The 72,089-nt window shown below is 39.6% G+C and overlaps 2 protein-coding genes across 2 annotated transcripts; both read right to left on the bottom strand.

Annotated features, from left to right (window-relative positions):
• Window positions 23,230–29,005, bottom strand: LOC109230897 (eukaryotic translation initiation factor 4E-1-like). The gene is made up of 5 exons (XM_019396366.1): window positions 28,490–29,005; window positions 26,960–27,125; window positions 26,724–26,849; window positions 23,594–23,659; window positions 23,230–23,508 (listed from the first exon to the last, which is right to left on the bottom strand). Exons 1-5 carry the CDS (start codon window positions 28,747–28,749, stop codon window positions 23,458–23,460), a joined length of 669 nt encoding a protein of 222 aa, XP_019251911.1. The 5' UTR covers window positions 28,750–29,005; the 3' UTR covers window positions 23,230–23,457.
• On the bottom strand, window positions 47,584–48,015 carry LOC109231482. The gene has a single exon (XM_019397142.1). It carries the CDS (start codon window positions 48,013–48,015, stop codon window positions 47,584–47,586), a length of 432 nt encoding a protein of 143 aa, XP_019252687.1.

Here is a 72,089-nt window from a genome sequence, read left to right as displayed (position 1 = left end):
CGTAATATAATACTGTAGGACGTAACATCATCGTAATATTGCGGGGTGTAACAAAATCTTGCAAAACCGTCCTTTGAGTTCTTGAAGAAATCTCTTGAAGCTCTAAGTATTTTATGTGTAGATTTCATCAATATTAGTGTAGAAATTATGGAATTTCACACCAAGATAATGGGAATTGCTTACCTTGAATATGGGAGGGGTTGGAGGTCTTGAGAGAGTGGAGGAAAACCCTAAAAGTCGTCTAAAAGAAATGGGGGAAAGATGGACCCCGAAATTGTGTTTATAGGCCCGAATTTCGGATGCGGCCTCGGATGCTTCGCATCCCCACTTCACTCCTCTCAAGAGCTCGGATGCTGACCCTGATGCTATGGCAACACTTCACTGCCATCCCCTCTTTTCGGACGCGGCCTCGGATGTTTCGCATCCGCATACTCCTCCGCCAACCTTTGGTAATTTGATCATAAATTATTGTAGGAATGTCCAAATGACGAACGGTTTGAAGCGTTAGAAACTAGGCTCGAAGATATTTCATTTGATAGGTTGTGCATCACATAAAAACTTATATATCTGTAGGCATGATCGTCCAAAGTGTGGTCTTGTGCGTACTCATTTGGAATTTTAGTCTATCATGTAATTTTCCAACTTGGCTTAGACTTAGGTCTCTCCTTGGACCCCAAATCACTTATGATATGCCCTGTACACTTATTATCACAACCAATTGATAACCATCACATTAATACTCATTTAATGCATCCACAACTGATTCAAATTTACGGGTGTTACATTATCTCCCCCTTGGGATCATTCGTCCTCGAATGATTGTCCTGGTTGTATCTTCGGCTAACATCGAAACTTAAATGGGTCTGGTGGGAACATGAACTTTCATTTACACTTGCATACTAAACTGAATGAATACATGATTACTGAGCTGATAAGATACTGAACTGAATAGGTACTAGACTGAATGGCTGCTAAATTGACTAAACACTGAAAGACATGGAGATTGTATTCTAAGGTCTGAATGAGAAGGTTAGATACCTTCGACATTTCTCCAAAATACCTACCAGCTAACAGAGCATAACACTAGCTCCATAGGGCATAATAATACGCATAACATGATATATATACATGAATACTTGTTTGTTATGGGTACATGAATTCTGAACTAACGTGGATATATGAATACTGAACTGGCACGAATAATCGAGTGCTGAGCTGACGTGAACTGATCACTGAACTCACATCAATATCTGAGTATTAAGCTGGCATGAATATCTGAGTACTGGACTGACATGAGTATCTGAGTACTGAACTGACTTGAATGTTCTAACATGAGATCTGAATACTGGAAACACAAATGTCGTGACATGAGATTTGAACACTGGAAACTTGAATGTTATAACATGACACCTGAAATACTGGTGTACAACCGCCAATTCTGGTGAAAACTCTAACTCGTAAGCTACTTTCCCGATCCTTCATAGGATCATATATGGCCCGATGTATTTGGGATTAAGCTTTCCTTTCTTCCCAAATCTTATAACACCTTTCATAGGCAAAACTTTCAGAAACACCCAATCATCAACTTGAAACTATAAGTCTATATGTTGCACATCCGAATACGATTTTCGGCGACTCTGAGCCGTCTTCAGATTCTCTTGAATGAACTTGAATTTCTCCATAGCTTGATAGACCAAATTTGGTCCCAACAACTCTGCTTTGCCAACTTTGAACCAGTCAATCGGCGATCTACACTTTCGCCCATACAAATCATGATTTTGTAATGAGAGAGATAACTGTAACGACCCGACCGGTCGTTTTTAGAATTCATGCCCCGATCCCCCATTAACTGTTTCCCCTAAGTTCATTTCTGCTATTTTGGTTTGCCGGGACGTTCAGTGTTGAGTTTTGGAGAGTTTTGGGACACTTAGTCCCTAAATGAGAGCTTAAGAGTTAAAAAACGGTTCGTAATCAGAACAGTGTGAAGACGACCTCGGAATGGAAATCCGATGGTTCCGTTAGCTCCGTTAGGTGATTTCGGGGTTGGGAGCGTGTTCGGAATGTATTTTGGAAGTCCGTAGCTAATTTAAGCTTGAAATGCCGAAGTTTGAATTTTTGAAGTTTCCGGTCCGATAGTGAGATTTTGATCCGAGGGTCGGAATGGAATTTCGGAAGTTGCAGTAGCTCCGTCATGTCATTTGGGAGGTGTGTGCAAAATTTTAGGTCATTCGGACGTGGTTTGGTTAGGTTTTCGATCGAAAGCGTATTTTGAAGATTTGGAAGTTCATAAGCTTGATTTTTGGTTTGATCCGTCGTTTCGATGTTGTTTTATGTGATTTGAAACTTCGAGCAAGTCCGCGTTAGGTTATGTGACTTGTGTGCGTGATTAGTCGGGGTCCCGGGGGCCTCGGGTGTGTTTCGGGTGGGCTACGGATCCTTTTCTTCTATTTTTGAACTGCTGAACTGCTGCTTCTGATATCCTTCTACGCGATCGCGAAGATTCTCCCGCGATCGCGATGCATTGTTGAAGACCACCTCGAAATCCTTCTTCGCGTTCGCATCTGTCTCATCGCGTTCGCGAAGCCCAGTTTATTTCCTCTTCGTGTTCGCATAGGCTTTCACGCGTTCGCGTATAGCAACTTCTGGACCTCAATATTTTCCTTCAACGCGTTCGCGTTCATGCTTCCGCGATCGCGAAGCACTATTTTTCTCTTCTCCGCGTTCGTGTTCTTATCATCGCGTTCGCGATGTACATTTCTGGGCCTTCTTGAATTTCCTCTATGCGATCGCGATCGTTGTTCCGCGATCGCGATGAACAAATCGCTGGGCAGATAGAATTAAACCCCAAATTCGAGGGTTTCACCATTTTTATCACATTTTGACTTCTAGAGCTCGGCTCTTGGCGATTTTTGAAGGGATTTTCACCTGGGCGACTTGGGTAAGTGCTTCTCACTCGATTTAGACCAATTTCCATGAATCTCCTCTTAATTTCATCCTTTAATTTCAGATTTTGAGTGAAAAATGGGTAAAACTTCATAGACCAAATTGTTGAGTTTTGAGGGGGTGTTTCACCTCCGATTTGGGAGATTTTTATATGGTTAGACTCGTGAGAGTACGAGGGTTCTGAAAATGTAAAAATTATCCGATTCCGAGACGTTGGCCTGAGGGGCATTTTGGTCATTTTGCCTAATTTCGCGCTTTAGCTTTTAATTAAATAGTAGGATCAGTTGCTTGAGATGTTATTTACAATGTGTGATTTAATTGAATAGATTTGGGCCATTTGGAGTCGAGTACTCGTGGCAAGAACGTGGTTGCTAGTTGATTTTAGCCGGTTCGAGGTAAGTATCTTGCCTAACCTTGTGTGGGGGAATTCCCCTTAGGATTTGAGTCTTCTTTGTTGATTGTATTCCTTGTACGCGAGGTGACGAGTGCGTGCTCGGATTTATTTGTGGAAAATTGTCCCTTTTAGGCTCCTAGACCCTTGTAATCACCGAATATGAAGTTGTTCTCGATACGATTGAGTTCCCTGTTATTAGTTCCACTTCTACTCGACTTACTTGGAATTTATCTGCCCTTTTTGGTTATTCTTGTTGCCTAAATGACTTTTACTTGTTTAACTGTAAGACATTTGCCCTTCTGTAGTCACATTATCATTCCTAACTGCTTGTCTCTATCTGGAAAGCATTATTTCTATCTCTCGTGTAATTAATTGGTCTTAATTGGGAAGAAGTTAGATATCCTATGTTTAGTCGATACCTCCTTAATTGTAATTATTTGATCCATGTTAACTTCCTTGTTGTAGAACTGAGTATTATGGAATCGCTGTTTCGTATTATTTCTCCCTTGTTGAGTTGTCCTTATTGCGCTTAGTATTTCCCTGTTACAGTTATTTCCTTGTACGTTAGTTGTACCGTCTTTTGGTGAACGGAATCTCTTGAGTTGATTCCCTTGCTTTGTTTTTGTATATATTGTCATTTGTTGATATTGTGATGCACGAGGTTTTCTGCCGTACGATTGTTGATATTGTGATGCACGAGGTTTTCTGCCATGGCGGTTGTTGGTATAGTGATGCACGAGGTTTCTGTTGTGCGGTTGTTGTTGAAGGGTTGCACGAGGTCTTTGTCGTGCTATTGTTGTTATTGATGTTTTGCACATGCCGCGTAAATAAGGCGGGACATGTTATATTCTATATGTGGGTTGCGCATGTGGCGGAATAGGTGGGAACATTGTGATGCACGTGTGGCGAAATAAGGCGGGCTTATTATGTTATTAATTGACACGTGGCGAAATAAGGTGGGCTATGTCAGGGGATGATTGTAGAGAATTGTGACGGCCTGTGGGCATCCCTATTTGTTTAATAATGTGATTGTGGTTGCTTACCGGTATGAGCTTTATCGCTTGGAAGTTTGTAGGAAACATTCGTACGTGCGGTCCGTTCTCCTTTTCATGTTTCTGGTTGGTAAGAATTCTTGTTAAAAACACTTGCACAAGCATATACGTAGCTGAAACACTCCTTTTAGAGATGAATTCCTCCTGATTCTGCTAAGGGTGGAGGTACGCCCTCGTTTATCCATTATATTTGTGAGAGTGGCCCTAGTTAGCCAGTTAGTTATCGGTATGACCATGAGATTGATGGGGCATGGGATGCCAATTGTTAGATTTCAGATGCTGGGTCTTCGCGAGTTATGGTTTGTCCGAGACTTGGCGAAATTGTGAAGAGTTGGATAAGACCTTTGTGAACGTCATTGTAGGATATGAGTTATTGACTTGTTTTCCCATTGATGTGTTGTGACCTTAGGATTGGGATTGTGATTCTGCCGTCATTTCCTATCCTCATTTGTTATATTCTCGTTGTTACTTGTTGTATTTTTCCCTTATTGTGATTTGTAGCATTCTTGGTCATTCATGCAGTCTTTACATATTTATATGTCATTTCCATTATTCCTATGATTATACTGTTTATTGACCGGTAGGTGCCTTGACTGTTCCTCGTCACTACTCTACCGAGGTTAGTCTTGATACTTACTGGGCACCGCCGTGGTGTGCTCAAGCTACTCTTCTGCACATTTTTGTTGTGCAGATACAGGTACTCCCACTCAGTTTTGTCAGCCTTGGAAGGAGGCATATCGGTAGAGACTTCGAGGTATATCTGCTACGTCCGCAGACCGAGGAGTCCCTTTCCAGCTTTCTGTAATAAGTATAGCTATTTCACTATTTCTCCTTTGTATAGATATTCTTGAGTCAGAGCCTCTTATGTATCCCTTAGCTTGTGATTTGTGAGTTTCCGGGTTTTGGGAATTGTTTTAGACTTGTGATGTTGAGTTGTACTTGCCATGTGGCATTCAGTACAGTTTCCTTTAGATATTTGGTTTGATTTTCTCTATTTTTCCGCAATTATTACATTTTCGCAAATGTTAGGCTTACCTGGTCATGGGGACCAGGTGCCGTCATGACATGTTCACGGTTGGTGAACTAGGGTCGTGACAATAACCCTATTATAAGTTCCATATTTACCATCTCCACTAAAGAATATGTGTATTCTGATATAAACACTTGGTTTCCTGCTGCTCGACTTTCACTTGCTGACAATTCATATACTTGGCCACAAATTTTGCGACGTTCTTTTTCATGTCGCTCCACCAATAAATCTCCTTGAGATTATGATACATCTTTGGGGAACTTAGGTGGATAGAATACCTGGAAGTATGGGCTTCTAAGATCTTCCTCCCTCACTAAATCCATCTATGGTTGGAACATACAATCTATCATGGTACCTCAAAGTACTATCATCCCCCCCCCCCTGTTTAAAAGCCATCATCTTATGCCTGTGAATCCCTTCTTTCCGCTACAACAAGTAGGGATCATCAAACTATTTCTCCTTCACTTCTACGAACCAAGTCATATTCTAGACAACAACTCTACTATCATTGGAGTATGCAAATTGAACTCCTAGCTGGGCTAAGCGGTGAACTTCTTTCACCAGAATTCTCTTATCTACCTCAATCATGAATTATACTTCCCACACTTGATTATCTTCTTAAGCACTTCCTGAAAACACTTATAGTATTGTTGTGAGCTAAGTCACTAACCACTACTCGGAATATTAGAGTCTCGTACAATGGCACTACCCTCGTAATACATAACTGGGCATGATTTTATAGTTTTTCAGCCCCATGCTAACTATGTGGGTTTGAAATCTCTAACTGGACTTACTGATGATTTTCACATCTCTCCCTTAAAACAAAGGTTAGGATCTTGTACTTTCGGATCATTCTCTTTTGTTGAGATCTGAACAACTTTTCTTATCTTCTGCAATTTGTTTTTTTTGCACTTTATGACAATGACGACTCATCTTTCAACTTACTCCTAAGAAATATTCCTTACTAGGAAAAACTAAATTACTTACATAAGGGAAAGCTAATGTATTCACAACTATCATACACAATCTTAATGATTTAACTCTGCTTACACTGTCAATCTTGGGGAAACCTCTTTTTGATAATTCTTAAAGGCTATTCTTTTGTAGTTGATCTCTTACTGCTAGCTGACTTTTTTTCCACTGTCACTGTACTTCGGGTTTAACTTAAACTCTTTGGGTTCTAACACATGTTCGATCTTTCAAACTGTCATCCACTCACTAGAGTTAACCTGGCTAAGTGAATCAAATCTTACCTCTACTAGCTTTGCTGAAATTGCTAATTCACTATATTTACTCAAAAATTATTTACTATTCATTTACTGACCACCTGCTAGCATCATATTTTCTTGCTCTGCCTTGAATAACTAAAGTGAAGCATAAGGTTATTCCTAACTTCCCTCACCATCCGACCCTATTCTACGGTCGCACACTATCTTTCTTTTGTACTATGTACATGGATCACACTTAGGGAAATTTCATCTGTATTAAACAAAATTGGAATATCTAATTTCTATACACTTCAAAATAATATCAAACTATAAACGTTTGGGGTAAACACTTAGTCACATACCTAAGGGGAACTGTCATATCCTTTATCTCACAATAATACCTACTTCTTATAGTAACTTACAAAGGTGGTACTTTCTAGTTCTAGTATGAATAAATCTGGACAACTTAAAATCATTCCCTGAAATTCAATATCGGCTGCTGTTGATTCTCACTTCATACATCATGTCTTCTTAGTCATATGCATGAGTTGTATGAAAAAAAAAATCTCTGGTAATATCAAACATTTCAGACTACCAGGAATTTTGCCCTTAGTCTTCTTTTCGTCCAAAACTATAATGACCAATTCTAGGCCATTTGCGGTTAAATTCTTAACCTGCTACACTGTAGGGTCTAACATCTAAATTATCATCATCCAACTTGTGGCTCAATTGCTAAAAATTAGAAATAAAATTGTTGTGTGAAGTAAAATAACATACGGATACACTACCACACACAAACATGTCCTTCAAAGTATATCATTATCTGACAAATCACTTCCTGCGCCATCCGGTGAGTCCTGGTCTTAATCCAGACCTAAAATATACGAAGATTTTGCTACAATCACTGTTACTTACATTTTCTTTTAGCACCCATAGGCATCACTGTATACTTACCAGTCACCAGAATTTTGATACATTGAAAATTGGAGATCTGGTAACTGAATAACTGATAACTAGCATACTGAATAGCCATAAACTTGCTAACTGAAAGACTGTATAACTGGTAACTGAGGTAAACTGATAACCATAAGACATGATAACTGCTTTTGTACTTTCTGATAAGGTTATGCTCTAATCTGTACTACTATCCATTGCATCCCACTTTTAACATCCCCTCAAGTCTCATATTTACCAACCTGTACTCCATAATTATACCCCAATGGGAAATTATCCTCTCTAGGACATTAGGTTTCTCCTGCGCGTCGCTTGGGCATCCAATACGTTTGGAATTCGATAGGAAGAGAAGGTTAACTATTGCTCTAAGCTTCATGGCATGATCTAGAGTAGAATGAAATGAGACAATCCTAGATGTCTTGGTAGTTAACCATTTATATGACTGGCCGGCACACACATATAAAGGAAACTCCACTGGACACGACTTCATAGACTCCCTAGGACTCTTGAACCTAGTGCTCTCATACCAAGCTTTGTCACGCCCCAAACCTGGGCCTGGACGTAACACGGCACTCGGTGCCTAACTACATGTGACCGAGAACCAATTGGCTGGCTAAATCAACATGTGATACCATAACATACTAAATGCGGAAGATTAACTAACACATGCTGATATACTGAAAGTCTGAATGATAAAAATCAAAATGTGGAAACACTAATACAAGTCTGAAACATGTCTGTAGCCAACATTGCTTAACACAAAAAGCTTGTGACTCTGTCTAATTGATACTCTAGTCTATGAAGCCTCTAATGAAGTACTGAAAACACTGAATGTCTGAAAAAATACTGAAGACTGTAAAATAATGATAATGCCCCGAACGAACTAGGGATCACCAAATAGCTGATACGAGAATCCTAGCGTTCTGAATCGTCAACCTGTAAATCATTACTTGCATCGTGAGATGCAGGCCCCGAGCAAAAGGGACGTCAGTACATTTGAATTGCACATGTATGTAAAGCAACTGAAAGAAAGAATTATAAATGCTGAAACTGAAACTAAGTTGATAACTGAAAATTGATAATTGATAACTGAAATGATAACTATTGTAACTGAAACTGAAATGATAACCGATAACTGAACTGATGATTGGTAACTGAAATGATAACTGATAACTGAAATGATAACTAATCACTGAATTGAACAAAGGAAGTAAGGATATGAATACTCCCTCTTCTGAATGATGAACAACCTGTTTATCTGAATTAGCTACGGCGTCGGGCCCAATATATATGTGCACAAGCTGCGGCCTCAGGCCCAAGTATACGTATACATAACTACGGCCTCAGGCCCAAATATGCATAAAGCATAAACTACGGCCTCAGGCCCAAACATGCATAAAGCATAAACTACGGCCTCAGGCCCAAACATGCATAAAGCATATAAACTACGGCCTCAGACCTACACACAGGTGTTCAACATTCGGGAACTGAGAATCATACCGAAATACATAATACTAAAATATTTAATCATATTGAGTTACACGATACTCAAATGCTAAATAGAACTGGACTGAGACACGAATTCATGAACTGATTATGAAAACTTAAACTTCAACTGTTTATGACATGCTGAGTAATCAAGACTGAGAATCATGGGCATCAAACCCAAGTCTATATTGATTATTCACTGATTTCACAACGTTTAGAATGAAAGTCATGAATGAGTTACGAAGCTAGAGAATAGAAGTTCTACGAATATTCATGGAACTAAGACATAATTACTTTCTAAGGAAACTAGTAATAGTCATAATGAATGGGACGTAGGGAGAATCATAGACATTCCCAAACGTAAAGAGAGTTAGCCTCACATGCCTCAATTTCGCCCCTTAGTGCTACTACAATGATCCACAATACTAAGAACCTTCAATATACAATAGCAATATCCAATGGAACCAATATTAGTAACAAATTCCATAACTTAAGCCATTTAGGCATATTATCAAACACCTTGTATGCATAAATCTCTACATCTCATCACCATATAATTAGTTCATCCAACTACCACCATTCATCAATAATTTATCCCACCATCATGATTAACCAATATATAACTTCAAACATCTGATATATGACCATCCATCCACACCCAACCAACAAAATTCGATCAATTGATCATCTTTCAATCTCTACAATTGTTATGTAATTAAATAGGGAACTTATGGCTTCCAATCACCATACCAAGAGTTCCAATACTTATTCAAACTCATATTCCCTTAATAAATTCATACATGTAAGTCTAAGGGTGTAGGATTACCTTTTTTGGAAGAAATCTTGCAAAATCCTCCTTTGAGTTCTTGAAGAAATCTCTTGAAGATCTAAGTATTTTATGTGTAGATTTCATCAATATTAGTGTAGAAATTACGAAATTTCACACCAAGATAATGGTGATTACTTACCTTGAAGATGGGAGGGGTTGGAGGTCTTGAGAGAGTGGAGGAAAACCCTAAAAGTCGTCTAAAAGACCGAAATTGTGTTTATAGGCCCAAATTTCGGATGCGGCCTCGGATGCTTCGCATCCCCACTTCACTCCTCTCAAGAGCTCGGATGCTGACCCGGATGCTATGTCAGCACTTCACTGCCAGCCCCTCTTTTTGGACACGGCCTCGGATGCTTCGCATCCGCACACTCCTCCGCCAGCCTTTGGTAATTTGATCATAAATTCTTGTAGGAATATCCAAATGATGAACGGTTTAAAGCGTTAGAAACTAGACTCGAGATCTTTCATTTGATAGGTTGTGCATCACATAAAAACTTATATATCTGTAGGTATGATCGTCCAAAGTGTGGTCTTGTGCGTACTCATTTGGAATTTTAGTCTATCATGTAATTTTCCAACTTGGCGTAGACTTATGTCTCTCCTTGGACCCCAAATCACTTATGATATGCCTCGTACACTTATTATCATAACCAACTGATAACCATCACATTAATACTCATTTAATGCATCCACAACTGATTCAAATTTACGGGGTGTTACACTGGGAACTCTTACTGCCTCTTCCCAGTATCGTGCTTACATAACATTCTAGAGTCGTGGCATATCTATAGGATCTGAATAAATGCAATCTCATTCCTTTCGCCTTTTTAACGCATTCTTCCTTTACCATTCTACATTTACCTGAAACCACTTAACTCTGACTTAATACCATATCACACCATCTTATCCCCTTTAAGGGAGTACTATCATTTAATGGTCTGAAGTTTTACTTGTATATGTTTTATCTCTTCATCTTCGACGTCTTTTCACATTTTCAATGACCCTAATTCGACTTGAGGTAACCCTTCTATACTAGTGATAGTTGAATTTCTTTCGCACGAGGGTGATACCTAGTGTAACAGGCACACATACTGCTTGCTTTAGAGAAGCGTCTTCCTGAATGACCTTTAAAGGTTATTCTTCTGTTATCCATTCTATTATTGCCGGAATGCGCTCTCTAAAATTCTCACGACGTCGACCATTGTCGGATACTCCGCTCCCTAATTCTTGTTCAATTTATCTTGTTTACTAGCCCATATTGAGTTCTATTACTCTAGGGGTCTAACTTAGCCTTCTGGTAATCACGTTGGAGTCACCAACTCATTTCTCGAAATGAGGATATGACTTTACGCTTATACTCTTTTATAGTCTCAAGGCTTGTCTCCTCATATCTTTTTCTTCACTTGACTATAAACTCTGTCATCCTGCTATATTTTCATTTACCATTATCACATATTTATCACATCTTACTCATAATGCTTAATTTACTCTTTTCTTATTCTTCTGCTAATGTTTTTGTCTATCACCTTATTCTGAAAACTTTAAAAAAATATTCTTTCGCTTTTAGCTCCCCTTGCTCCATCTCACTGGCTCTTCGGGTCGCCTAACATTCTTTCTTTACTAGGGATGGGTTCCATATTAAGGTAAATATTTATCCCTTCTAGGATTCCAATGCCTATCTTCTGAATTTCCTGAACATTCTAGTATACATATCTAACTGTACTATTCTAGAGTCCACCACCTAGGTGTCTCATAAGGAGAACTATTATCACATTTGCAATATCCTTTGGAAATGTCAGCTAATGCTAACAATCCCTCCACCATTTTGGGTTACTCTAACCCAGTTGGATCCTGATATCCCATCCTTCTCTTAAACTATATCTGTTATCTCCCATAAGGCACAACTGAGATGGTGTGGCCAATTGTACATACTTCTATTAGTGTTTAAAGTAAACTCACGATGCTTATATTTCTCTACCTGAATTGTAAATATTGATAATCTTCACTAACTAGGTAGCTCGTTCCCTTCTTTACCTTGCTTCTTTTACTTGTTGAAACTCGTATCTACCTTATGATGCTCTCGTAGCTTTTTACCATATAAGTGGATAGATATTCATGCCTTAGGACTCCTTATCAAGAAGCTTAAACATCTTAGTAAAACATGATATGCTGAAGACCTCACATTTACTCATCATAAGCATGATTCAAAATCGAGTTCCTTTGACTCAACTCTTCCACATCCACATTCAATCTCTTACCAACCGTCTTCTTTCTGGATGTAGGCATTGATGTATTACGAAGAAAATAGAATTTAGGAGTTTTAATTCTTACAACTGAGCTTTATCACACGATCTAGAGTAAGAAGAAAGAGTGACAATCCTAAATGCCCCGTAACCTCATGCTTATAAGTGTGGTACACAACACACCGATAAACAAGACTCTACTGGACACGACTTGTAGACTCCCTAGGACAGACCTACTCTAATACCAAGTTTGTCACGCTCTAAACTAAGGAAGGTATGACCGGCACCCGGTGCCATACTTAACCCCGAGCGTACCACTCTATAACAATAACACTAGCGATAACCTTCAACTTAGGCCACAAGGCCTAGCTGCAAAAAGACAATACCAACCTAGGCCGACGAGGCCATATTCTGAATCATCTGAAAATAACGTCTATGTCATCTGAAGGGTAAACATACCCAAAAGCTCATATACATAACTGTGTTGGCTAACGATGTCGCCATAACGTCTACAACAACAATACCAAAATGAGCATATACATGAGATGGTAAGGCTATTACACTAACATACAAAGTATACATGATTCGTCTACAAGCCTCTAAAGATAACAAAATTATACCATGGTTTGGATAGGGCCTCGACCTACCCATCAAACCACTATATACAAAATGCACTCCAAAATCTAGACTTGGTAACTCTGGATGAATGGAGCTTACCAATCAAGCTGATGCCTGGCTCTGTCTACTGGAAAGGTCTATCAGGATGTCTATTAGAACCTGTAGGCATGAAATGCAGATCCCCCGACAAAAGGGTCGTCAGTACGAAATCGAGTATGTAAGGGAATAAAATAACTGAAAACTGAAAGTGAACAGAAGTACATAGTAATTTGGAAGCCAAAGAATTCTCTGAGATATACGCACCTATTCTGACTCAACATAATGTAATATCGTGATATCATAGCTAGCCGGCCACATATAGGGCTTGGTATATCTCTCACTGACCAAGTGGCCAAGCAATAGTAAACTCTCACTGACCGTAAGGCCAGGCATATATAAACTCTCACTAACCATAAGGCCAGAAAATAGTATCTCTCACTGACCAAGTGGCCAGACAACGAAAAACTCTCACTGATTGTAAGGCCAGGCAATAGGATATCTTACTGACCTAGTGGCCATGCAATAATTTTCTCACTGACCAAGTGGCCAGCCAACAGAATATATATACCAACCTAGGCCGACGAGGTTATATATGTGCCTATGTACATTCTACATTATACATGACATACAACATATATATATATATATATATATATATATATATATATATATATATATATATATATATATATATATATATATATATATATCATGGAATAACATAAAGTGCATAGGAAACCATCTCAATAAGATACGGTGGAAGTATACGGGAAGGTGTAACACCTATTGGGACATGATCTCTACAATATGCTTTTCTCGTATAAGATTCATCCAACTCGTACTTACTACAGATTCATCTAATGAAAGAAAAGGGATAAGTTTCTTAGTCAAAGGCTCAATATATGTATATATATATTACTCGATGTACTTGAACATACATTAAGAAATTAAAACTATGGTTAAGCTACGGAACAACTCAAAACGTATTTCTAATCTAGTAGCTCATTTCTAGAAAATTGGGCAGCACCTCCCCTATAACTTTCACTTCCTCCCAATTTGAAATGTCATCAACAACAACCAGAACAACAGCTACAGCAATAACATAGCTACGCTATAACATCAACAATTAGCAACTCAAGCAATAGTACAACGAGTGGCAAGCTCGGTTTACGATTAAACAAACCATAGCTTTAAACCCTTTTTTCCTTCCAAAATTTGTTAACAACATTAACCACAATGTATTCATGTATTCATACTTATTTTTAGCCAGAACGCAACGTTAAAAAGACCCCATAACATTCCAACAATATAATATACGACGCCTAAATGGTAACACGTACATAACTTGTCGAGCGGCAAGCTCGGCTTATAAAAAATAACACAACTCTTCCCTACACTCTTCCTTCCTTCAAAATTCATATCAGCAACATCAACATATCATATATAAGATATTCTCATAACTCCAGCAATATTAACATCACAAGAACACCTTAAACAGCCCAACATCACATAACAACTCATTATACGATTCCCGGCCATCAATTCGCTTGTTCTAGCTTTAATAGATTAGCCAAGACTTAGATACACTCAATACAAGATGAAGAGGGAGATTGTTAACTAAAAACAGCAATGGCAACCCGAATCCAAGCTTACTTCACCTTGAAGAATCCTCCAAATCACAAGCAAAGACGAGGAAAGGAGTAACACAATATGTATGAACTTTCCGGGGGTGAAATTATGTCATAAACTTGTAGATCTTGGCTGGGGTGGTAGGGAACCTTTAGAGGATGTTTAGGAATGTTTTGGGTACAATTATGGCGAGAAATATAAGTTAAAACGATGTGGAATCGTTCTTTATACAACCTGAAAGTTTCCACCGCCCCCAAAGGGGCTGCCTGCACAGCCTCGTAAAAACGTGAATATCTATCCATTCCAATATCGTATGGATGAACGGTTTAATGCGTTGAAAATTAGACTCGTAGACCTTCAATTTGGTGGGTGGATGAACCCGTAAATCCAAATATATTGGAAGAAAAGCTCAGTGACACTAGACCCAAATTTCAACACAATTATGAACATAACTTGCAATAACTTTTGCCGACTTTTGTTTTACAACTTGCGTGGCTTCAAAACTTAACATACAAATATTATATGATTCAATTACTTTAAAACACGACCTCTTTAGAATATTAAGAACTCCTAGTTTTATCCCAAATGTATAGGTTATAACATCTTTGATTCGTTTAGACTCCAACCCTCACGATACTTCCATAACACTTGTTTTAACCTATCTTATCATTGTAAAGGTTCTTAAATTCTCCGGCTCATATTGATTCACTTAAGATGCATTCTAACATGAAAGTACGGGGTGTAACATCTAAATCATGAACCGAACAATTCTTCTCATGGGGCTTCAACTGCTATGATGCATAAGCAATCACCCTACCATCCTACATCAACATTGCACCAAGACCAACGCATGAAGCATCACAATACATTGTGTATGGCACTGAACTTGTGGGCAATACCAAAACTTGGGCTATAGTCAAAGCGGTCTTGAGCTTCTAGAAGCCCTCCTAACATTCATTAGACCATTTAAAAGAAAGACCTTTCTGAGGCAAATTGGTCAATTGGGTTGCAATGGATGAAAACCTCTCTACAAAACGACAGTAGTAGCTAGCCAAACCCAAGAAACTCCTAATATATGTAGCTGTCATAGGTCTAGGCCAACCCTGAACCGCCACAATCTTCTTTTGATCAACCTTGATACCATAAACCACGTGACCCAAGATTGCTACCGAATCCAATCCAAAGTCGCACTTGAAAAACTTAGCATGTGGCTTCCTTTCCCTCAAAATATGAAGCACAATCTTCAAATGCTACTCATGCTCCTCTCTATTACAGGAATATACCAAGATATCATCAATGAATACAATGACAAAATAATCCAAATATGGTTGGAACACACTGTTCATCAAATGCATGAAAGCCGTTGGAGCATTAACCAAACCAAAGGACATCACCGAGAATTCATAATATCCATAACAAGTCCTGAAAGCTTTCTTAAGGATGTAGAAGCCTAATCTTTGACTGATGATAACCCGATCTCAAATCAATCTTCAAGAACACCCTAGCACCCTGAAGCAGATCAAATAAGTTATCAATATGAGGCAATGGATACTTGTTCTTGATAGTCACCTTTTTCAACCGCCTATAATCAATGCACATCCTTATAGAACCATCCTTATTCTTCACAAACAACATCGGTGCACCCCAAGGTGATATACTAGGCCTGCTGAATCTCTTATCCAACAACTCCTATAATTGCTTCTTTAACTGTTTCGACTTAACTAGAGTCATACAATATGGGGGAATAAATATGGGTTAAGCGCACGGTACCAAGTCAGTGCCAAAATTAATATTCCTATCGGGTGGCATGCCCGGTAGGTCTGCAGAAAACACATGTGGAAACTCCCTCACTACTAGAACTGAATCAACAGTAGGGGTCTTAACACTAGTATCTTTAACAAAAGCCAGATAGTCCAAACATCCCTTCTCAAATATCCACCGAGCCTTCAGAAATAAGATCACCCTACTAAGGATATGATAAAAGTGAACCCTTGTATCCCACCCTTTGTCACATTCCATTTTCTCGTGAAAGCAGATTTCGACGCATGACAACTCTTTTAAATAGGTGTTAAAAGAGAAGAGTTGTCACCTAACGATTTTAAGGTGCGTTAGGGCACCTATTTGCAAATAACTCTATTTTAACTAGTTTGTATCACCAAAGATCAGGTAAGGGCTCAATTTACCTCGAAGAGTAGGGGTTAGGCACTCTTCGGGGTCCACAATTGTGGTTCCTGGTCAAATTTTACACTATGTGAATTATCAAATTATAATTACACTACATGATCATGTCAATTAAAGAAGAGTAGAGAGTCCAAATAACTAATTGAATTATCCAAATAAAGGAGGAAACGAGCAAGTACACATAAATGAAAGAAATAACTCATTCACTAATAGGTAATTGGTACAACTCTTTGAGAATTACAATATACATCCTAGTCCAATCTAAGTTCAATAAACAAGTGTACAAGTGGTAACCATGTATGGGGGGTCCTAAGTTTTTTAGCCTATGATCACCCCGTGCAACATACCATTATCTCCTGCTACGCGATTACTATCTTGAAGTTGTTTACCTAAAGAATTCTAGTTCAATTGTAAGTCGCTCCCTATGCGTGCTTACCCACCCCATGCCTGTGGTCTAGGAGGCTTTTGAACCTGCTATGTTAGTGGTTCTAGACTCCCTTAGGCTGCTTAAAAATAATAAAACTAAGCGCTCACAATCAAAACAAGTAGGACTTCACACAATAGGTAACACAAAAGGCTCAAGTTCGAGCTCCTCATATAGACTCAGGTGCACACAATTAATTAAACGAACAGTTGTTACATATGTTAACTACATTCAAGATTAGATAGGCGGACAACTATGAATAGGCAGACTTGGAATTGGACCATACTAAATCATTCAAATATTATAGGCATGATTTCTACACAAGTGGGTACGATTAAGCAATTCAACGGTTAATGTAAAGTCCTATAGACAGGACTTCTAGATGACTATATTTAACGATGAAAGCTGTGTTAAAACATAATTCTGTTAAATGATCCTATAGCCATGCTTTCTAGGTGAATAATAGCATCCTATATACATGGTTTCTAAATGATTCATATCTGGGCAGCGAAGTTATTGGAAGCGCAGGTTTGTTTGTTTATTCCTATAAGAATGCTTTCTAGGCGGGCCACGTAACAGAAGGAAGATATCAACAGGAATTGTTTGATTACTCAGATTGACATCCTATAGACATGATATCTAGGTATAGAGATGAGGCAGTTAAACAAGCAACAAAAAAGTCCAGTTTAAATCCTATAGGCATGCTCTTCTAACATTGCAAGTTAAGACAAATTAGCCCTAAATCCTATAGGCATGTTTTCTAAATGAATAGGTGAATTAATTAGCATGTTGTACAGGTAATTCCCAAAGGATGGGGCATAGACAGCTAGAGCCCTATAGACAGGTTTACTAATACCCAATTGTTTGTTATTACAAATTCAAATGTGACAAGTTACAAAATGAAACAATTATAGGCCCAATAGAACAGTTACAAGCCCAATACAAAATAACCCAGTAACGTTTCTGGGCCTTCAACATCTTTACATTTCACACAACCAACAGACCCAAATCTCAGCTCACAAGGACAATTGGAGTATGCATGAATCCAATGCCCAGGTCCAACAACACATGGCCCAACAAACTAGGCCCAAACGAATGTCTTACTTCCCAATTGGATGCCAAACTTAACCATACAAATGACAAACTGCATACTAGGTTAATTAAACAGCCTATAGAATCCACACACTTAGTTCTTAAGGTTGTAGCTAGTGTCATTTCTAGACCAAAGACATAAAAACAGGATTACACGAAGTCTTGACAGGCACACAAGGCATACATAAGGTAGGTTTATGCTATATTTCCAAAAACAAATTCAAGGTGACAGGATTGAACATCATAAGCTAGCAAACCACTCAAAATAGAGTTTCAAAGTAAAGCATGATTCAGAATTAACTTAGAAGGACTTTAGACATGAAGGTCCTAACATGAAGGTCTAGCAGAGTCATAGACAAGAACAAGTGAAATAGCACAAGAACAAGTGAAATAGCAGATTTCACATGAAAGTCTCCTAATGAAAATATGATCACAAACAGCATAACAAACAGGCTAGCGGTCATGATCTACAAAAGCAATCTCTTAGTTGAGCATGAGAAACTTTAAATGCTGAGTATCAGTCATAACAACAAAAGAACTCATGGTAGGTAAGAGACATGTCAACTCTAGATTAATAGGACAAGCTGGCATCAAGGACTCTCCCACTTAGCTCGAAGCCATAGAACATATCATCTATAACCCGTAGTACCCTTCCTTCGTAGCTTCCCCGATCTCGCAATATTAATCAGTTGAATACTTCATAAACTCATGTAACACTAGTCATAAAACACTCAAAAGACTCTGTCAAGTGCATACTCGTCCTTGTGAAAGTCGTGCGAACTTCTTCAAGCGATCCAAACTCTGATTGTAGCACATACATCACACTGGGTAGAAGGTCTTTATAGAGTCCCTCATAAGAATCACACAACCTCACTTCTCGCAGGAGAAAACTCACCTGCTTAGCCTCCAAATGACATCTCTCTATGACCCTACCATGGTCTTAACCACTATGCACTCAATTTAGCTTCCCGGGTCTTCATTCATTAACGAGATATAAGAATCCGCTTCGTCCCACAAATAAAAGACTGAAAGAGCCACCAACATATCCACATCTCAAAACTGCACAACACATCAAGACGATGATCAAGTAACCATAGCACTTTGCAGCCCATTCGCAGCATGACAAGCTGTCGGTGCACACTGATACCGAGTGCTCAACATCACATACGAATGAATGGGAAAAAATCAAAGATACAAGCTTCAAGCTGAAACAAGGCACGATAAGGAAAGAAAGAAGGGAAGCTTTCTAGATGCTCTGTAGCCTCTAAAAAATAAGTATGGACGTCATCATGCCAATCTGCAAGACTCTACTAGGCACTTGCTCATGACTCGTAGAACCTATGAACCTAGAGCTCTGATACCAACTTGTCACGATCCAAATTTTTGCCAAGTCGTAATGGCACCTAACGGAACCCACTAGGTAAGCCAAACAACTTAAGTCACTACTGTAATAAGAAATCATCAATATTATAAATAAAAATTGCAAAAAAATTCAGTACAACTATTCCAAGGACTAGTAGTACAAGTCATGAGCCACTATGATTCAGATTTACAAAGATGGTAAGAGAATATATACAACATATGTTTGAAGTTTACATAAACATATATGAAGTCTGAAACTACCACGAATACAAGGACATGAAAATAATATAGTGTGGTGCTCAAGATATAATAACTGCGGCTAAATCAATTTAGCAATGATTCCACAAATGCTCATCTTGGCTAATTAGGAAATTGAAATCAAAAAATATGGTCTCTAGCATGAAAAGATGAACTCGTGTAGTCATACAAATGATCGCACATATATCACATAGAGCACACGTTCAAATCATGGCACTAACACAAGAGCCACAAGTATGGGTATGTGTTCATAACATACATGTGACTACATCCGAGGCAAATATAGCATCAATATCAAGATTAGTTTATCATGTTAAAAATAAAGCACCAATAGCCTTAACATTAATTCGAGCATGGTTTATTATACTCACATAGTCAATCAATTGAATAACACATAGAATCAAGTAGAACACACAACCCAATAAGATATAGAGTAATCTAGAATCTACCTCGAGCATGAATACCCATGGCATATGTATATATGCTTGTCACCACAGAAATACACCACCCCCGCATGTAGCAAACAATATCAATTATTAGAAAAAATTTCCTTTAGGCAAGACACTTACCTCAAACGGGCTAGTCTTTAACCTCAAACCGCGTCAAAATCTCATTCTAGCCCTCCAATCATGCAAATCCAAGCCAAACATCATCTAAGAAAGTCAAACAATGGTATAGGAAGCAATCTCATTCAATAAAGCTTCGATCTATGATTAAATCCTAAAAAATTTAACAAAAGTCAATCCGGCCCGCGTACTCGAACTTCAAAACCAATACCAAATCTTGATGACCCATAACCTACCGAATCCAAATATGTAATTACTTTCCAAATTCGAGTTCAAATCGGTGTTCAAAATCCCAAAATATTTTTTTTTATCTTGTAGACAAAATCCCAAATTTTAATTTAAAAATCTAAAATTTAGATGTAGAAATTCATGAGAAATACACCAATTGTCTTATCCCGAATCATATGTTAGATGATTCTAAAACTCACTTTTGATAAGCCCAACATAATTCTTGCGACATTTCACGCAAGATAGCCTTTTGAATCACCCAATTTGGCCTTAAAATGAGAAAGACGTGATATTTTAAAGCTTTAAAGGAAGTCTGAAATTTATGGACGAACTCAGGGACTTAACTAGTATTTTTGGAATTATTGCACCAGAAAATCAACAATTACAAAATCTTCATTTTAGCACCCGAAACTCATTCAGAACCTCCCGGACACAAACCATATATGCATTTCAATCAGAAAATACACTACGAACCTGCTCGCGCACTCATAACACCGAAAAGAGGTCGTCTTGACCCAATATTAACCTTGGTCAAACTCCAAATCCTTAACTTAACTAGTCTCTCATCCAGTGATCCAAAACACACCCGAGCCTCTCAGGACCCCATCCAATCATACCAATAAGTATAAATATATTATCCAAACTTATCTATAGGCTCAAAACACCCACGGGAACATCAGAACAAAGACTCGAGGTTCAACCCGAATAGAATTTTTCTTAAGTTGTTAAATCTTCATTCTTTCAAAAGAATGTCCGAATCACACTTACACACTTTGGATTACTTCCAAACATCGCACATGAGTTTGATTCAACTATATGAACCTATCCAAGGTTTAAAAACCACAATAGGAGCCCGATAACACCAAAGTCAACTCCCGGTCAAACCTATGACTCTCCAATTTTTTAAATTGCCAACTTTCGACAAATAGAGCCAAAACCTTCTAGGAAAATTCAAATTCAAATCTCAACATACGCCCAAGTCCAAAATCACCATACGATCTACTGAAACCATCAAATCCAGATTCGAGGTTGTTTACTCAAAAGTCAAACCTTGGTAAACTCTTCCAACATTGCCTTCCAAATTGAGAATCACTCTATCAAATCAATCCCCAACCTTGCGAACATCAAAACCAATCATATACGCAAGTCATAATACATCATATGAACCTAGTCAAGGTCTCAAACTGCCGAATAGAGTGGTAAAACTAAAAACGAGCGGTCGAGTCGTTACACGTATGATTTTAGATCTAATTTTTCTTAATTTAGCACCTTCAATCAACATGTTTTCACGTCTAAGAACTCCAAATGGAATTGATGAAGTAGGAAATAAAGTAAACAAATCTTTAATTAAGAAGTAACATAATTAAGACGGATAATTACGTACCTTATTTTTATATTGCATCCCAACTAATTAATGCAAATCATTTATATAACATATTGATATTCGGATTAATGCGGAGATGTGGATCAACTGCAGAGGCCTTTCAGGAAAACTAATCTTCAGAATACCGACCTGATCACATTAATACATAAATGACCCAATAATCTGTCAATATCTGACTATCCAAGTGTAGAAGGTGGGTGCCTCCCACTCGTAGAATTGGATAAACGTATTCCACTTTTACTTTCCGGTCCGGCGTACAAAATATCCCGCGATCATGCAAGATCCGAGGAAGAACCGCACTTCAAAGAATGTGATGGAGACGGTGTATCCTACCCAAAGGAGGACATTTTATTTTGAATTTGCAAAGTAGGGCGACAACACTATTTACTTTTAATTATTTTGAACGAGCTTTCATACTATTTACAGTCCTTCTAGTCAGTGGCGGATGTACATGGACACTTATGGGTGCTTGAGCGCCCATTACTTTTAACCAGATTTAGTAAATTTACACATGCAATTATAAAAATAATTAGTTAAATATAGAGTGAGCACCCACAAATAAACTCACTTTTCCTCTTCTTTTGGATTTTTTTATCGGCGAGCACCCATCAGTTTAAAATTCTGAATCCGCCACTGCTTCTAGTCCTTTAAAATGTCTCACCAACTAATTGTGAAACCATTCTTTTTTGGGATCATTCCCTTCAAATCTTATCAGGTTTCGGCTTGTATAACAGTAACAGAAAATAGGGACATTCCTCATGTTCATAACGAAGTGTTCTACGTATAATGTTCAGAGTATTGACTCTAAACAATTCGAAGTCTGTTGTATTGGTCGAAGTATCGCATTAGCAGAAATAACCCTTTCTCTAACCTAACGATAAGTCACAAAATTACTTTGTCACAAATAACTGAAGTTGTGAATTGCTCAAAGAATAAATGACTGGAAGCCCCAACGACACATCACTTGCCACGTCAGCCCATTGCTACTTACAAATTCCATATCAAGAAATAAGATGTGTATAACTTTTGAGAACTCGTATTTTAAACAAAAGCCAAAAGAAATGCAAATGAAACGCAAATAAACCTTGTAAATCGAAGGGGTAAAAAAAACGAACCAACAATTCTACAAAGACGAAAACCAGCCAAACCAAAATTTTCAAAAACCTAAATGAACCAATAATTTGCTTTTAAAATGTTTGTAAGAGTTTAGAATTTCCAAATCATGTCTTGCTTTTAAGTTGGCGAAGCAGGTCATGGTTTACTTCAAAGAGCAAGGCGAATTGGAAAGGAAAGTAAACACATGCACAACATGCCAAATGCTGTCAATTTCAAAGATGTTGCAACTAAATCCTGTATGGTATCAGTACTAATGCAAGTCATATATGCCCAAAGTTGTAAAGGCATTAGATGCTTCAAAACCAAACAAATTTCCTTATGAAAATTGTGAATACCAATGTAAGCGGTCAAAACAGGCAGCCACAGGTGACTGCTTCTCAGTAACACTGTCGGTCACAATTCCTATTGTAACGATAGAACTACACAGAATAACGATTCTTGGCACCTCTGTCTAGCTTCTTTGCATCATCCTGCAAAATGATGGCTCTTGATGAATTGAGCAAATCAATGAACAAGCAAATGATTTCAAGGCATTAAATAACAAAGAAATCTTACATGAAATATAAAGCCAATCGAGTCATTGTAATCCAGAAATTCCTTCCATTGTTTACCAATGCTCACCTGCAATGGAAAAACTCATTTAGATGCAGGTGGATAAGGCTAGTGAATAACAACAACAACAACAACAAACCCAGTTTGATCCCAACATGTGGGGTCTGGGGAGGGTAGTCTGTACGCAGACCTTACCCCTATTTAATGCAGGTAGAGAGGCCGTTTCCAATAGACCCTCGGCTCAAGAAGGGCTAGTGAATAAAAGAAGAGGTTTTTGGTTGAGCATAACCACGAGAGACAGCCTTGCATTACATATCTCAGAACTAAGGAATCAAAGATATTTAGCCATTGCATATATGGACCGAGTACATTCAACCACACATAGTGAATTAATACTCGGCAAACTTGGGGCGAAAATACTTATTGTTACATTTTTTATTCTCACAAGATTTTTCTCATTGCAACTAGGTAGCTCTGGTAAAAATCTATCATAACATCACAAACATCAGAAAGAAAGCTACTTTTTTTTTTTTGATGAAGCAGAAAGAAAGCTACTTTACAAGACTCTGATGCTGCAACTCGAGGAATGATGACAAATTTCACTTATGACTTTACACCGACATACCAAGCAGTGTTGCCAATGGCTCACTTGAGGGGCCATTAAGCCCCGAAGCTAGGCGAAAAATAGGATGTGCACTTGGCCTCGCTTAAGTGTCACTTCAGTGTAGTCACCAAGGTGCTAAGGGGTGCGTCTAGCCCATGGGCTTTGTCTTGAGGAGAGCAAAAATAAACAATAAATATTTTATCCAACCGTAATTCTTTTTCAATCTTGTTCTCTAGCTAATTGTTACTTGGGTTATACTTTTATTCCTGAAGTACTTTTTTCTTTAATCTTTCTCTTTCACTGCGCCTTTCTTCATTAAAGCCCTCACTTTGTTTGCATTTTGCACTTAAAGCCCCAATTGACTTCAGCACTTTTTTCTCACTTTGTCTTCGGTGACACTGATACCAAGCAGGAGCGAAGCTTAACATACCTTTTAAGAAATAAAGGTCTCTCAGGGAAAACAAATTTAAATAGAAAGGCTACAATTGGACCAAGTCCCGTTAAGGAGTTGAGAGCGAATATGAGAATGCAAATTCTAAACTACATCATGCTCTGGAAAGGAAACCCAAAACGACCATGATTAACACTAACTTCTGAGAATAAACTTTCTATTTTGATATCAGATCATAGCTAAAACCTTGAAACCTCTTCCTGTCTCAAAGCTCTTCTTATCATTCCTGCTAAACATCTTAATGGGTTTGAAATGAACGTATTAGAATTAAGTACGAATATGAAAATGCAATTTCTAAAACTACATCCCTATTATTTTCTCCAAGTTATTATTGCTATCAGCTACAGAACAAATACCACAGATGATGAAAAGTTAGCACCAATTGTCAGCAACAATAGTTTACTTCAACATTTCACAAAGGGTAGATGACACAACAGGGGTTGTGACACCAAAATAAGACTTCAAGGTTGGTCATTAAAAAACAGTATAAAGGTAAATTTGATACTTTTTAGATATTGTAGGATTTTTTATCTCAAACTAGTACAACTGCCTGAGGTTAGCTGAGAGTTTAAGATCCTCTGCTATCATTTGGCCTTCACCAGAGACCAATTCAATCTCTAACTATAAAATGAAAGACTACCTTAACATATTACTCCCTCTGTTTAATTTTATATGCGGTGTTTGATTGGACACAGTTTAAGAAAGAAAGAAAGAAAGACTGACTTTCGAAACTTGTGGACTTAAACATGCTATGATATTATGTGGCTATTAAAGCTTGTCAATAAGGGTAAAATGAAAATTTTAAGCTTAAATTGTTTCCAAATATAAAAAACATGGCCTTTTTTCGGAAAATTAAAGTGGAAAGAGTGACACATAAATAGAAGAGGGAGTATTAAATAAACTTCCACTTTTTGTCTCGTCCACAAGAAAATCTAATTCAATTTTAAGCTACATCTTTGGCTTTTATAAAATCAAAGAAATTCATTATACATTAAAGGCTATATTTTAGAAAAATATTCTTCCTTTTAAAAATTAGGTTCGACAAATAGATAAGATGCTGATGTTTGATATACTGTCTCCCAACAGCACATGCACCAAATAAAATACCAAGAGTTAGGCAAATGAGAAGAAATCACTACATTTTTCGCCTCTATTAGGACATAAATGCTGATCTTTTCTTTTCGTTTCAACTTCATTTCGTTTAAGTTTTCATTGACTGTTATGCTACATTCATGTATGGATGAAAATGTGGCTTCATACCTGAACAATTTCACTCCATTAAATAATATCATAAATAAATTGATAAAATACATCTTGTTAGGAACTACATATTAGTTTCTAGTTGTGAAAGCAGGCTATCTCCGGGAATTTAAGAACGGTATCTATTAAAGGATTAAAGATACCTGATGTGATCAATTATATAATATGAGCATAAGATATCGATGCGTGGAACCTTCAGCACTAGGCTGCCTTTTGCACATATATTTAACCAAAATACTAGAGAGAATGCATACAGCACAATAAACATAGAAAAACTAAAACTTCACATGTAAGTGTATGCTATTTCACAAGTAAACAGCCAAAGACTACAGACACATGAACCGAGTGTTTTACTCTTGATGACACTGTCTTCTCTTAATGCATCTCCAGATGTTTATACACTTCCATGAAAGACCATTTAGAAAGTTTCAAGAATTCAAATTAAAATTGCCACTGCAGATATGACCCTTTCCGACAATCTTTCCCTTTGGCACATCCCTCATTGTTGATTTAAAGTCTATTTTGGAAGTTTCAAGAATTCTAAATTGTGAGCAATGCCATTACTCCAAAAAGGTTTTAAAAAAAAAAATTAAAAAAAAAATGGCAGATGTTCTCAGAGTCAAGCTTAACACTATCTACTGTTAATCCTAGTATTTTCTACTAAAACTATTGTTAAATGGAGTCACCGAATGGATTAAGCGATGTTAAGAGGATCACGACAACGTTAGACTATATTTTTCTGTTTCTCAACGTCGTCCTTCAAAATAATGAACCTCAAAATAATAAATACATAGATCCATTTTGTTTACAGAAATTACCTGAGCTGTTTCATTGGCAGCATTCCTGGTCCACAAAGCTATTTTTTCTTGTCTAACTCGAACATTAATAACAGCTCCACAAATTTCATCTCCACAGTCAAATTGCTCTCCAATCATAGCCAGCAGCTATAATTAATTTATGGCAAAAAATATGAGCACAAACTTCATCCCCGCGGAAAAAAAACCAACCAGAGTGGACACAAGATTAAGAATCAGATATAGCATCATGAGTATACCGTATACAGCCAGCAGGTATCAGATTTACCCCTCGAAAAGCTCATTGTCCACTTTCCTCCGTTGGCGCAGACAGGATCCTCCCACTTTGGCTCAATTTTATTCTTAAAACAGTGAAAGTCTGCCCCCACAGCCAATTTGCTTGGGCGGTGGATGTTGTTGTACACACTGTATGCAGGAGAAGATTCCATAGATCAATATCCAGTCCACGATCTTAGAATATCAAATGCTGCCAAACATGCTCAATATTTTTTCTTTTTTGGGTCTAACACGCTCACTTCATGATCTTATTATTCTTTTGTTTTTGGGGGATATACACACACACACACACACTAGTTGAATGATAACATGAGCGTCTTGAGGAAGATGATTAAAGAAATCACCAATGTAGGAACACGTGTTCAAAGGTCTAAACCAAAATCCCATAATTACAATACATTCACCAAATCATCAATTTGATAGAAAAGTATATGTCATAGATGATAAGCCCAACTCCATCAAAGTGACCCAGCACTAATAAGTGTATATTCATCAAATGAGATATAAGTGTAATTATCCCTAACCTGAAAATAAAAAACCAATTACAATTCTCTGTTGCACAAATAGCTGCTCCTAAAAGGATGACAAATGCTCAAATCATTGCAAAAGAAGTAAACATGACTTTGCTCGTAAACATGTACCGAGGAATTCAGAAGTGCTAGACATTTGAAAATAGCAACCAAAAAATTTTTTTTATGAGAGTAAACTGGAAGGGAAAATGAATAAATTGCAAAAAAAAAATTACAACGGAAAGGATGGTGAAATCAACCAATGAGAATTGTTTATACTGCACTTTTAAGAATGGATTCCACTACCTAATAGCCCGACAGGATATTTTGCAACATATGCCTAGTTGCTAATATTTGTGTTCGGCAAATACGAAAAAAATGCCATTAAATATCTATTATAATGGCAGTGTACGACTAACTAGCTCAAACTGCCTATTCCACTACCAGCATAGGAGAAGTCATTGAACATTTATTTATCACAAAGACACCAGCTAAATGAAGTAAAAGAAGCAATCACACACAACAAAAATAGAAAGAAAGCAACATATATTTCTGCCTAATTCATTTACCAACTAGAAGTCTTATGCAGACCCAATAAAACTTCCATAAAATGAAGCTCTACAAACCCTGGCATCACAAAGTAAGATCAATGTATAACCTCGACAACACCCTAAGAAAAAATGTATAACTACCAAAATGAAAAGAAGATGGCACAATTATAGAGATCCGACTCAGTGCCAAACTGGTGGGAGGTATCATGTATTGAATGGACTAGTCCACAAAAAATAAAACATAAAGGCGAAGATCAAACAAGATCTTTAACCCAATATTCATTCACCGTAAGAAGACGATTAATCAAAGCATTGTGAACCCTAATCCAACAAATTCAATCTTTCTAGCTAGAACTCGGTCTGAATAAGAATCATTGATTTCCCCAAGAATGAAAGAAAGAAAGAAAGAAATACAAGAAACCAAAGTACGTACCTCCAAAAATCTTCGACGGTGGAGAAGGTGTAAATGGGTCGAATGGAACTACCCCAAGCAGCCTGTTTCGATTTCGCTGATGGGTTATCAAACCAAAATGTCCATGAATGTTCTAGGGGGTGTTTCATTGCCTTGCTTGGGTTCCCTAAAGACGACATCGTATCATCCAATTCCCCCACGATCTCTCCTTCCTCTTCCACCTCACGAGTATTAATCTTCGATTCCTCTAACGACACCGGTTTCTCTACTTCATCAACCATTTTGGTGTTCTCAACACTATAGCTTTCGTCGGGAAATTTGTGACTTTGATGATGGGTTTCAATTGAAATGGTGTAACTTCTCACAGAAATTCCGAAATTGTATTCATATATTGAGGAAAAGTTTAATGTTTTCTCGATAAAGTGTCAAAATTACCCTTCAACTATCGAAAATACATTACTTTTGCCCTTCATTATCTTTTGGTATCAAAAATATCCCTGCGCTTCAAACAATGGGCCTATAATATCCTTTTTCCTTAATCTGTTTGAATTGAAGTCCGTAGGTTTGTGGTATTAAGCTAGCGATTGGCCATAGATTCCAAATTTATTTTAAAAAATCTAATTTGGGTGAAGTTTGGTTTGAAGATAAAAATGTGTTTGGACATACGTTTTCAAAACATATTTTCCAACTTTATTTTGGAAAAACATGTATATAATTCCCAAGTTTTGGGATTTTGGCCCAAAATCAGCTCAATAGCTGATTTTGGAATTTGGGATTTGGGATTTGGCCAAAATATGGGTAAAATTTATGGCCAAATATGAGTTTTGAAAATAAATTCCAAATTTATTTTAGCAAAACTCATGGCCAAACGGGACCTAAGATTACCATATTAGTACTAATTTTAGGAAGCCGAAAACGAAAGGAAAAGGGAGAGAACCAAGTCCTAATCCAACACAAACAATAAAAAATAAAGAAGGAAGTGTTATAAATAGAATTTTATTTATGGTGAATGTCTATATTTAGAGAGATTCTAGGGTTTATTACTTGGTGGCTAAGTCACTCTCTCCCTATAAATAGAGGGTTCTATTCCATTGTAATTTATCCCAAATCAATAAGAACTCTCTCCCTCTACTTTTCTCTGTAATACTCCTCTTGTTCTTTTATTATTGTTTCATAACACGTTATCAGCACGAGACTCTAACCAATTGAGTAGAAGCTTTGGGATTGATCATAATGATTGTCAATTGTTCTATGAATTTCCTTCATGCTTAAATTCTGGATTTAAGGTAAGTATTTTACCGTATTTTTCTCTTTTATTCTATAATTTGATTTTAAATACAAGCAAAGACAATAAATTTTGATTACAACTCTAATGGAGTTTGTAAGAAATATAACCACCCGAAGTGGTAAATTTTCTATGTCTTGCCATGATCAAAGTCATGTATGATCGTGAGCACAAGAAGTGAAAACCCGTCCCATTGAATTTGCTCCATTCTCATTCCCTTAAGAGAATGTGATAGCAATATGTGATAAGTCTGAAAGAAGACAAAATTATTACCGTGAAGGTATCAATGGATGTGGACGTGGCAATACACGAAATTATAATCGTCATCATTGTGATAATGAGAATAATAAGGATTCTCAAGATAATCTTTCGCTCTGTGACAGTAATATTTGTCATCGATTTGACATGAGATTTTATAAAGCACATATAGATGATTATGGTCCATTCATGATGTGAATGTGACAACATCTTATTTATGAATACATATTCATTCTTGGAAGAATATGAACGTGCTAGTGGTAGTGAATATACCACACTCACCTCTAGAAGGAGGTTTGAGATGATATAAGAAAATAATGTCATTATTATGGCATGAATGGTCATTGGTCACGTACTTATTGTATGCCAAAATATTTTGGCATTGTGATTATTAAAAGACAACAGTAATGCAAGAAACAGATCTTACATATAATTTTGACCATAACCATAATGGTATAACTTTCTCTTTAAAAGAGATATTCACCATATGGATGTTGATGAATATGTGGTAGTACCAAATTAATTGAGAGCTCTGGAAGAGCCAATTATTACTATTTTGGAGAAACACAATTGATTACCAATAATGTATTGTGTTGTAGTAAGTCTCAAAGAAACTTATTCAGTTTTCAAAGTATACGCGAAAGCGGTTGATTATATTGAGACTATAAATAAAGGAAAGATTTAATATCTTCTATTACTACAACTTGTAGCGGGGTAATATGTATGTGAAAAGCTACCCGCTTTATTCTCCAATTTGTACTACATAAACAAAAGAATACCACAATGAAGTGGATATTTATTGATATAAAAACCCATATCATAATAAACTTGGAGTTTATTCATAATTGCACACATCATGGTGTAAACCTGAAGTTTATCAATATTGATAATTTATCCAGTTGGCATAATTGGTTTAGCCATGTTAATTCAAGTATGATGTGCAAAAATAAAAGAGAATTCACATGGGTAAATATTAAAGAACTAGAAAGTTCTTTACGAATTCTCTTACATTGCTTGTTCTCATTAATTAATAGACCAATTAAAATTGGGATTGAATCCCATGAATGCTGGAAATATCAAAGGTGAATATGGGCCCATTCACCTGCCATGTATACCACATAAGATGCATCTATGAGATGGTTACATGTGCGATTATTATTAACCCGCAACATGGTGTTTGCGAGGTAACTTGCTCAATAATTTAATTTAGAGCATAATTTCCAGATTTTTTATTCAAGATAGTTCATCTTGATAAGTTGGTTTACATCACAGTTGGTTTAGCAAAATGATTTATTGAGTGCCTCCACTTAATAGCTAAACTATTGCTTATGAGAACAAAGTTATCTATATCAGTTTGATATAGGTTATATACGAAAGTATATTACATTCTCCCCTCACAAGTGGTTCAGGGTCAGGAACCAAATAATTCCATCTTATTATTATTGATGTGCGGTGTATATTTTGATTAACACCATAACGCACAAAGATGGGTTCTCAAAGTTGAGGAAACAAGTTAGTTTTTCTAACATGAGGGGGAGACAAGATACAACAGTTGAGAAAAAGTTACATGGAATGAATTATCATTTATACATCTAGATCCCCGAATAAAATAATATGAACTTGAAGTTCATAAAAGGATAATTCATGTGCAATTTATTGCAAAGCATGCCAGACGCATTTGCTGACCCAAAGAAAGTAACTATATTCTCATTGCAAATGCTCCTATTAAGTCCTAGAAGGACAAAGTCTATGGTACGCTTAAAGCGTATAGACAAATCGGTTTCAAATAAACTTCTTGATAAAGAAGATGAGCAAATGATCAAAATGATCATAATAAAGGAGGCAAGTGATCTAGAAGATCACATGACATAACACTTCATAAAATCTCATGAGAGATTCAGGTACCTGAATATATGAATGAAGAGATCTCTATGTTATGTCTTTATGAAAAATAAGGAGGTTGGAACCGATATAAAATGTTTGTCGACGACATCTATAATAGCGCTAAATATATATGAGGATCTTAAGTCTGGAGAAACAATTCAAGTAGAATTTGGTTTCATATGAAAGACATGTAGTTTTGGACCTGCAGTTCAAACACTTGAAAGTATAAAGTCAATGGTATGTGCAATCAGTTTTCGATATCTTATATGTCTAGCATGACATGAAAACTTGATATGCATCTAAAGTCTATTATATGGCTTATATGACTTAACAATCCCTGAAGGATTTAAATTGCTTAAAGCATATAGAATTCATGGTCATGAAGTACTACATCCTCAATGCAATTTGTGCACAAATGTATCTTGCTATAACTATATGCATGATAATATGATAGCAAGAGTTTTCACCTCTATGTGAAGATATTGAACTGACGATTCCAACAAGATCATATGAAGACAATTCATCTCTATCAAGAATGATGATTTCAAGGTGCAATATATTCATTCAAGTTAATATGGCTGATTTGTTTATCAAATATCTACCAAAGATCTTTTGAAGATGGTGCACAAGATTGGAATGCAAATGCTCAAGGATGTGAATTGATGCTCTCATCAGGGGGAGTTAATACGCGTTGTACTCTTTTTCCCTTACAAGGTTTTGTCCCACTGGGTTTTCCTTGCAAGGTTTTTAACGAGGCAACCAAAAGGCGTATTGTAGATATGTGTACTATTTTTCCTTCTCTAGAATTTTTTTCCCACTGGGTTTTATTTTAGTTAAAGTTTTAACGAGGCACATTATCGGTTGAATAGATATTCAGGGGGAGTGTTATAAATAGAATTTTATTTATGGTGAATGTCTATATTTAGAGAGATTCTAGGGTTTATTACTTGGTGGCTAAGTCACTCTCTCCCTATAAATAGAGGGTTCTATTCCATTGTAATTCATTCCAAATCAATAAGAATTCTCTCCCTCTACTTTTCTCTGCAATACTCTCTTTTATTATTGTTTCATAACAGGAAGCCTATTGTTGTCTCCTCTATATAATATTCTAATGAACTGCAAAGCTACATGTAATTTTTTACAATCTCAAACAATGGCAGCTACAACAATATTAGCTCCCTCTTCTTTTCTCACAAAAACAATACTAGTTGTATTTATTCTACTAATTACATCCGCTTCCACCGCCCTCTCCACCAGAAAACTACTGCTCTCATCAAACAATAATATAAATATAACTACTACCGCTATCCCCACAACACTAACGTCTCCTAATTCCACTTCCAATAATCTTCAACAGGACAATATTCCTAACTGTAATGAACATGATCGTCGTCCAACCTCCAAGGAGCATATACGAGCGGCTTTTGAAGTGGTTGTCATCCTTGTTCTGGTTTTTGCGACTTTCTCCTGTGTTATCGGTATACTCCACCGCTGCCTATACAAATATTTATCTTGTAGTTTGGACAATTTGAAGTAATTTCCTGCTCCAATTATAGTCAGTATCTTCCTGTTAGGCTATCTATTCTCTCAAAAGTAAGGGCAAGGCCATTGGATAAATTAAATTGTGCATTGCTTTTCATTTTTTTAAAGTTTTCAAGCATTGCAACAAGCGTATTGAATAAATGAAAATTTGTAGTGATATCAAGTTATCAACTTCTAAAATCAAGTTGCATTATTCTAACTTTCACTTATCATATACTTAAATTTTAGCATGAGTAGATTTAACTTATAGGTGTATATTGATTTTTTTGTTGAATATTAGAATTCAGATGTGCCAACTAAATAATATAAATCAAATTACTCAAAATACATAATATATATATATATATATATATATATATATATAAGAGGAGAAGAACTGAACTTCAATACAATCTCAAAAAAGAGCTATTTAAACATTATCTTAAGAAAAATTAGATGAATTGGCTAAATTATCAACTGAAAAAGAAATTTAAAGAGAATCAATTATAAAAGCATATTAATAGCGACGCATCTTAAAAATTAGAAAATTTACTTTAAATAAAAGTATATACGTGATTTTTTTTCTTTTTCATTTTTCTTTTGCCAAAAAGCTTAAGGCCTCTAAATAATTTATGCTTGAAGCCACCAATTTTGTTGAGCCGCCCCTGGGGGATCCGACAAAAGGAGGATAGGGTTTAATTAGGGATATATGACATTTAATTAGGTTAAAATTTTTAATTATATATAAAAATAAAATAAAACTTGAATAGTTAGTTGTGAATGCCTAATCTTTGATAATACTTGAATTTTTTGTCTTTTAGCAGTCGGATTTTTCTTTTAGGATTAATCTCGTATTTTTACCTTTTATTATTTTATTTTAGTAGGTTTACTTTAAAGAAATCGAAAATCACAAAATAGTCGCATTTTTAGATATGACTTTTTTTTTTTGGACAAGCAAAGATAGGTACTTATATAGAGTTAAGTCACATAGTTCGTTACATCATCCTCAGTAATAGTAGTACTGAGAATATTCATATTGCCAAAACCGGCAAGATTACACAAAACAACAGTAGATAATTTCTTAACCACATAAACTTGACCAAACCTATCTGCATCTAGCTTATTTAAGATATGACTTTTCTTTCAATTTGCAAAAGATCCAGAAAATATATCTTTATTTGGTTTAGCGTAATTTTTTAAGCAAGAAGTTTAACAAATAAATATTGCGTAGTTGGTAGAGTAGTATTTTAAAGGGAAAACAAATGAAAAAGATGCACTATCACTTCTCTTGCATCTCACTCACATAGGATAATTAATGTAATTTTGTTTGGTATCTTCCTCCACCAATCACATGCACAACACGCACATACGCCTCATTCACATAGGATAATAAATATTTTAGTTTTTTGTTGGAATTTTTCTCACTTATACACGTTACAATCACAAATTGGAATACCATATTTCCCCCCCTTTTCTTGCCCTCTAATTCACCTACTTGGCACCTAAAAGACACACACTATAAAGAAAAAGAAAAAAAAGGGGGGAGGGCGGTGGGGGTGGGGGGGGACACAAAAGGAATACAGAGTCATAAACTCTAGTTAATTACATGGAGTGATCTCAAGGATCAGAGTCACAAACTCTAGTTAACAACCTCCCAAGACTGATAATACAGAGTCACAAACTCTAACTAAATACATGGAGTGATATCAAAGATCGAAATACAATACTGTTCAAATACAAGCTGACAATACAAAGAAGGAAAGAACTCCAAGGGACTGCGATGACCAAGCAGCTATATCTTCAATCCTCGCGATCAACAAGCTAACTTTGCCGGGTCCGATATCTCCAATACTTGGCTCTGCACAAAAATGTGCAGAAGTATAGTATGAGTACACCACGGTCGGTACCCAGTAAGTATCAAGACTAACCTCGGTGGAGTAGTGACGAGGTACAAGTCAAAACACTCACTAGACAAAATAACATGTGCAATATAGAAGTATAAAGCTAATAATGGAAAGCAGAAATCAGTAAATAAAAACAAGAATCAATAGGTGATATATACAGTAAAGCAATAAAAACACCATAAAGTATCGACCAAACCAAGTAAGGAACACAAAAGACAACCAACTAATCAAGCTGTGTTTCACAAGTTTGACATCGAAATCACTCCGTGATACCTCATGTCATAGTCACAAGCCCGGGGTCTCAACCCACCCTCATATACTCACGGCACCTCGTGCCCACATCTCAAATAACAATCGCACGGACAACTAACGTGCCAAAATCACAATCTTCCCGGCATAGTCACACGTTCATAGTCACAATCCGCCCGGCATGGTCACAGGCTCACAATCACAAACCACCCAGCATAATATCTCAAGCTCACAATCACAATCCGCCCAGCATAATCACAGGCTCACAAATCACAAACCGCTCAGCATAATCACAGGCTCACAGTCACAATCCGCCCGGCATAATCACAATCTCAATAGCAATATGAAAACGGATAATACAAGAATACATGGGCATGATATAAATGTCAAGTTTCGTACTCACGAGCTAGTATAAGTGGCATGCTACAGTGTATGCTTGTGCAAGTGTACTATTGCATCCCAAGTCAACAAGTAATATCAAGGACATCAAATAGCTCATAGAAACCACAAAACAAGTCTCGCAAGGTTTATGTCAAATACAAGGAAAATCACACCATCACACGAAATTCACCACCACAATGTCTCCAAACTGTCACACATCATCCCTGACATTTGCCACCTGTGTCACTCCGCCCTGACAATGTCATTAGCCACCCGTATCTCTCCTATAGCTACCCATATCACTCCGTGTATTAGCCACCTATATCACTCCGTGTAATAGCTTCCCTTATCACTCCGCCCTGGCAACATCATTAGCCACCCTTATCTCCCCTATAGCCACCCGTATCACTCCGTATAATAGCCACCCTTATCACTCCGTCCGCACAATAATATAATATCCACCAATATCAATTCGTACATTCAACAACAGCGAGATGCCACCCTTATGCCCCGTATAATAACAACGGTGAAATGCCACCCTTATACTCCGCATAACAATAACCCAATCACACAACAATTCACATGTACTATCATTGATCACGCTAAACTAAGTCTCACAAAAGACTATGCGGGCGTTACAAATATAATCCGAGTATTATTGCCCAGAGTCGAACCACAGGGAACTAACCTATCAATCACTACTGTCAGATTTACTAAATTCACACAATCTGTTTTCCCAAACTTTTCGATTCACAATGGTTGATTTTCTAACAACTAAGATTGAAAATAATTAACAGCTGAAAATTAACTAAACTTGATGTGTAAACAGTAGAAATAAAGTCTAAGGCAATGGTTTCCCCCGTTGGTACTTTCCTTGGTTGTATATGTCCTATAACTATGATTTAGCTATCTCTAACAATCATGAACTCTCCATCTATCATAATTCTTTCTCAATTAATTATAATAATCTACTAGACGCACTTTCTCAAGCTACGCTAGCTACTTGCACAATACGGTTCACTTAGATTGCACCCGGGGTTTCGTTATCTCTAATCCAACCCCTAAACCCTCGGTTATGACTCTCGTCTATACTCCGGGAGTGATGTTGTTCATACAATCACCTATATATGCACTCTCTCTCAAGAAGATACATAATAAATAGGAACGGATAATTGAGGGCCCTTTCAACTATTCCACAATCAAAACATAGATGAACAATTAGAGATTAACAATCAAATCTAATTATATTGATAAAACAACCAAGTTATTCCCAACGGGTTCCACCAAAACCTTAGATTAAGGTTTTTAGCTACTCATGACAATGGGTAAATCAAATACTAAAAGATTCATAATCATAAATTGCAAGAAAATAAAGAAGAATAGAAATAATGATGTTATGGGTGATCTATCACACTTGTTTTTCTTGCCAAAGTACTCTCTAATAATGTTACATGCCTCCTTTGGGTGAGTTCTAGTGTTTAAATAGGGTTTTGGGCTAAGAATTCCGGAATTTGCACTCTAGTCCTTCAATTTCTCGTCGCCTGCCGCGGTCCTACCGCGCCCACGCTGGAACCGCGGCCAAATGGCCTCTCTGAATCTCCTCTGACAGCTCACCGCGGTCCTACCGCGTCCACGCTGGGACCGTGGCAGTTCACCTCCAGGCCTCGTTTGTGTATTTCAAATGGTTCACTTGGCGACTTTGATGCGATTGGCTTCTTTTTCTTCCATAAATGATACAAAATCACTCCATAGCCTTCTTCTAATGTATGTAACCTGAAAAACATGAAAAGCACTAATAAGAGCATTTTGCTATCACTTTTACAATAAAAACTCTACAAGAAAGTGGTTCTTTTGGGGCTTAATCATAGTTCAATTCACCTATTATCAACACCCCACACTTAAAGCTTTGCTCGTCCTCGAGCAATTTAAACCACACTTCTATGCCTAATCGCTCAACGACTTACCCAATTTATGTCACACCCGCCATTATGAAAGAACAACCTAAGCAGTGGAACTGTCACACCTCAGATGCAGACTCTAATGCCATGCCACACACATGCTCACTCTAGTTACTCTACAGAAGTGAAAACTTGTTGTTTCTTCCTGAGTCACATGCCCTCACATCAATAAATTGAGAGAAGTTCCACACATATAGAATCAAGCACAACGAACTTTAGATAAAAAGAATTCACTCACTCTCAGCAAAAAATATTCATATGCTACACAGATACACCATAAGCTTGCCATTAGTGTAATACTCTACTAATCGAGTTATTTTAGTCTACGATCAAGAGGTCTTTATTTGGTTGTAATGTAGGCTAATGGACGGGTAGGATATATTTGGATATAGTGACTAACCTCCCTAAGCACTTTTAATACATTCTTCCTTTATTCCGATTTTCATGTTCAGCCCAGTTATCCTTCCACACTTGTTTCATAAGCTACCCCAGCTTTTCTAGGTGCAACTGGTTTTTTTATTTATTTATTATTTTTTTTTAAACTACTATTGCACCATTCAAGTATTTTCCTGATTCCCTTTTTCTACTCCCCTATCACCCCACACTTTGACTTTTACATGAGCTTTACAATTCAAGTGCTTCTAGGAGGCAAAGGGTCAAACAGTCAAGCTATTCAACACATGGATGTAGGTTATTACAAGGTTATCAAAGAAACAAGCTTTAGGCTCAAAGGGGTTAACTATGGTGATATGTACAGGTGGATTCATAATTAGACCGGCTACAGAAAGGAATGCCTCAATCATCTCTAAGACCAAACAACTTCTATTTCGCTTTGCAAACACACTAGGCAAGTTCTAGGTATCGCATACAAGCACAGAATACAAGTATTTCCTCACACACACTTGGCATGAAACTCATTCCAAATTAGTTTGTCAACACACTCATATGAGTGTTCAAGCAAAACAAGGTGTGCACAATTAAGACATAATTTACGAGTCTACAAACGAGCCTAGACGTCGCACTCTCAAGTTCGTTTAGTTGCTAGCAGGTGTATACATAAAAAGGGTGGATTCCTGGCCTTACCCCTACTAATCTAAGAGAGTCTTCAGAGTCCTTAAAAAAAATCTACCTAACCCGGTTCAAGAAAAAAAAAATCCCTTGGAAAAGAACCGTGCTCAAAAGAAAAACCAAGGGGGAATTACTACATTACCTAAAAAGAGAAAAGAAAATCAAATAAATAAAATAAAAAAAAATATCTACATGGACTACTTCCCTCAAGAGTACTGTCCAAGTGGTCCGTCCTCAGGAAGAGTCCTTTACCTCTTAACAACCGACTTTGATCCTCAAGAGACCCGTCGACAAGTGTCCATCATTGGGCCAAGTCAGTTATAAAATTACAACATGTTTAATATGTACAATACAACACATCACAACAACAAGTCTCCCACCCCACATTTATAATTATGGCATGTCCCCATGTCATACAAAAATAAAGAGCAGTAGGGTAAGAAGACTTCCCTGAGCATCACTCGGAATCGGAGATCGTGCTGGGGTCCACATGACAAGCTCGTCCCAATGCACGGAACCACGCAATTAATGCGGTTCTCAGACCTGGCATGGCGCTGAGACATAGCATCCATCCTCACATGCAGACCATCCACCGAGGTACGAAGGTCCACGAGCTCCTCCTCCACTGAACGTAGCATGGGCCGGGTGGATTGTGATCTAGAGAGTCTGGCTCCAGTGTGGGACCGCCGGGAAGATCCAGCTCCGTCATATGACCTCCTGGAGGGTGCCATTGGTGCTTGGGCTTCCTCCTCATCATCAATATCTATGTTCGCGGGCGCATCTCTGCCCACGTTGATCCTAGAAGTTCTGAAGGGTATCCTTGAGGGCAATGTGCCATCAGTAGGCAGAGTGGGAACGCCCTTGAGCAGACACAATCTAGTCACCAATGAGGGAAAATAAAACCCCTTAGACTGCAGCGAGGATCGGAGGATCATTTCATCACCAATGAGCCGCGCCGCATCAAAGTCACGCTTTGTGACAAAGCACCATACCAGTAGAGCCCTTAGGTGGTTGACATCGGTAGAGTTGCTTGTGGGCAGGAAGCGGCTGCAAATGATATTGAACCAGCACTTGGCCTCGTGAGTGAAGGACTTGGAGTGGAGGGTGATGTTTTCATGTATCCAAGTTGGTTGGCCATTCTGGCAGATTGCTTCAATCAAGGTATCCCAATTAACCCCATGAGCGTCGTGGTAATGATGAACATCACCTCTGAATTGGGGCAACTGCAAAACCTGCCGAATCTTAGGAATGGAAGCATCCACCACCTTGCCACGCACAATTACCTCCCGGCTAAAATGCTCCGGGCAATTTGCATAGAATTCCCGGACTAGCATTGGATTCGCTGTTTCGGGCTCCTCAAACAAAAATTCCATCTCCCTCCGCCGTATCTCTTCATACATGGCTGGGCTTTCCATGCGGAGGGCAGCCCTATCCACAGCAATCTCCGGGACGAAGGTCTTTGTGGCTTTCGCATGGAATGCATCCTCAGCCCCCGGAGACTGGAACCTAGTTTCATCATATGTGGGCCCCTGGGAAGTACTAGCCGAACCTTTGTGCCTCTTTCGTGCCATAATACCTGCAACAAGACAGGGCAACTATCAAATACATCCTAAACTGGGCCATGCGAATGGTTACTCAGACTTCGCCACCCGCTGGCACTAAACAGTTATCATTGGCCAACAATGCCAAAACACCCTATTGCTAAGTGGCCCCAATTAGCCAACCCATACTACGATTACTTCACACCCCCATCAACATGTCAACCTCTCCTACTATACCACACCCCCACCTTGCATCAGTGAAATATGGCAACCACCACCACCACAACCAATTACAATGAGCACAAAGTGCTCCAAAAATTACAACAAATCCCAAATTTTCGGCCATATAGGCCCAACTACCACACTTTGCCCTAAAAATGATAGTTAGGTCTTAAAAAACACTACAAATCCCTACCCCACAAGTTAATCATCATGAAACCACCATCTAAGCATCCACCATGGCTAAAATAATCAATGAAAAAGAGAAAACAAAGAAAAAGATACAATTTATATATTACAACAAAATCTAGGGTTAAGAAACTAATTTACACTAACTAGTTGAAGAAAAGAAAAGAGGAAAGAAGAAAGCTTACCTTGTAGATGAGATGAGAGAGTTGAAGAAGAAGAAATTTGGGGAAGAATGGGGGTTAGAGCTTGGGGAGGAAGAAGAAGAGAGGGAAAAAGATGAGAGAATAGAGAGAAAGGGGGGTGAGGGTCGTGTGGTTGGAGTGGGGAATAAGGGGTTGGGTGTTTGGATAAGGGTAATTAAAAAGGGGGGGGGGAAGAAATTAGAGAAAAAAAAATTTCAGTTACTTACCTGACCGGGTCCGTCGCTGGGCTATCGCGGTCCTACCGCGATCACGCTTGGACCGCGGTGGGAAAACTTCAGAGAGCCTCTTTCACCGCGGTCTCACCGCGGTCACGCTTGGACGGCGGTGGGAAACTTCAGAGAGCCTCTTTCGCCGCGGTCTCACCGCGGTCACGCTTGGACCGCGGTGGGAAACTTCAGAGAGCCTCTTCCACCGCGGTCACGCTTGGACCGCGGTGGAGGCGTTTTTCTGGTCCTTTTTTTTTAAATTTTGTTTATATATATACAGTTATACATTACACTTACAACAATTCGTGGGTTGCCTCCCACACAGCGCCTGATTTAACGTCGCGGCACGACGCAAATAGTGGAGTTCCTACTCCTCGTTTTCGTATTGGTGTTCTTTGAAATGTGACACCACTGTATCCCCTTTTTCGTCAGCTGATCCAAGGTAGTGTTTCAACCTTTGTCCATTGACGGAGAATTTGTTCGTTCCATCTTTTGATTCAATCTCCACAGCTCCACTAGCAAACATTTGCACCACTCGGAATGGCCCTGACCATCGGGATTTCAACTTACCCGGAAACAATCTCAACCTTGAGTTGTACAATAACACCATATCACCGGGTTTGAAGTCTCCGTCCACGATGTGCTTATCATGTATTTTCTTTATCCATTCCTTGTAAAGCCTTGTGCTCTCAAAGGCTTGATACCGAAATTCCTCTAGCTCGTGCAGCTCCGTTAGTCGATTTTGTCCGGCTGCTTCGGGATCCATGTTTAATTGTTTAAATGCCCACCAAGCACGGTGTTCTAACTCCACAGTTAGATGACAGGCCTTTCCAAACAGCAACTTTTATGGTGACATACCTATTGGCGTTTCGAATGCAGTTCTGTAGGCCCAGAGTGCGTCGTCCAGCTTCTTTGCCTAATCCATTTGGGTTGCGTTCACAGTTTTCGTTAATACACTCTTAATCTCCCTGTTGGACACTTCAACTTGTCCACTAGTCTGCGGATGGTAGGGCGTAGCCACTTTGTGGTGCACATCATATTTAGCCAGCAATTTCTCGAAGGCTCTATTGCAGAAGTGAGTGCCTCCATCACTGATGATCGCCCTTGGTATCCCAAACCGGGTGAATATGTGCTTCTTCAGGAATCCGACCACCACTCGTGCATCATTGGTGGGCAAGGCTGCAACTTCCACCCATTTAGACACATAATCCACCGCCACAAGTTTGACTTATTACCGAATGAGCTGACAAAGGGACCCATGAAGTCTATCCCCCACACGTCAAACACCTCTACTTCTTGAATTGGTTTCATTGGCATCTCATGGCGACGGGAAATGTTTCCCGTCCTTTGGAATTCATTGCAGCTCTTTACCCAGAGGTGTGCATCTCTAAATACAGTTGGCCAGAAGAATCCGGCCTCCAGCACCTTCGCAGCTGCTCTGACCCCTCCAAAATGTCCTCCATATGCTGAAGCGTGATAAGCCTGCAAAATTGAAGATTGTTCTATCTCGGGGACACACCTCTGGATAATGTTATCAACGCAAATTCTAAACAGATGAGGTTCATCCCAATAATACATGCGACTATCACGGAAAAACTTTTTCTTTTGGACAGAAGAAAGGTCATCAGGAACAATACCACAAGCCAGGTAGTTTGCAAAATCTGCATACCATGGCACATCCTCAAGACTGGCTGCGAGCAGCTGCTCGTCTTGAAAGGTTTCCAGAATTTCTTCGACATCGACTGATTTTTCAGCTCCTTTAAGTCGTGAAAGATGATCAGCGACTTGATTTTATGTGCCCTTACGGTCACGGATTTCGAGGTTGAATTCTTGCAACAACAGCACCCAACGAATCAGGCGCGGCTTAGACTCCTTTTTCTCAATGAGGTACCTGAGAGTTGCATGGTCAGTATATACAATTACCTTGGAACCAATCAGATATGATCAGAACTTGTCAAAAGCAAACACGACTGCCAACATCTCCTTCTTCGTCACTGTGTAATTGAGTTGTACACCGCTTAGAGTTCTGCTTGCATAGTAAATCGGGTGCATCAGCTTGTCTTTTCTCTGCCCCAAGGCTGCTCCTATAGCATAGTCACTGGCATCACACATCAGTTCAAATGGTTGCTCCCAGTCGGGCGCGACAATGATGGGTGCAGTGGTCAACTTCTTCTTTAGTTCCTCAAATGCCAACCTGCAATCATTAGAAAACACAAAGGGGTAATCCTTTTCGAGGAGTTTGCATAATGGGTTAGCAATTTTGGAAAAGTCTTTTATGAAACGCCGGTAGAACCCGGCGTGACCAAGGAAACTTCTCATCGCCTTTACTGAAGCGGGCGGTGGTAACTTCTCAATCACGCCAACCTTAGCATGGTCGACCTCAATACCTTTTCTGGACACTCGATGTCCCAAGACTATCCCCTCTCGTACCATGAAATGGCACTTCTCCCAGTTTAGTACCAGGTTTGTCTCCACACATCTTTTGAGCACTCTGCTTAAGTTGTGAAGACAGTCTTCAAATGAATCTCCCACCACGGAGAAATCATCCATAAAGACCTCCATAATGTCCTCCACCATATCTGTAAAGATGGCTAACATACACCGTTGAAAAGTCGCAGGTGCATTATAAAGCCCAAAGGGCATTCTCCGAAAGGCAAAGATGCCATACGGACAGGTGAAGGATGTTTTCTCTCTATCTTCGGGGGCTATTGAAATCTAATTGTACCCTGAATATCCATCTAGGATACAAAAGTGTGATCTACCAGCCAGCCTGTCCAACGTTTGATCAATGAAGGGTAAGGGAAAGTGGTCCTTGCGGGTGGCAGTGTTTAATTTCCGGTAATCCATGCAGATTCGCCACCCTGTGACTGTACGAGTTGAGATCAACTCATTGTTGTGGTTTTTCACAACAGTCATACCCCCCTTTTTCGGGACACACTGGACAGGGCTGACCCAATTACTATCCGAGATGGGGAAAATAATTCCCGCATCTAACCATTTGATCACCTCTTTCTTTACAACTTCTTTCATGTTAGGTTTCAGCCTTCGCTGGTGTTCCCTGGAAGGTTTGTGCCCTTCTTCCAGGAGAATCTTATGCATGCAGAAAGCTGGGCTGATACCCTTTATTCTTGCCGTGGTCCAACCAATGGCCGTCTTGTTATCCTTTAGTACCTGCAAAAGCTGCTCTACCTGCACATCTAGCAGACAGGATGATATAATAACAGGTAAAGTCGAATCAGTGCCTAGAAATGCATTCCTGAGATGATCTGGGAGTGGTTTTAGCTCCAACTTGGGTGGTTCCTCTATTGATGGCTTGGCTGGAGGAGTGACCCTTTTCTCCAGCTCGAGGGACTCGAACTGAGGTTCCCTTAACCAAAATCCTCAGCCTTCCAATGCCATTACCCATTAAGCTAACCCCTCGCCATCCATTTCGTCTAAGTTTGTCAAGCATGCCTCCAATGGGTCCCCCACAGTCAGGGCCCTATCATCCTCTTGCAGAATTACATCAACTGCTTCCACTAGAGAGCAATTTGCATATTCGCTGGGTCTCCTCATTGATTGTTGAACGTTGAATATGACTTCTTCATCATTCAATCTCATTTTAAGCTCCCCAGTTTCACAATCTATCAGTGCTCTCCCGGTGGCTAAAAATGGTCTCCCCAAAATAAGGGGTATCTCCTCATCCACCTGACAGTCCAGAATCACAAAGTCTGCAGGGAACACGAACTTCCCCACTTGCACCAGCACATCGTCAAGAATACCTGTAGGTCTTTTCACNAAAATATCTACATGGACTACTTCCCTCAAGAGTACTGTCCAAGTGGTCCGTCCTCAGGAAGAGTCCTTTACCCCTTAACAACCGACTTTGACCCTCAAGAGACCCGTCGACAAGTGTCCGTCGTTGGGCCAAGTCAGTTATAAAATTACAACATGTTTAATATGTACAATACAACACATCACAACAACAAGTCTCCCACCCCACACTTATAATCATGGCATGTCCCCATGTCATACAAAAATAAAGAGCAGTAGGGTAAGAAGACTTCCCTGAGTATCACTCAGAGTCGGAGACCGTGCTGGGGTCCACATGACAAGCTCGTCCGAATGCACGGAACCACGCCATCATACGGTTCTCAGACCTAGCATGGCGCTGAGACATAGCATCCATCCTCACATGCAGGCCATCCACCGAGGTACGAAGGTCCTCGAGCTCCTCCTCCACTGAACGTAGCATAGGCCGGGTGGATTGTGATCTAGAGAGTCCGGCTCCAGTGTGGGGACGCCGGGAAGATCCAGCTCCGTCATATGACCTCCTGGAGGGTGCCATTGGTGCTTAGGCTTCCTCCTCATCATCAATATCTATGGTCGCGGGCGCATCTCTGCCCACGTTGATCCTAGAAGTTCTGAAGGGTATCCTTGCGGGCAATGTGGCATCAGTAGGCAGAGTGGGAACGCCCTTGAGCAGACACAATCTAGTCACCAATGAGGGAAAATAAAACCCCTTTGACTGCAGCGAGGATCGGAAATCATTTCATCACCAATGAGGCTCGCCACATCAAAGTCACGCTTTGTGACAAAGCACCATACCAGTAGAGCCCTTAGGTGGTTGACATCGGTAGAGTTGCTTGTGGGCAGGAAGCGGCTGCAAATGATATTGAACCAGCACTTGGCCTCGAGAGTGAAGGACTTGGAGTGGAGGGTGATGCTTTCCTGTATCCATGTTGGTTGGCCATTCTGGAAGATTGCTTCAATCAAGGTATCCCAATTAACCCCATGAGCGCCGTGGTAATGGTCAACATCACCTCTGAATTGGGGCAACTGCAAAACCTGCCGAATCTTAGGAATGGAAGCATCCACCACCTTGCCACGCACAATTACCTCCCGGCTAAAATGCTCCGGGCAATTTGCATAGAATTCCCGAACTAGCATTGGATTCACTGTTTCGTGCTCCTCAAATAAAAATTCCATCTCCCTCCGTCGTATCTCTTCATACATGCGGAGGGCAGCCCTATCCACAGCAATCTCCGGGACGAAGGTCTTTGTGGCTTTCGCATGGAATGCATCCTCAGCCCCCGGAGACTGGAACTTAGTTTCATCATATGTGGGCTGCTGGGAAGTACTAGCCGAACCTGTGTGCCTCTTTCGTGCCATAATACCTGCAACAAGACAGGGCAACTATCAAATACATCCTAAACTAGGCCATGCGAATGGTTACTCAGACTTCGCCACCCGCTGGCACTAAACAGTTATCATTGGCCAACAATGCCAAAACACCCTATTGCTAAATGGCCCGAATTAGCCCACACATACTACGATTACTTCACACCCCCATCAACATGGCAACCTCACCTACTATACCACACCCAACCTTGCATTAGTGAAATATGGCAACCACCAGCACCACAACCAATTACAATGAGCACAAAGTGCTCCAAAAATTACAACACATCCCAAATTTTCGGCCATATAGGCCCAACCACCACACTTTGCCCTAAAAATGATAGTTAGGTCTCAAAAAACACTACAAATCCCTCCCCACAAGTTAATCATCATGAAACCCAACATCTAAGCATCCACCATGGCTAAAATAATCAATGAAAAAGAGAAAACAAAGAAAAAAAATACAATTTATATATTACAACAAAATCTAGGGTTAAGAAACTAATTTACACTAACTAGTTGAAGAAAATAAAAGAGGAAAGAAGAAAGCTTACCTTGTAGATGAGATGAGAGAGTTGAAGAAGAAGAAATTTGGGAAAGAATGGGGGTTAGGGCTTGGGGAGGAAGAAGAAGAGAGGGAAAAAGATGAGGTAATAGAGAGAAAAGGGGGTGAGGGTCGTGTGGTTGGAGTGGGGAATAAGGGGTTGGGTGTTTGGATAAGGGTAATTAAAAGGGGGGGGAGGGGAAGAAATTAGAAGAAATAAAAAAAAAAAATTTCAGTTACTTACCTGACTGGGCCCGTCGCTGGGCTACCGCGGTCCTACCGCGGTCACGCTTGGACCGCGGTGGGAAAACTTTAGAGAGCCTTTTTCACCGCGGTCTCACCGCGGTCACGCTTGGACCGCGGTGGGAAAACTTCAGAGAGCCTTTTCCACCGCGGTCTCACCGCGGTCACGCTTGGACCGCGGTGGAGGCATTTTTCTGGTACTTTATTTATTTATTTATTTTTTATTTTATTTTGTTTAAATATATACAGTTATACATTACACTTACAACAATTTGTGGGTTGCCTCCCACGCAGCGCCTGATTTAACGTCGCGGCACGGCGCAAATAGTGGAGTTCCTACTCCTCGTTTTCGTATTGGGGTTCTTTGAAATGTGACACCACTGTATCCCCTTTTCGTCAGCTGATCCAAGGTAGTGTTTCAACCTTTGTCCATTGACGGAGAATTTGTTCGTTCCGTCTTTTGATTCAATCTCCACAGTTCCACTAGCAAACATTTGCACCACTCGGAATGGCCCTGACCATCGGGATTTCAAGTTACCCGGAAACAATCTCAATCTTGAGTTGTACAATAACACCATCTCACCGGGTTTGAAGTCTCTGTCCACGATGTGCTTATCATGCATTTTCTTCATCCGTTCCTTGTAAAGCCTCGTGCTCTCAAAGGCTTGATACCGAAATTCCTCTAACTCGTGCAGCTCCGTTAGTCGATTTTGTCCGGCTGCTTCGGGATCCATGTTTAATTGTTTTAATGCCCACCAAGCACAGTGTTCTAACTCCACAGGTAGATGACAGNAGACTATGCGGGCGTTGCAAATATAATCCGAGTATTATTGCCCAGAGTCGAACCACAGGGAACTAACCTATCAATCACTACTGTCAGATTTACTAAATTCACACAATCTGTTTTCCCAAACTTTTCGATTCACAATGGTTGATTTTCTAACAACTAAGATTGAAAGTAATTAACAGCTGAAAATTAACTAAACTTGATGTGTAAACAGTAGAAATAAAGTCTAAGGCAATGGTTTCCCCGGTTGGTACTTTCCTTGGTTGTATATGTCCTATAACTATGATTTAGCTATCTCTAACAATCATGAACTCTCCATCTATCATAATTCTTTCTCAAGTAATTATAATAATCTACTAGACGCACTTTCTCAAGCTACCTAGATAATTGCGCAATACGGTTCACTTAGATTGCACCCGGGGTTTCGTTATCTCTAATGCAACCCCTAAACCCTCGGTTATGACTCTCGTCTATACTCCGGGAGTGATGTTGTTCATACAATCACCTAAATATACACTCTCTCTCAAGAAGATACATAATAAACAAGAACGGATAATTGAGGGCCCTTTCAACTATTCCACAATCAAAACATAGATGAACAATTAGAGATTAACAATCAAATCTAATTATATTGATAACACAACCAAGTTATTCCCAACGGGTTCCACCAAAACCTTAGATTAAGGTTTTTAGCTACTCATGACAATGGGTAAATCAAATACTAAAAGATTCATAATCATAAATTGCAAGAAAATAAAGAAGAATAGAAATAATGATGTTTTGGGTGATCTCTCACACTTGTTTTTCTTGCCAAAGTACTCTCTAATAATGTTACATGCCTCCTTTGGGCGGGTTCTAGTGTTCAAATAGGGTTTTGGGCTAAGAATTCCGGAATCTGCACTTCAGTCCCTTAAGTTTCCGTCGCCTGCCGCGGTCCTACCGCGCCCACGCTGGGACCGCGGCCAAATGGCCTCTCTGAATTTCCTCTGACAGCTCACCGCGGTCCTACCGCGCCCACGCTGGGACCGCGGCAGTTCACCTACAGGCCTCGTTTGTGTGTTTCAAATGGTTCACTCGGCGACTTTGATGCGATTGGCTTCTTTTTCTTCCATAAATAATACAAAACCACTCCATAGCCTTCTTCTAATGTATGTAACCTGAAAAATATGAAAAGCACTAATAAGAGCATTTTGCTATCACTTTTACAATAAAAACTCTACAAGAAAGTGATTCTTTTGGGGCTTAATCATAGTTCAATTCACCTATTATCAATCATCACAACAACACAACATAATCAACTCGTATCACAAGTGCCCATAGACCACAACATTTCCAAAGATTCAACGATGTCAATAATTTCACAACAGATAGCGCATGACTCAACACAACGAGTATAGAATCTCAATAACAACAACACGAACGGAAAAGTAACTCAGCAAGGAACCACACCTCTTTTAATTACCACTTCAAGTAAAATAGATTTATGCCTCTCGATAACTTCAATTCCAATTAATTGTTTAAGGATACACTCATTAGTGAAAATATCTCCATGAGATGGCAATTCAACGAACAAAGAAAATCACGTAATGGTAAAAGTTGTAACAACTCCAAATAAAGCATATAAGATCAAGTTCGACAAGTAAAGAATGTGACATGTAACGACAACTTCAAATAAGGCAGGTAATCGTAAACATGATGAATAAAGGATATAACATGTGCTAACAATTCCAATAAATACATAAAGGATGCCCAAGAGTTTAAACCGATATAATTTCCATATATAAGCCCGAGTACGTACTCGTCACCTCGCGTAAACGACTTTCACATTACACAAATAGCACAAACGACTCAAATCCTAAAGGGGTTGTTCCCCAACACAAAAGTTAGGCAAGATACTTACCTCAACGAAGCTAGACCGATACTCTAAAATGACCTTCTCGAGTGAAACAACCTCCGATCGGCCCAAATCTAGCCAAAATAACTTCATAACATAAATAAAACTCATAGGAGATATTCCGGATAATAAAGCTTCGGTTTTTAATTAAAACTAAAAAGTCAACCCTGGGCCGCACCTCGGAACTCGATAAAAATTCATAAAATCCGAACACCCATTCCAATACGAGTCCAACCATACTAAAATTATCAAATTCTAATATCGAATCTCCCTTCAAATCCTCATTTTACATTTTGAAAGATTTTACAAATTATTCCATTTTCTTCCATTTAATTTACTAATTTAATGATATAAATAAGTATGGAATCATGAAATATAACCAATTTCGGATAAAAAATACTTACCCAAATCAAAATCGTGAAGAATCCCTCCAGAATCGCCCAAAACCGAGGTCTACAACTCCAAAAATGATAAAATCCTCAAACAACCGAAATATATGCTTCTGCCTAGCCATGTTCGCACCTGCGACACATTAGCCGCTTCTGCGGTTTCGCTTTTGTGACCAAAATTCCGCTTTCGCGGAGAAGCACTGGAGGCCCGCCCTTCGCACCTGCGGAAAAAGTTTCTCTTCTGTACAAACGTAGGTGCGACTAAAATCTCGCTTCTGAGCTGCCTTTCGGTTTTGCGATCGGAGATTCCGCTTCTGCGGACGCGCAGATGCGCCCAGCATTCCGCTTCTGCAGGCTTCCCCTATCCAGTCCAATTTCGCTTCTGCGACCAATGTGCCGCATCTGCGACCAATCCTCCGCAGATGAGGACACACCAGAACTTTGCCAAACCAGCCTTAACCAAAATGATCCAAAACGATCCGAACCTCGTCCGAAACTCATCCGAGCCACTCGAGACCCCGTCCAAATATACCAATAAGTCCCATAACATAACACGGACCTACTCGAGGCCCAATATCGCATAAAACAACGTCAAACTACGAATCGCACCTCGAATCAGTTGAATTTTCAAATCTTCCAACTTCCAAAACTCGTGCCGAAACATATCAAATCAACCCGACATGAGCCTAAGTTTTTCACACAAGTCTCAAATGACATAAAGAAGCTATTCTAATTCCCCGAACCAAAATCTGAACCCGATATCATCAAATTCAACTCTGGTCAAACTTATGAACATTTCAAACCTTCAAATTTCCAACTTTCGCTAATGTGCCGAAACCTTTTAGGAATATCAAAATGCAAATCCGAGCATACGCCCAAATCCAAAATCACCATTCGGATCTAACGGAACCATCAAAACTCCGTTCCGGGATCAAATACACAAAAATCAAACTTGGTCAATTCTTCCAACTTAAAGCTTCAATCATGAAATTCATTCTTCCAACTAATTCCGAATCATTCAAAAATCAAACTCGACCACACACACAAGTCATAACGCATAATACGAAGCTACTCGAGACCTTAAGCCACCGAGCGAGACGCTATTTCTCAAAATGACCGGCCGGGTCGTTACGTCAACTCCACATGTTTCAACCATGTAGGAGTCAGCATTTTTGGCACAAAAAATCAGCTCGAAAATACTACTACTACCATTCAAAATAGCTGCGAAACAGTTACCATAGCTCAATGACCAGCCACCAACGAAACTCACCTTGAAGTCGATAAATGTCACCGTCCTAGAACATCCAAAAGCAGTCTCATACCTAATTCAAGCGAAGTTACTCAGTCGAACTTTTGTCCAGTGGTTTTGTTTGTATTCTCGTTTGGCTCGTCGTTCTCTTCTTTGCACCACTTGACTCTTTAATATATTACAAGTTGTTGCTTGACTAAAGATTAAATCTGATTCATTCTTTCTTTAATGGACAGATCTTTTTTCATTGATGCTGAGTTATTTGTTTGAATTTCTGTTACATTTTGTTCTCAAATGGATCACTCGTGCATGAAAATACTTAATTAGTTTTTTTGCCTACTTTTTTTTTAATGAATTTGTACTTGCCTGCTTTGATGAAGATTAGGTTGCTTATTTATTGTTTACCCTAAAATTCGAGTAACAATTAAACTTGTATTGTGATTTTAAGGATATGTGATTTAATTCAATGCCAATTGATAAACAAGGACATAAATAGATAAATTAAAGAATAAAATAGATCAAGCTAGTGCGTAAGCTAAATCTCGACCTCGAGCTGTGACAATCTCGAAATATGATAACGGGAAGAACAAATGATAAAACAACTCTGATAAACAGTGAGTAAAATAGCAAGAGAATAGCAAGCGTATAATTTCTTATCAATGAGCAGTGATCAATGTCTTACAAATGGATGGGATCCCCCCTTTATATAATAGGGGAGTCCTAAATAAGGTACACTTCCAATTATAGTAGGAAATCATATTTGATAATTGTTTAACCGCTGAAGACCAATCCATTCCAAAATTTACGCCGTGATCTCCGGCCCATTGCGGGTATCTCGCTCTTTCCGTTATTGACTCATACCGGCATCACCTCGAAGCATGCCTTCTTCTGACCTCGGTAAGCGTTATCGACCATGACCTTGGAAAGGAACTTCGACCCCGAGCTCGACGTCCTGGTTTTTCGACGTGGTATCACTTTTTCCATCGAAGACCGAAATCGGGTGGCCCCGATTTCCACCGTATACAGATAGTCCCCTTGTTTCTTAGAATAAAATAATAAGAAACGACTTGAGCCTCGATGTTCCGGAGACCCCGATAACGATGTCATCCCCGTGACGTAAGCGTTCGAGGTGATCGAAAGGTCATGTCGGTTCGGTTCCCCAAAACATTGCTAGTGACGGTCGGCCACTAGCGCCACCGAACCGTCACCGTGAACCTATAAATACATGTTTCCCGTTTGAATCAAAACTTTACTTTCATCTTCACCAATTTCTCTAAGTTTCTTCCTCTCTCTATCTCTTCTCTTCCACCACCTGTTGATTCGATCTTTTAGGACCAGAAAATACCAAACTCTACCACTTTCCGCTTCATCTCATCTGAATCAATGGCGAAAACCTCCAAAATCGTCCCTCAAAAGGAGAAAACCTCTTCTTCTTCTTCCCAGCTGGCCGGCAACAAAACGCCGGTGGAGCCGCTCCTTTACGAGATTGTTCCCGGCCCTTGTGTCCTAAAAAACGACTTCAAAGTCGAGAACCCTCCATCAGTCCCTGGCCGACGTGAACATATATCGAGGTATATTTGCTCGATAATAGCGAAACAGCTCGTTGCCATGAGGGAAGACTGCAACTGGGAGCCCGAGGTCGTGGTACAGATATGCACCCCCGAAGAAAGCATCACCACTCACGTGGAGGGGTTTCTAAGTTTTTACACTTACCCCTTCACATTGGGTCCTCTTGACCCCGTAATCGTCGATTTTTGCAAGATGTACCAGGTTACCCTCGGCCAGGTGCATCCCTCATTCTGGCGCATAGTGATTATGCTCCGCTTCTTCTCCGGTAAGGCCAATGGGTTGGAATTCACTCTCAACCACCTTAAACGGCTGTATCGGCCAAAGCTTTATCGAGGATTAATCAAGCTTCAATGCCAATCATCGAAGTCCTTCTTTGCGACTATTGATGAGGACATAGACCGAGGTTGGATGAGCCGATTCGTGTGGGGTAAGGACCTGCGACCTCATCCCCGAGGAGAAACTACCGTTCCCCGAGAAGTGGAACCCTGACCGTAAGTATTAGCCATTAATCTCCGTACTTTATTTTTTGCTTTGTGTAACATTCTTATCTATTATGCAGTGGTCGCTTGGATGCCTCACCGGTCCCCGACCTCGAAGACTGGGTTCGGAAGCTGGCTACAACTTCTTCTTATGCCGAGCGCTGCTGGCGTGTCTTGGCAAGGGGCAGATAGGAGGCTAAAAATCACGGTAAGTTTATCCCGTATGCTTACGATGTCCCTTTCTAAAACATTTCCTTTCTCACATACTTGACTTCCTTTTATGCAGGCCTCGAGGATGTTGCTGAATTGAGGCCGGCTCCCGCCTGGGGAAGAGGTGGTTCCCAAACCGGCCAAGGACAAGAAGAGGATAAGGGCCTCGCCTTCAGATACCCCGGAGCCTAAGAAGAGTAGGGCTCATAAGCCGAGTGGCGACTCTGCTGCTCTTTCTGTTGGCGTAGCCTAAAAGCTATGAGATGAAGAGGAGGAGGGGGAGGACGCCGGTTGTGAGCTGGTGCCTCGAAAGAGGGGGAGCGCCGAAGCTCCTAAAATAGTTGGGCCGGTGATGGTCGAGGAGACCCATCCTCGGGCCGAGGAGATATCGGAAGGTACTCCGAGCAAAGTCCCCGAGCAATCGGGGGTAAAAGATACTTCCTGATAACTAGGGATTTTGACGCGTTTCATGCTCCTTCTTGCTTATGCTTTGATTATAAATTCTTACAAAATAGTCCCAAAAGGCTCATAAGTTGTGCTTGATTGCAGGTTTGATCGACAAAGTGACGAAATGTCAAACATCGGCTCAAAAGGAGTGAAACCTGCTCAAGTACCTAAGACAAGGCAAAACTCAGGAGAACAGGCCTAGTGCGGCCGCACTACTCTTTGTGCGGTCTGCACTAGAGAGATTCAGAGAGTCAGAAATTAAGGCTTCAAGCAACGCGGCCGCACTCCATTATATGCGGTCCACGGTGAAGGCTCCGCGGCCGCAATACCATTATGTGCGGTCCGCGGAAGAGAAGTTCAGAGAGATGAAATATGCCTAGGTTCAAGTCATCGCGGTCCGCGGTCATTATTGTGCGGACCGCATTGGAGACCTCCGCGGCTGCGGTCCATTCTGCGCGGTCCGCGGAGCCTGAGTTCACAGAGCCAAGACTTCAAGACCAAGAGCCTAGTGCGGCCGCAGTCCATTTTGTGCGGCCCGCACTGACCCCATAGGGGTATTTTTGTTCAGTTTTTCCAGCTTAGTATAAAAAAAAACCTTTTTCCATTTTTAGGGTAATCAGTTATTTTATTTTAGCAGCTGCGCTCGTGAGAACATCATCTGTAGCCATTTTTGGCATCTTAGCTTAGTTTTAACAATAGATTCTTGTGTTTAACTTTAGTGTTTAATTAACATGTCTTCTTCTTCATCTATTTCTCTATTTTCTTATTCAAGCATGAGTAGCTAAACCCATTAGCTAGGGTTGTGGCTCAACCCTAGTGTGGGTAATTGATGCGTGTTGTGATTTAAAGCCAGATTGATTATGGGTGTTTGTTATTTGGGTCAATTTTATGGTTTAATTTATGAATTGGTGGTTGCAAACACTGGTTTGTGCTAAGTGGACTTGGCTCTTCTTGAGAGAGAGAGAGCCTAAGTCTCCAAAATTGACCCAACAAAGAATTGGGATAGACTCAAGAGAATTGATAGTCCCAATTAAAGGGTTAAATCTCGAGAGAGTAATTACCCGACTTGAACCCTAGTTGCTTGAGCTAATTTGCCTACCCATTTGCTCTCGAGAGAGTCAATTGGGCAAAATCACTCTCTCGACCGAGAGGTGTGAGAGTGGGTAAAATTGTGCAACGGCTATACATATTTCCCCAATCATGTCAATCAAGCTTTAGAAGCAATTACCCGTCAATTAGCCACCTAGGTGAAAGTCACTACCCTAGTGCCCCTTAATCCATTAGATACAACTCTTAGCAATTATCTCTTAGCGTAATCTAGTTTTAATTCTAATTAGTAGTTTTATAATAATGGTTTATAAAAGAAAACCCAAAGATGTTGGAAGTGACATTTGGAACAATTACACGATTCTAGACTAGATAGATACATCAACTCCCTTTCTAGCTCCCTGAGGAATTCGATCCCGACCCTCATATCGGGTAAAGGCTATTGCGACCCTCTCTTCCTACTTTGTAGTAGTGTGGAGTTGGTAGTGATCACTTCCTGCTGTGACCAACAAATGGCGAGTGTGCCCGAAGGGTCCGGTAGTAGGGCTCTTCGGAAGGTAGAGAGCGCCCCAAGTGACTCGCTTGGGGAAATTAATATTGATGATTTGCCGCCCGGCCCTCAGTTCTCTGAAGCGCAATTTCGGGAGGCTCGATCTTTGGAGACCCCCTACGTAGGAATGACCCACGATGGGGAAGACATATTTCATGGTTGCCTTGCGGGGGTCGATGACGTTTCCGACCTAGATGCGACGATGGTTTTTGACGAGGCCCATCGTATCCTGAACCAGGTAAACTTCATTCCCTATTATTATGTTTGCGTTTATCTCCTGTTCGCTGATTTTTTTCCTTTATTCATAGGCTGTGGTGCTCCATCGGGAAAGCGTTCAAAGAATCCCAAGCCGAGCTGAGCCGGTGTGAGGCCGATCTCAAAAAGCTCACCGAGGAGAGAGACGCCCTCAAACGCCTCTATGAGCAAAAAGAAGAGGAGCTTAGAGACCTCCGAGTTGAATTGGCCCAGGCTCGTAAGGACGAGGCCGAGCTAGACGAGAAGGTAACTAACCTTTTGAAAGAGTACGGTCTCGATCCAACTGTGGAGGCTAACACTTCAATGTCTCAGTTGCAGCAAAAGCTGGAAAGGATCGAGCTGCTCCGAAGGGAGGTCGACCAAGTCAAAGTTGACTCTGATCGGTGAAAGGAGAACATGGACCGCCTTGCTGCGGAGAAAGAGGCTGCTTTGGCCAAACTGGCATCGCGGAGGTCCAACTTCGAGGTGGAAAAGAGAAAGGTTCAGCCCGGGCCAAAAAGATCGAGGAGCTCGAAGCCAAGCTTGTTGAGGCCAAGGCAGAGGTCGGGGAGACGAAGATTGCGGCTGACAAATCCATAGCCGTCTACTTAGCCGATGCCGAGGCTGCTCAAACGCAGCTAAGGGAGGCTTCCGCTCGAGAGCGACGAAGCAATGACTTGGCGAAGTGCCAATCTCGGAGGGAAACCCTCGAGGAAATCCACGCTCGAGGTTTTGACCTCTCCGAAGAGATAGCTCAGGCTAAGGCGCTTGAAGCTGATGCTAGGTTTCTTGTCTCCTCTGATGACAATAATGATGATGAAGGCAGCCAAGGCGGGTCCGACAATGACGAGGGGCCCGAAGGAGAAGCTGCCGCCGAGGAAGAAAATAACCCCGGACATAGTTAGGATCTTTTTTACTTTTCCCTTTTTTTTTTTTTTGTAAGACCTCTGTCTGTCCCTTGTACATATCCTTCTTCATCAATATATATAAGAAAATTTTCATTTCTCTTCTTATAATAAAACTTGTACTGTGTCCTTTCTTTTTTTTCTTCCTGTTAGGCTATCTATTCTCTCAAAAGTAAGGGCAAGGGCATTGGATAAATTAAATTGTGCATTCCTTTTCATTTTTTTTAAAGTTTTCAAGCATTGCAACAAGCGTATTGAATCAATGAAAATTTATAGTGATATCAACTTATCAACTTCTAAAATCAAGTTACATTATTCTAACTTTCATTTATCATATACTTAAATTTTAGCATGAGTAGATTTAACTTATAGGTGTATATTGGTTTTTTGTTGAATATTAGAATTCAGATGTGTCAACTGAATAATATAAATCAAATTACTCAAAATACACAAAAAAAAATATATAAGAGGAGAAGAACTGAACTTCAATACAATCTCAAAAAAGAGCTATTTAAACATTATCTTAAGAAAAATTAGATGAATTGGCTAAATTATCAACTGAAAAAGAAATTTAAAGAGAATCAATTATAAAAGCATATTAATAGCGACGCATCTTAAAAAATTAGAAAATTTACTTTAAATAAAAGTATATACGTGATTTTTTTCTTTTTCATTTTTCTTTTGCCAAAAAGCTTAAGGCCTCTAAATAAGTTATGCTTGAAGCCACCAATTTTGTTGAGCCGTCCCTGGGGGATCCGACAAAAGGAGGGTAGGGTTTAATTAGGGATATATGACATTTAATTAGGTTAAATTTTTTATTTATATATAAAAATAAAATAAAACTTGAATAGTTAGTTGTGAATGCCTAATATTTGATCATACTTGAATTTTTTGTCTTTTAGCGGTCGGATTTTTCTTTTAGGATTAATCTCGTAGTTTTTACCTTTTGTTATTTTATTTTAGTATGTTTACTTTAAAGAAATCGAAAATCACAAAATAGTCGCATTTTTAGATAAAACTTTTCTTTCAATTTGCAAAAGATCCAGAAAATATATCTTTATTTGGTTTAGCGTAATTTTGTAAGCTAGAAGTTTAACAAATAAATATTGCGTAGTTGGTAGAGTAGTATTTTAAAGGGAAAACAAATGAAAAAGATGCACCATCACTTCTCTTGCATCTCACTCACATAGGATAATTAATGTAATTTTGTTTGGTATCTTCCTCCACCAATCACATGCACAACACGCACATACGCCTCATTCACTTAGGATAATAAATATTTTAGTTTTTTGTTGGAATTTTTCTCACTTATACACGTTACAATCACAAATTGGAACACCATATTTTCCCCCTTTTCTTGCCATCTAATTCACCTACTTGGCACCTAAAAGACACACACTATAAAGAAAAAAAAAGGGGGGGCGGAGGGGGGGGGGGACACAAAAGGAATACAGAGTCATAAACTGTAGTTAAATACATGGAGTGATCTCAAGGATACAGAGTCACAAACTCTAGTTAACAACCTCCCAAGACTGGTAATACAGAGTCACAAACTCTAGCTAAATACATGGAGTGATCTCAAGGATCGAAATACAATACCGTTCAAATACAAGCTGAGAGTACAAATAAGGAAAGAACTCCAAAGGACTGCGACGACCAAGCAGCTCTATCTTGAATACTCGCGATCAACAAGCTAACTTTGCCCGGTCTGATATCTCCAATACCTGGCTGCACAAAAATATACAGAAGTATAGTATGAGTACACCACGGTCGGTACCCAGTAAGTATCAAGACTAACCTCAGTGGAGTAGTGACGAGGTACAAGTCAAGACACTCACTAGACAAAATAACCTGTGCAATATAGAAGTATAAAGCAAATAATGAAAAGCAGAAATCAGTAAATAAAAATAAGAATCAATAAGTGATATAAACAGTAAATCAATAAGAACACCATAAAGTATCGCCCAAACCAAGTAAGGAACACAAAAGACAACCAACTAAACAAGCTGCATTTCACAAGTTTGACATCGAAATCACTCCGTGATACCTCATGTCATAGTCACAAGCCCAGGGTCTCAACCCACCCTCATAAACTCACGGTACTTCGTGCCCACATCTCAAATAACAATCGCATGGACAACTAACGTGTCAAAATCACAATCTTCCCGGCATAGTCACATGCTCATAGTCACAATCCGCCCAGCATGAACTCACGGTACTTCGTGCCCACATCTCAAATAACAATCGCATGGACAACTAACGTGTCAAAATCACAATCTTCCCGGCATAGTCACATGCTCATAGTCACAATCCGCCCAGCATGGTCACAGGCTCACAATCACAAACCGCCCAACATAATCTCAAGCTCACAATCACAATCCGCCCAGCATAATCACAAGCTCACAATCAAAATCCACCCGGCATAATCACATGCTCACAATCACAATCCACCCGGCATAATCACAATCTCAATAGCAATATGAAAACGAAAAATACAAGAATACATGGGCATGATCAATAAATGTCAAGTTTCGTACTCACGAGCTAGTATAAGTGGCATGCTACAGTGTATGCTTGTGCAAGTGTACTATTGCAGCCCAAGTCAACAAGTAATATCAAGGACATCGAATAGCTCATAGAAACCACAAAACAAGTCTCGCAAGGTGTATGTCAAATACAAGGAAAATCACACCATCACACGAAATTCACCACCACAATGTCTCCAAACCGTCACACATCATCCCTGACATTTGCCACCCATGTCACTCCGCCCTGACAATATCATTAGCCACCCTTATCTCTCATATAGCCACCCATATCACTCCGTGTAATAGCTACCCGTATCACTCCGTGTAATAGCCTCCATTATCACTCCACCCTGACAGTAACATTAGCCACTCTTATCTCTCCTATAGCCACCCGTATCACTCCATATAATAGCCACCCTTATTACTCCGCCCGCACAATAATATAATAGCCACTCATATCACTCCGTACATTCAACAACAGCAAGATGCACCCTTATGCCCCGTATAACAACAACGGTGAAATGACACCCTTATACTCCGCATAACAATAACCCAATCACACGACAATTCACATGTACTATCGTCACAACAACACAACATAATCAACTCGTATCACAAGTGCCCATAGACCACAACATTTCCAAAGATTCAACGATGTCAATAATTTCACAACAAAAAGCCCACGACTTAACACAACAAGTATAGAATCTTAATAACAACAACATGAACGAAAAAGTAACTCAGCAAGGAACCACACCTCTTTTAAATACCACTTCAAGTAAAATAAATTTATGCCTCTCGATAACTTCAATTTCAGTTAATTGTTTAAGGATACACTCATTAGTGAAAATATCTCCATGAGATGGCAACTCAACGAATAAAGAAAATCACGTAATGGTAAAAGTTGTAACAACTCCAAATAAAGCATATAAGAGCAAGTTCGACAAGTAAAGAATGTGACATGTAACGACAACTTCAAATAAGGCAGGTAATAGTAAACATGACGAATAAAAGATATAACATGTGCTAACAATTCCAATAAATACATAAAGGATGCCTAAGAGTTTAAACCGATATAATTTCCATATATAAGCCCGAGTACGTACTTGTCACCTTGCGTAAACGACTTTCACATTACACAAATAGCACAAACGACTCAAATCCTAAAGGGGTTGTTCCCCAACACAAAATTTAGGCAAGATACTTACCTCAACGAAGCTAGACCGATACTCTAAAATGACCTTCTCGAGTGAAACAACCTCCGATCGGCTCAAATCTAGCTAAAATAACTTCATAACATAAATAAAACTCATAGGAGACAATTCTGGATAATAAAGCTTCGATTTTTAATTAAAACCAAAAGTCAACCCTGGGCCGCACCTTAGTGCTCGATAAAAATTCATACAATCCGAATACCCATTCCGATACGAGTCCAACTATACTAAAATTAGCAAATTCCGATATCAAATCGCCCTTCAAATCCTCATTTTACATTTTGAAAGATTTTATAAAATTTTCCATTTTCTTCCATTTAATTTACTAATTTAATGATATAAATAAGTATGGAATCATGAAATATAACCAATTTCGAATAAAAATACTTACCCAAATCAAAATCGTGAAGAACCCCTCCAGAATCGCCCAAAACCGAGGTCTACAACTCCAAAACTGATAAAATCCTCAAACAACCGAAATATATGCTTCTGCCCAGCCATGTTCTCACTTGCGACACATTAGCCGCTTCTGCGGTTTTGCTTTTGTGACCAAAATTTCGCTTTCGCGAAGAAGCACTGGAGGCCCGCCCTTCGCACCTGCGGAAAAAGTTTTGCTTCTGTACAAACGCAGGTGCGACCAAAATCGCGCTTTTGCGCTGCCTTTCGCTTCTGTGATCGAAGATTCCGCTTCTGCGGACGCGCAGATGCGCCCAGCATTCCACTTCTGCGGGCTTCCCCTATCTAGTGCAATTTCGCTTCTGTGACCAATGTGCCGCATCTGCGACCAATCCTCCGTAGATGAGGACACATCAGAACTTTGCCAAACCAGCCTTAACCAAAATGATCCAAAACTATCCGAACCTCGTCCGAAACTCATCCGAGCCACTCGAGACCCCGTCCAAATATACCAATAAGTCCCATAACATAACACGGACCTAATCGAGGCCCCATATTACATCAAACAACGTTGAAACTACGAATCGCTCCTTGAATCGATTGAATTTTCAAATCTTCCAACTTTCAAAACTCGTGCCGAAACATATCAAATCAACCCGGAATGAACCTAAATTTTGCACACAAGTCCCAAATGACATAAAGAAGCTATTCTAATTCCCGGAACCAAAATTCAAAGCCGATATCATCAAATTCAACTCTGGTCAAACTTATGAACATTTCAAACCTTCAAATTTCCAACTTTCGCTAATTAGTGCCGAAACCTTTTAGGAATATCAAAATGCAAATCCGAGCATACGCGCAAGTCCAAAATCACCATTCGGATCTAACGGAACCATCAAAACTCCGTTCCGGGGTCAAATACATAAAAATCAAACTTGGTCAATTCTTCCAACTTAAAGCTTCAATCATGAAATTAATTCTTCCAACTAATTCCGAATCATTCGAAAACCAAACTCGACCACACAAACAAGTCATAACGCATAATATGAAGCTACTCGAGACCTTAAGCCACCGAACGAGACGCTAATTCTCAAAACGACCGGTCGGGTCGTTACGTCAACTCCACATGTTTCAACCATGTAGGAGTCAGCATTTTTGGCACAAAAAATCAGCTCGAAAATACTACTACACCATTCAAAGTAGCTGCGAAACAGTTACCATAGCCCATGACTAGCCACCAACGAAACTCACCTTGAAGTCGATACATGTCACCGTCCTAGAACATCCAAAAACAGTCCCATACCTAATTCAAGCGAAGTTACTCAGTCAAACTTTTGTCCAGTGGTTTTGTTCGTATTCTCGTTTGGCTCGTCGTTCTCTTCTTTGCACCAGTTGACTCTTTAATATATTACAAGTTGTTGCTTGACTAAAGATTAAATCTGATTCATTCTTTCTTTAATGGACAGATCTTTTTTCATTGATGGTGAGTTATTTGTTTGGATTTCTGTAACATTTTGTTCTCAAATGAATCACAACAACAACAACAACAACCCAATAAAATCTCACAAGTGGGGTCTGGGGAGGGTAGTGTGTACGCAGACCTTACCCCTACCCCGAAGGGGTAGAGAGGCTGTTTCCGAAAGACTCTCAAATGAATCACTCATGCATGAAAATACTTATTTAGTTTGTTTTTGCCTACTTTTTTTTAATGAATTTGTACTTGCCTGCTTTGATGAAGATTAGGTTGCTTATTTATTGTTTACCCTAAAATTCGAGTAACAATTAAACTTGTATTGTGGTTTTAAGGATATATGATTTAATTCAATGCCAATTGATAAACAAGGACTTAAATAGATAAATTAAAGAATAAAATAGATCAAGCCAGTGCGTAAGCTAAATCTCGACTTCGAGCTGTGACAATCTCGAAATATGATAACGGGAAGAACAAATGATAAAACAACTCTGATAAATAGTGAGTAAAATAGCAAGAGAATAGCAAGCGTAATATTTCTTATCAGTGAGCAGTGATCAATATCTTACAAATGGATGGGATCTCCCTTTATATAATAGTGGAGTCCTAAATAAGGTACACTTCTAATTATAGTAGGAAATCATATTTGACAATTGTTTAACCGCTAAAGACCAATCCATTCCGAAATTTACGTCGTGATCTCCGACCCGTTGCGAGTATCTCGCTCTTTCCGTTATTGACTCATACCGGCATCACCTCGAAGCATGCCTTCTTCTGACCTCGATATGCGTTATCGACCATGACCTTGGAAAGGAACTTTGACCCCGAGCTCAACGTCCTGGTTTTCCGACGTGGTATCACTTTTTCCATAGAAGACCGAAATCGGGTGGCCCCGATTTCCACCAGTAAAGAGTCACACTTGGCTTCAGTGACTTCTGCTTCAAGCTTTTAGCTAGCTCGAGACCTACAATCATGGCCTCGTACTCGGCCACAGTGTTAGTTAACCTAGAAGTTTTTATAGACTGCCTAATAGTGCTACCGGTGGGTGGCTTCAGAACGATGCCTAATCCGGACCCCTTCATATTTGTAGCACCGTATGTGAAAAGGGTCCACACCCTGGATGATGTGCCTGTTTTTAATAAAAGTTCTTTCTCAACTTCGGGTACGAGGGTTGGCGTGAAATCGGCCACAAAATCCGCCAAAATTTAGAACTTGATGGTCGTTCGAGGTTGGTACTCGATATCATACCCACTGAGTTCCACGACCCATTTGGCCAATCGGCCTAATAGTTTGGGCTTGTGCAAAATATTACGAAGTGGGTAAGTGGTTAATACGCATATGGGATGACATTGAAAGTATGGTTTTAACTTTCTAGAAGCGCTTCTCAGTGCAAATGCCAATTTCTCTAAGTGTGGATACCTTGTTTCTGCTTCTCCTAAGGTTCGACTTACATAATAAACGGGAAATTACGTACCTTGCTCTTCTCAAACTAGGACACCACTTATCGTTATTTCTGATACTGCCAAGTACAAGTAAAGTTTCTCATCTGCCTTTGGAGTGTGAAGCACTGGTCGGCTCGATAGGTATCGCTTTAATTTCTCTAATGCTAGTTGGCACTCCGGGGTCCAGGTAAAATCGTTCTTCTTGTTGAGCAAAGAGAAAAATCTGTGGCTTCGATCTGACGACCTCGAGATGAATCGGCCTAAAGCAGCTATCCATCCAGTTAGCCTCTACGCGGCCTTTACACTGTCCACGACGGTGATGTCTTCGATGGCCTTGATTTTATCTGGATTGATCTCGATTATCGGGATTGATCTCGAATGTTTCCTACAAATGAGCCAAATGGTCCTCTGCGCGTAGGGACTTAACTAACATGTCATCGATATAAACTTCCATTGACTTACCTATTTGTTCTTTGAACATTTTATTTACTAGGCGTTGGTAAGTAGCTCCAGCATTTTTTAGCCCGAAGGGATTACGTTATAGCAATATGTTCCATAATAAATGAAGTCTTTTCCCGGTCTTCCGAATTCATTTGAATTTGGTTATACCCGGAATAGGCATCGAGAAAGGTGAGGATCTTGTGGCCGGCCGTGGTGTCGATCATGCGATCGATGTTAGGCAGTGGAAAAGAATCTTTGGGGCATGCCTTGTTTAAATCCTTATAGTCTACACACATTCTAAGTTTGTTCCCTTTTTAGGTACTACGACTACATTGGCTAGCCATCCGGGATATTTTACTTCCCGAATGGACCCTATTTTGAGAAGTTTAGTTACCTCGTCCTTTATGAATGCGTGCTTTACCTCGGACTGGGGCCTTCTCTTTTGTTTCACCGGTTTGAACCTGGGGTCTAGGCTTAGCCGATGCGTTGTTATCTCCGGTGGGATCCCTGTCATGTCTAAGTCGGACCAAGAAAAACAATCTATGTTATCTATAAGAAATTGAATAAGTTTTTTCCTGAGTTCGGGGGTTAACCGCGTTCCCAGGTATACCTTTCGCTCGGGCAAATACTCGATCAGTATGACCTGTTCCAGCTCTTCGACTGTTGATTTGGTGGCGTCGGAGTCCTCGGGAACAATAAAGGTTCGAGGGGTCAAAAAATCCACCTCTTCTTCTTCTACCTCCTACTTTGCCGATCCGGTCGAGGCTGGTGGCTGTGATTGCTATTTGGCTTCCTGTTTACCTGTGATGCTCGACCTTTTCGAAGTTGATAGTGTTGATATCGGTGTTACCTCATCGACCGCAAACATTTTATTTGCGGCATGCTGCTCCCCGTATACTGTTTTTACACCACCCGTCGTCGGAAATTTAATCATTTGGTGGAGAGTCGAGGGGACTGCCCTCATGTTGTGGATCCAAGGCCTTCCGAGTAGGGTATTATACCTCATGTCGCCCTCGATTACGTGGAATTTGGTATTTTGAATGGTTCCAGCGACGTTCACTGGTAAAATAATCTCCCCTTTAGTTGTTTCACTGGCCATGTTGAAGTCGTTTAAGAGCCGAGCGCGGGCACTATTTGATCTTGTAGGCCGAGTTGCTCCATGACCCTCGATCGGATGATATTTGCTGGGCTACCTAGATCCACTAGAACACGCTTAACTTGAACTTTATTTAATAAGATAGAAACTACCAGAGCGTTGTTGTGTGGCTGAGAAATGCCTTCTGCTTCTTCGTCGTTGCATGACAAGGAGCCTTCGGACACATAATCTCGGGTTCGTTTTTCCCTTGTGATTGACACCTTAGTGCGTTTGAATATGGGTCCCTGTGGAACATCGACACCACCGACGATCATATGAATGACATGCTGGGGTTCCTCCTGTTCATTTTTCCTGTTGGCGTCCCTTTCCCTGAAATGATTCTTAGCTCGATCGCTGAGGAACTCTCGAAGGTGACCCTCGTTGCATAGACGGGCTACCTCTTCTCTTAGTTGCCTGCAATCCTCAGTTTTGTGACCATGCGTTCCATGATACTTGCACATCAAATTTGGGTTTCTTTGGGAAGGGTCGGTCTGTATGGGTCTGGGCCACCTAGTATCTTTGATCCTGCCGATTGCCGAACTATGCCCGATGCGTCGATGCTGAATTTATACTCCAATAAATAAGGTGCCTCCATGGGATCGGCATGCTTATCAAAACCACTTTTGCTCATAAGTCCCCGAGAATTATGCCCTCGATCGCTTCTTCGATCATTCCGGGAGTGATTGCGTCTTGAACCATTGTTCCTTCGATCCGCGGTATATGGTTGATATCATTCTCTGTTCGACCTTGGCTCTCTGTCGACATCTCTCTAGGTTTTAACTACCAACCTATTTGGATGTAATGAACCGGAAGGGGCTCCTAATTGGTCGTCTTCGACCCTGATCTTCGATTGATATCGATTGTGCACATCTGCCCAAGTTACAGCTAGATACTTGACCAAGTTTTGTTTCAACTACCGTGATGCTATCGAACTCCGCTCGTTCAACCCTTGGGTGAAAGGTTGAACGGCCCAATCATCTGTGACCGGTGGCAACTCCATGCGTTCCATTTGAAAATGGGATACGAACTCCCTCAGCATTTCATTATCCCTTTGTCTTATCTTAAAAACGTCCGATTTACTTGTTGCGACCTTTATGGCCCTGGCGTGTGCCTTCACGAAGGAGTCTGCTATCATGGCAAATGAGTCTATGGAACTTGGTGGCAGGTTGTGATACCAAATCATTGCTTCCTTTGACAAAGTTTCCCCAAATTTTTTCAACAAAACAGACTCGATCTCATCATCATCTAAGTTATTTCTTTTAATTCCGCATGTGGACGAAGTGATGTGTTCATTAGGATCGGTGGTCCCCCCGATATTTGATCAACTCGGAACTTCTTAGGAATGGGCTTCGAAGCTGCACTCTGAGGAAAAGGTTTTTGCACGAACTTTTTCGAATCCAAGCCCTTTAGGATCGGGGGTGCCCCCGGTATCTGATCAACTTGGGAGTTGTATGTTTCTACTTTTTTATCGTTATCTTCAATTTTCTTTTCCTCCGTCTCAATTCTTTTGGTGGGATCCTCGAGAATTTTTATAATTGCAGGATCGGTCCTTGATTTGTTACCATTCGACCACACTTGGAGTCCTATGTTAATTTTGCAATTGAGCAATAGCGGCCTGCTAAGCCTGTAGCATCTCGAATATTACCTGGAGGCTAACTCCCCCGTCTTCTCTACCCTGTGTACCTTGGCTACCAGATCGGCCTTCCCTGCGTATACTCCCTTCGGGGTCCGCGCCTAGGTCCGCATTTAGAGCAACGTGCGAACTGATGTTCGACTGGATCAGCGACTAGTGCTCCGAGATTAGCCGGTGGCACCCCGGCTTCTGGGGCAATTACATTGTCATTTTCCCCGTGAAATCCGAGACCATCATCACCATGTATGGGTGCGTTTTGTGAGTTTGACATGCTTTAACCTGAGAGAAAAAATACTTGATAAGAACAAGTGTAAAAATAGCGTGTATTATCAGAATCAACACTGAAACAATCATTATTATCCTTAGCCCCACAGTGGGCGCCAAACTTTTTACCCTAAAATCCGAGTAACAATTAAACTTGTATTGTCGTTTTAAGGATATGTGATTTAATTCAATGCCAATTTATAAAAGAAGAATTAAATAGATAAATTAAAGAATAAAATAGATCAAACCAGTGCGTAAGCTAAATCTCAACCTCGAGCTGTGACAATCTCGAAATATGATAACGGGAAGAACAAATGATAAAACAACTCTGATGAACAGTAAGTAAAATAGCAAGAGAATAGCAAGTGTATAATTTCTTATCAATGAGCAGTAATGAATGTCTTACAAATGGATAGGATTCCCCCTTTATATATGTCACGCCCCAAAACCGCGGGGCCGACCGGCGCTCAATCGAGCAAGCCCGACTGAGCAAGCCTAATAGGTTTCATTCTACCCAAAAATTAATTTATGAATAACAAGGAGATAAAATCCATAAATCCTACTTTATGAGCATTACATTGACAATTTTTATCTTCGTCTTTCATTAACAATTCAACCATATAACCAAATTATTGCAATTAATAGATACGAAGGTAACATTCTGCCAAATAACAACATATCTAGTCCAAATTTTTAATACCCGTCACCACCCACAATCTGTCTACGGAGCCTCTAAATACAACTGAAGAGTAATATGGAAATGCCAGCAACAAGGCTCCGGCTATACCTCAAAATACAAAGTACATGATAAAGATAAAATCCATAAATCCTACTTTATGAGCATTACATTGACAATTTTTATCTTCGTCTTTCATTAACAATTCAACCATATAACCAAATTATTGCAATTAATAGATACGAAGGTAACATTCTGCCAAATAACAACATATCTAGTCCAAATTTTTAATACCCGTCACCACCCACAATCTGTCTACGGAGCCTCTAAATACAACTGAAGAGTAATATGGAAATGCCAGCAACAAGACTCCGGCTATACCTCAAAATACAAAGTACATGATAAACAACGATACAGGACCCTGAAATGAAGTGGGGCTCACCAAGTCCGCTGAAAGGAAGATGCATCACTAGCTGCGGCCAAGACTGCCTGCTATGGAAACACCTACATCCATTTAAAGATATAGCGCCCCCGGCAAAAGGGACGTTAGTGTCTTTGAATAGCACTAGTATGTATAACTAAACACCATCTCATTAGAAAGAACAACCATACAAGAACAAGGAAATCATAAGGATTTAACAAAAGCTTCAAACAATCACCACATCGTCAAATAAAAGGAATCACATAGCTTTCACAAAATTTCCATAGCTTTAGGTTGGGACATTTCATACTGTTGCACCATCATTCACAATACCACCGCCTTCTTGCGCGGAGTCCGATCTCGGCCTGATCGGCTAAGCCATCTCATTTGAGACGTATACCTCAATCACAATTTCATTCTCACTTTTCGGTTTCAGTATCAGCACAATACCACCATGTGTGTAGCATGGCGTCCGATCACGGCCCAATCGGCTAAGCCATCTTACCAAGACGTTACCCTTTTTCCATTAATCATCTCACTTCAATTTTTGCTTCACATATATTAGTTCATCGGTACTTGGGGCCACAATTATCACATCATACTTGGCACTGGGCCACATTCCGTATCTCACGTTTCACATTATTCCCATTCTTAACATTAACCTTGACATTTAAGATCATAGGCACATAGAAGAGCAATTCAAGTTATAAGCATATAGAGGAATCATCTAGTTCGGCATATTAATCACAATGTAACTTTGACTTGAAATTTAGGCATTTTAGCACGTAGTTCATGTTCTCCACACATCCTCAATTTTATAAAGAATATCATATTAAACACATGGAGACGCACCTTCCACATACATTCTCACAACATCAATTCATTTAATATAACAAGTACTACATCAATCAAATTTCGGACTTACAACATTTGCACGGACACCATGGAAGCTCAATTTCTAAGAAGAGGGGGTTTTAGCCATACATACCTCAAAGAGCTTTTCCTTAAGTTTCTACAATCCACCGATACCTCTAGCAATAACAATCCGGATGGAGGACAATCAAGTGGTTATCTTCCTTGATTCTTGAAAACTTGAGCAAGATTTGGGTGATTATAAAGCTAGGCTCCTTCTCTCTCTCTTTCTCTCTCTATCTGCTCTCTACTATCTCTAAAATCAGTAGAAAAATGACCCCAAATGAAGCCCCAAAGCCTATATATTAAAATGGGGTCGGGTTATAAAAATAAGAAAAATAAGCCTCCGAAATCGGGCCTGCGGTCGCATAATGGACCGCAAAACAAGAATGTGGGTCGCAAAATGTATCACGGAACTGGTGCCCAAAACTGGGCTACACTGGTCCAATTTGCGACCAGATTTGCGATCGCAGATCAATTATGCGGACCGCATAATGGTTTTGCGATCGCAGAACTGACACAGGATAGCATTTTTCCAGCCTTTGGTAATTTGATCATAACTTTATGTAGAAATGTCCAAATGACGAACGGTTTGAAGCTTTGGAAACTAGACTCGAAGACCTTTCATATGATAGGCTGTTCATCACATAAAACCTTATATGTATTTAGATATGGTCGTTCAAAGTGTAGACTTGTGCAAACTCATTTGGAATTTTAGCCTATTATGAAATTTTCCAATTTGAGTTAGACTTTGGCCCCTCCTTGGACCCCACATTACTTATTATACGACTTATACAATTATTTACCAAATCCAATTGATGCCCATCATGTTAATAGCACATAAAATATTATAATTAGCCTACCTGGCACCATAAAATCCTAAATTACTTAGCGAAATGTTTCGGGGCCTTACAATATAATAGGGGAGTCCTAAATAAGGTACACTTCCAATTATAGTAGGAAATCATATTTGACAACTATTTAACCACTGAAGACCAATCCATTTCGAAATTTATGCCGTGATCTCCGGCACGTTGCGGGTATCTCGCTCTTTCCATTATTGACTCATACCGGCATCACCTTGAAACATGCCTTCTTCTGACCTCGGTAAGCGTTATCGACCATGACCTTGGAAAGGAACTTCGACCCCGAGCTCGACGTCCTGGTTTTCCGACGTGGTATCACTTTTTCCATTGAAGATCGATATCGGGTGGCCCCGATTTCCACCGTATACATTTATCTTATTATTAAGATCTAGTTTATTGTTAGATCTGTATAAGAAGGGAGAAATTCAAAAATAGCCAGATTTATAACTGGCCATTTAAAAATAGCCACAGTTTCAAAAGTAATCAAAATTTAGCCACTTTTCATATAAAGATAAATCTGAACGAAAATACTGTTCAAAATCCGGAAAATACTCCAGCATAATATACTGGAGTTACAGTATACTTTGCTGGAACTCCAGTACATTATACTGGAGTTCCAGTAAAGTATACTCGAACACCGAACTCCAGTATATTATGCTGGACCGGTCTCTGTTGCAGCAAAATAGGGGCTATTTTTCAATGATTTGGCAAACACTGGCTATTTTTGAATGACCAGTCTGAAAACTGGCTAGCCCGTACTATTTTGACGTGTAAGAACCTTGAAAGGGCATTGCTGGCTTTGATTGAAGGCCCTGGCCTCTGTGTAAGATTTGTCATAAGAAAAAAAGAAGAGAAAATTTCACTTTATACCCATTAAGCCCAAACTATTTAACCTTAAATACCCTCACCTAAACTATTTACTTTTCCTACCTATGCAACCAAGACTATTTACCCGGCAAAATTTAACGTTACCTCGGGAGAAACCTTCAGAGGAAGAATTTGAGAATATTTAGGTCTTGTGCGCAAATCTCAATGAAGGAAAAAAACACCATAATCCTCCATTCATAACAACCACACTGTGAAGCAAAATCCAGACCCAAAATTTAAAAAAGATCTTCATTAAGAGGGTCAACCCAAGCTATTGCTCTACCTCCTCTTCTTATGATTTTTATGTGTGTATGAAGACCCACCATCGTTGAGCTTGAAGCTCCAAAATTTGAAATTTTATTTTGAAGATTTATTATTTGATTCGATGTGGTGCTATAAAATATTGCTTATAGTATCTTCGATAAGCTTACCAGATCTAAAAATTTTATGTGTATTTGAATATCCACCATTGTTGGGCTTGAAGCTCAATTTTATTTTTGATGATTTCTTGTTTGATTCAAAGTGGGTGCTGTTAAATATTGCTTATAGTACCTTTGGAAGTTATATTGAAATTTGATAGCATTTGGAGCTGATTTGAGGTGATTGAGATCGAAATTTTCAGCTGAAAATCGAAGAAGAACACAGCTACCCAATAGTATACCGTTACGGTATACAATATGATGTAGGAGTATATAGCTATACTGCAACAGTATATTATTATAGTTTACAATATACTACAACGGTATATTGTAATAATCGAAGAAGAACACAATTACCTAACA

Source organism: Nicotiana attenuata, chromosome 8, assembly GCF_001879085.1.
Source record: "Nicotiana attenuata strain UT chromosome 8, NIATTr2, whole genome shotgun sequence".
Taxonomy (NCBI): domain Eukaryota; kingdom Viridiplantae; phylum Streptophyta; class Magnoliopsida; order Solanales; family Solanaceae; genus Nicotiana; species Nicotiana attenuata.
The sequence above is the reverse complement of the archived record's forward strand: the minus strand, read 5'-3'. Positions and strand labels throughout refer to the sequence as shown.

Bases quoted from the DNA above. Each gene is read 5' to 3' on its own strand.
- LOC109231482 (XM_019397142.1), bottom strand. From the start codon at position 48,015: ATGGATCCCGAAGCAGCCGGACAAAATCGACTAACGGAGCTGCACGAG.
- LOC109230897 (XM_019396366.1), bottom strand. From the start codon at position 28,749: ATGGTTGATGAAGTAGAGAAACCGGTGTCGTTAGAGGAATCGAAGATT. The intron at 26,850-26,959 runs GTATACTCATGA...AATTAATTATAG, and splicing joins ATACCTGCTGGCTGTATACG to CTGCTGGCTATGATTGGAGA. The intron at 23,509-23,593 runs GTAAGATTTCTT...ATCATTTTGCAG, and splicing joins CGATTGGCTTTATATTTCAT to GATGATGCAAAGAAGCTAGA.